General features: G+C 32.5%; 8 protein-coding genes across 9 annotated transcripts; 5 read left to right on the top strand and 3 right to left on the bottom strand.

The window, feature by feature from the left end:
- Positions 1-17,414: 17,414 nt before the first annotated feature.
- Positions 17,415-20,641, top strand: LOC129886500 (F-box/kelch-repeat protein At3g61590-like). Its single transcript, XM_055961208.1, has 2 exons — positions 17,415-17,875; positions 19,115-20,641. Exon 2 carries the CDS (start codon positions 19,137-19,139, stop codon positions 20,352-20,354), a length of 1,218 nt encoding a protein of 405 aa, XP_055817183.1. The 5' UTR covers positions 17,415-17,875; positions 19,115-19,136; the 3' UTR covers positions 20,355-20,641.
- A 10,354-nt stretch (positions 20,642-30,995) lies between these two features.
- On the top strand, positions 30,996-34,945 carry LOC129886499 (uncharacterized protein At5g41620-like). The gene is made up of 3 exons (XM_055961207.1): positions 30,996-31,734; positions 32,223-32,351; positions 33,263-34,945. The coding sequence occupies exons 1-3, from the start codon at positions 31,369-31,371 to the stop codon at positions 34,748-34,750; spliced, it is 1,983 nt and encodes a 660-aa protein (XP_055817182.1). The 5' UTR covers positions 30,996-31,368; the 3' UTR covers positions 34,751-34,945.
- A 2,772-nt stretch (positions 34,946-37,717) lies between these two features.
- On the top strand, positions 37,718-42,234 carry LOC129886493 (BTB/POZ domain-containing protein POB1-like). Its single transcript, XM_055961201.1, has 6 exons — positions 37,718-38,183; positions 39,055-39,177; positions 39,873-39,994; positions 40,085-40,148; positions 40,434-40,713; positions 41,123-42,234. The coding sequence occupies exons 1-6, from the start codon at positions 37,781-37,783 to the stop codon at positions 41,934-41,936; spliced, it is 1,806 nt and encodes a 601-aa protein (XP_055817176.1). The 5' UTR covers positions 37,718-37,780; the 3' UTR covers positions 41,937-42,234.
- Positions 42,235-44,501: 2,267 nt separating this feature from the next.
- Positions 44,502-46,320, top strand: LOC129886497 (eukaryotic translation initiation factor 1A-like). Its single transcript, XM_055961205.1, has 2 exons — positions 44,502-44,944; positions 45,718-46,320. Exons 1-2 carry the CDS (start codon positions 44,690-44,692, stop codon positions 45,895-45,897), a joined length of 435 nt encoding a protein of 144 aa, XP_055817180.1. The 5' UTR covers positions 44,502-44,689; the 3' UTR covers positions 45,898-46,320.
- Positions 46,321-47,019: 699 nt separating this feature from the next.
- LOC129886496 (uncharacterized) lies at positions 47,020-50,010 on the bottom strand. Of its 2 annotated transcripts, none has more exons than XM_055961204.1 (2): positions 49,113-50,010; positions 47,020-47,433 (listed from the first exon to the last, which is right to left on the bottom strand). In XM_055961204.1, exon 1 carries the CDS (start codon positions 49,854-49,856, stop codon positions 49,125-49,127), a length of 732 nt encoding a protein of 243 aa, XP_055817179.1. In that variant the 5' UTR covers positions 49,857-50,010; the 3' UTR covers positions 47,020-47,433; positions 49,113-49,124. The 2 variants fall into 2 exon arrangements, with proteins under 2 accessions (XP_055817179.1, XP_055817178.1); XM_055961203.1 differs by having other exon boundaries at positions 49,118-50,007.
- Positions 50,011-50,764: 754 nt separating this feature from the next.
- Positions 50,765-54,757, bottom strand: LOC129886498 (protein CURVATURE THYLAKOID 1A, chloroplastic-like; the record flags this gene model as incomplete). Its single annotated transcript, XM_055961206.1, has 5 exons — positions 50,765-50,995; positions 51,716-51,787; positions 51,914-52,021; positions 52,507-52,604; positions 54,442-54,757. Coding segments are annotated over 5 exons (660 nt in total), but the record flags the coding sequence as incomplete, so codon positions are not given.
- Positions 54,758-57,882: 3,125 nt separating this feature from the next.
- LOC129886495 (uncharacterized) lies at positions 57,883-59,216 on the top strand. The gene has a single exon (XM_055961202.1). The coding sequence runs from the start codon at positions 58,153-58,155 to the stop codon at positions 59,056-59,058; it is 906 nt and encodes a 301-aa protein (XP_055817177.1). The 5' UTR covers positions 57,883-58,152; the 3' UTR covers positions 59,059-59,216.
- An 817-nt stretch (positions 59,217-60,033) lies between these two features.
- Positions 60,034-63,188, bottom strand: LOC129884730 (GDSL esterase/lipase At4g01130-like). The gene is made up of 5 exons (XM_055959017.1): positions 62,849-63,188; positions 61,243-61,452; positions 60,996-61,153; positions 60,561-60,831; positions 60,034-60,453 (listed from the first exon to the last, which is right to left on the bottom strand). Exons 1-5 carry the CDS (start codon positions 63,093-63,095, stop codon positions 60,185-60,187), a joined length of 1,155 nt encoding a protein of 384 aa, XP_055814992.1. The 5' UTR covers positions 63,096-63,188; the 3' UTR covers positions 60,034-60,184.
- Positions 63,189-72,089: the final 8,901 nt, after the last annotated feature.

Below are 72,089 nucleotides of genomic sequence, written 5' to 3'. Positions count from 1 at the left end.
GATATGACCTTAGATAGGAGAGTGTGGAGAATACACATTAGGGTAGAAGGCTAGTACATAGTGGCTTTATTCTCCCTTATTCGTAGGCGTATTAACGCACTATGATTTCTTGTACTCTGATTTATGTTATTTATGGTATTTATGTTATTATCTAATAATATCTACTGTTTTTTGTGCTTTGATTATACTATTGTTTGGACCGTTTTCGTTATCTACTTATCTACTCTAATATTCTTGTCTGACCTTTTTCTATGCTTCTTTTGAGCCGAGGGACTTTCGGAAACAACCGTCCTACATTGGTAGGAGTCAGGTCTGCGTACACTTTACCCTCCCCAGACCCCACGATGTGGGATTTCACTGGGTTGTTGTTGTAGTTAGCGATTTTGAATTTAAATTTTAAAAATAAGAGTAAATCTAATTTATATTTATATGTATTTGATTATGAATTTAATTATTATATTGTATATTATTATTAGGTCATTATAGAAATTCAAAATTTTAAGTCATGAAATTGTTTCTGTTTAGAAATGAAATCATCTTTGATAATATGTGTATTACGTACCTGTCAAGTAGAATTTTCCAAGTTAATTTAAATTAATTGATTCCCCAAAGTAAATTTTAAACACCAAATCGCTCTAAAAAAAAAGGTGAGTGCACCCATAAATAAAGGTTAGATCTGCCAATGCAAATCGATCTTTAATTTCAAACCCTAGCCGCCACCTATCTTTTTCTCTCTGTGGGAGCTCTCCATTTTCAGGCAGATACTGGCCGGAATGGCCGAAGTAACCGGGGGAAGACCTCCTCTGGTAATGCAGAACACACTCAACACTTTAATCACCCAACCTACTATACCTCATACTGAAATCCCAAAAAACAATAACCAAAATCAATCCTATGCCAATCTCTTCAAACCCACAAACTCAGAAACAGCCTTTACCAAAATACCACCAAAGCAGATTTCATACATCAACGGAGAACCTTTTATTGCCTGGAAATCCAATGAGATCCAGCAGATGATTGAGAAGGAGAAACTGCAGTATGCAATAATAGGTAAGTTTTCATATGACAGCATTGATATTAAAGAACTAAGGAAGGTAATTCCAATACAGTGTGGAATTAAAGGGGTACCAATAATAGGACTGCTGGATGAAAGACATATTCTGATTCGACTAAATTTTCTAGAAGACTATGTTAAAATGATGTCGACACCTATATACTACCTCAAGATACATGATAGATATTGCCAAATGAGATCTTTTATATGGAACCCATGGTTCAACCCAAAGGAGGAGACATCAAAGGCAGTGGCTTGGATAAGCTTTCCTGAACTACCCCCAAATTTTTTTGTTAAAGAGGCAGTCTTCTCCATAGCAACTGCAGTAGGAAAACCACTAACGGTGGACCTGGCTACAGCAAACAAGACAAGACCAAGCTGCGCAAAAATCAAAGTCGAGGTAGATTTATTAGCAACTTTACCACAAAGGATTAATATTGCAGAAGAGGATGCTTCAGGAATACTTAAATCAAAATGGGTAAGGATAAACTATGACTACCTACCAAAATATTGCAAACACTGTAGACTTCAAGGTCATGAAGAAAAAGAATGTAGAAGTCTTAATCCTGAGTTGGCTAGACAGTTTAAAGAAGATCTACGAAAAGAAAAGACACAAGGAATTAACACGGACACACAAAATAAAGAAGACAATCATGGAAGAAAGGAAGGGTACACTACTGGTAAACAAGAATGGATGCAAAGAAGGAGCAAATACAAGAAGGATAAATCAGGGATTATAATCGGGGAAGCGAGTCCAATACAAAAGAAAAAGGATATAACCATGGCAAACACAAACCCTTTTGCAACACTGGAAGAGGTCCCAGAAAACCAAGATAATATGAATAATACACAACCACCACAAGAAGATACTAGAACATGGATTGAGAAGAGTTTCTATGCCCACAAAAATCAAACAAAGGAAACAGTCAATGTTACCAATGGTACAGAACAAACACAAGGAGATAGCAACAAAAAGGGACAGAAAAACTGCAACAATCAGCTGGAATCATTTACTGAACACATAGTAAATGACATTGAGGAAGATATCTTACCTGAGAATCCACAAATACAAACACCAAAACGAATCCTCCAAACAGAAACTGCAGCATCAAACTTCCAAGAGGAAGAGAATGAACGAATCAACAACAACAACACACAGTCCAGTGGGAACAGCAGCAAGACTATAGCCACAAGTAGAAAGGAACAAACATCTGAGGAACAAGAAAATATGGTAAAATTTCAGACCCCTGATCTAAATCAAATAGAACAAGAAAAGGAAAACAATAGTCAAAACAAAGATTTGCCTCCCAAAATCCACAGCTGGAGGGAAGGAGAGAGACAAAAACAGAATCAACAAGAAAGAAAAAATAATACAAACAACATGGAAAGTGAGGAAATCAACCCAAGAAATATAGAAGGAGCATACCAGGGGAAAGAAGTTCAAGAGATGAACAAGGAGCAGCAAAAACAAGGAATATCAACAAAACCAAAACTAAATATGGAAAGGAGTAGCAGAGATTTAGATGAACATACCTTAGAGCAAAACTTGGAAGCAGCTTTAAGAGCAGGAGATATATCACCTAAACACCTTCAAAAAGGAGGAAAAGAAAGGAAAAAATTATTCTCAAGAGAGACAAGTGTACCACCTGGGAATGGAGTACACACAAGAAGGCAGATTAATAAACTCAATCAACCATGATAAATGCTCTTATATGGAATATTAGGTCAGTCAATACCATGGAAGCCTTTACAAGGTTGATAAAGCTTAATCAAAAACACCATTTTGGATTCATAGGTTTAATGGAACCTTTTCAAGACACAGACAAGATAGAAGATTATAAAAGAAGACTAGGCATGGAGCATGCAATGGCCAATATATCTGGTAAGATCTGGGCTTTTGTGGAAGATCTTTTTGAATATCACATAATAATGAATCATCAGCAACAGTTAACCATAAAATTAAAAATTAGAGGAAGTCAAGAGGAGATACTAGTAACACTGGTATATGCAAAATGTACACAGATTGAAAGAAGGGAGTTATGGGACTCTATGGAGAATCTAGCTACCTCAGTCAATATCCCATGGATGATAGGGGGTGATTTTAATACAATAACATCAGAAGAGGAGAAACTTGGAGGCCTACCAGTAACCATTAATGAGATTATGGATTTCAGGGGATGTATCCAAAATTGTGGAGTGTCAGATTTGGGATTTAGTGGCAACAAATTCACATGGTGGAATGGTCAACATGGGGATGACTGTATCTTCAAGAGACTGGATAGATGTTTGGGTAACCAACTACTACAAACAAAATACTCTAGTATTGATATCAAACATTTGATTAGAAATGGTTCAGATCATGCCCCTATGTTAATCACCTACACAGGAGACAATAGAAACATAAAAAAACCTTTCAAGTTTTTAAACTTTTGGATAAAACATGAAGGATTTATGGAGATAATCAAACAAAATTGGACAGCTGAGTTTATGGCAAACCCTTTCATACTTTTTCAACATAAATTGAAAAAGGTGAAAGCAGCTTTGTCACAATGGAGTAAATCAGCCTTTGGAAATATATTTCATGAAATTGAAACCCTGGAAGAGATCATCAAGGTAAAGGAAACCCAATTTCAGAACTATCCAACACCAACCAATAGACAGGAATTACACAAAGTGCAGGCTGATTTAAACAAATTCTTACATCTAGAAGAAGAATTCTGGAAACAGAAAGCTGGGATGCAGTGGTTTCAAGATGGAGATAGAAACACAAAATTCTTTCATGCACATGTACAAGGGAGAAGGAAAAGAATGCAGATAAGAAGAATGCAAGGAGAAGATGGGAACTGGATAGAGGAGGAAGGAGAAATAATCACAGAAGCCATCAACTATTACAAAAATCAGTTCACAAAGGGAGAAGAACCAAAGGAATATGAAATTCTAAACCACCTTCCCAAAATGATCTCAAAGGAAGACAACATGAGTTTTGAAGCAGAACCTACCAAAGAAGAAGTTAAGGCAGTGGTCTTTCAATTAAATAGGAATAGTGCAGGAGGACCTGATGGCTTTACAGGTGTTTTCTACCAAGACTGCTGGGAAATCATTGGAGAGGATATCACCAATATGATGAAAGCCTTTTTTTGTGGTGCAGAATTGCCCAGGTTTGTTACTCACACTAATTTAATACTAATCCCAAAGAAAGATTTGGTTAACACTTTTTCGGATATGAGACCAATTAGTTTGAGCAATTTTGTGAACAAAATCTTTTCTAGATTGATCCATGAGAGACTAATTTCCAAGATAACTAATAATATATCAATCAACCAAGCTGGTTTTATTAAAAACAGAAGCATAGTGGAGAATATTCTACTGACTCAAGAAATTGTATCTGACATAAGACTAAGAACAAAAGATGCTAATGTTATAATGAAACTGGATATGGCAAAAGCCTATGACAGGGTATCCTGGCTGTTTTTAACTAAAGTTCTTAGACAAACAGGATTTTCAGAAAAGAGTATAGACATGATCTATAGAATTGTCAGCAATAATTGGTACTCAGTCTTGATAAATGGACAACAACAAGGCTTTTTTAAATCAACCAGAGGAGTAAAACAAGGGGACCCTCTATCCCCTACCCTATTTATCCTAGGAGCAGAAGTCCTATCAAGGAACCTAAATGCATTACACCATGACTATCAGTTTAAGAACTTTGGCATGCCTAAATGGAGTCCAAAAATCAATCATCTTGCATATGCAGATGACATGATTATCTTTACCTCAGCAGATATAGTATCTTTGCAAAAAATAATAGGAATTTTAAAAAATTATGAAAAGACTTCTGGACAAAAGATTAACATGGACAAGAGTGCTGTCTATATGCATAATGGAGTTCCAGCTGACATCAGTATCACAGTTGAGATTGTAACTGGGATCAATAGAAAAGAATTCCCTTTTATGTATCTGGGTTGCCCTATTTATCACTGTAGGAGAAAGAAGGAGTTCTTCAATACATTGACCCTGAAAATCATGAATAGACTACAAGGATGGAAAGGAAAAATGTTATCTTTTGGAGGAAGGGCAATTCTTATTAAACATGTGCTACAAAGCATGCCAATACACATGTTATCAGCTATTAACCCCCCTATTGGAATTATCAAACAAATACACAAGATGTTTGCTCAATTTTTTTGGAGCAATACAATTGGGGGCAAGAGTAGACATTGGGTGGCTTGGAATAAGATGTGTATCCCAACCACAGAAGGAGGCCTAGGATTTAGATCACTACATGATGTGTCATTGGCATTGTTTTGTAAAATGTGGTGGAACTTCAGAACAAAATCTACCTTATGGAGTCAGTATATGACCAACAAATATTGTAGGAAGGAATATGCTACAGTGGTACAATGGAAACAGGGATCACAGACCTGGAAAAAAATGCTAGAAGCTAGGGACCTAGTAGAACATCAAATTTGGTGGCAAATTAGGAAAGGGGATTCACACTTCTGGTTTGATAACTGGATTGGACTAGGAGCTCTATATTATGTAGATCCAGGGAATAATTATGATACAAGAATTCAAACTGTCAAGGAAATGACAGAACAGGGGAGATGGAATAGAAGAAGACTAATGGAAGTACTCACAGAAGACATTGTTGATCACATAATTAATAATATAACCACCCCCAAGGAAGAAAAAGATTCTGATAGACCCTGGTGGATACTAGACACAAGTGGAGCCTTTAGTACTAAATCAACTTGGGAGTTTATTAGGCTAAGGGGACCTCAAATGAGCAAATACAATTTTATTTGGATTAAGGGTTTGCCTTTTAAAATTTCATTCTTTTTGTGGAGATGCTGGAAATATAAAATCCCTACTGATGATGTCCTAAAAAAGATGAACTTTAATATAGCATCCAAGTGTTGGTGTTGTATAAATCCTAAGGAGGAGACTATACATCATGTGTTCCTAACATCAGAAACTGCTAAAAGGACTTGGTCCTATTTCTGCAAGGCTGCAGGAATAAACATGGAGGGAGTGCAGCTGCAGCAACTAATTGGGAAATGGTGGAATGCCTCAGTAACTGCTAGATTGAAACAGATATACGCTGCAGTGCCATCAATTATAATTTGGGAATTGTGGAAGAGAAGAAATGGTATCAAACATGGGCATAGGGAGATCAGTAGCTCAGTTATATATATAGTACTAAACTCTATCCAAAGACTAGTACTACACAGAAATCCCTCAATTCGAACTATCCCTACCGGTTGGAAAAATCTGGTACATATGATGGAGGAAGGCAAGGCAAGATTGAAAGTAACACAAGTTAAATGGAAATTTCCTCCACTCGGTTGGTGTGCTTGCAACACAGATGGAGCTTCTAGAGGTAACCCAGGGAGGAGTGCTTATGGTTTTTGTGTGAGAAATGCACAAGGAAACCTAATATATGCTCAAGCAGATGAAATTGGAGATGCCACTAGTATAGAAGCAGAGGTGGTGGCTCTACTGGAAGCCCTAAAATATTGTAAAAATCAAGGACTTAATAATATCATCTTCCAGACAGACTCTCAAACCATTCAAAAAATTTTAACTGAAGACTGGAAACCTCCATGGAACATAGCAGGCTGGATTGAGGAAGTGGAGGAATACAAAAGGGATATGGATGTCATCTTCAAGCATACCCTAAGAGAAGCAAATAAACTAGCTGATGCTCTAGCAAATTATGCGCTAGATGAAGGACCAATGCACTGCTACTTGTTTAAGGATTTGACCACAAAAATGAGAAGTATCCTAAATAGTGATAAAAGTCAAATTCCTTATTTAAGAATCAAGAAATTCTGAGAAGATGGAGGAAAAAGGAAAAGAGACGCAGGAAGAAAGACGAAACCAGAAGGAGGAAAATGATTCCTCATATAACAGTTTGTTTATTTTGCAGGTACACACAAAAGGACTAAACAAAACAAAGAATAGGACAGCAATACACTTAAACAACAACGAATCGACTCCAGAAGACAGATCAGACACACCAGCAACTACAATGACGGAAAACAAACTGAGAGGACTAGGCACACATACTAGACAACCTTTATCACTAAGACACAACAGATTCATCAAAGAGGAAGGGTGCACATCAGAAAGACCACACCTTTTAGCACTTTCATCATCTGCACACCTCAAACAGAGGACCAGCTTAAACAACAAAAGTGGAAAACAACAAGGGATCAAAGCAACAAACACATACACAGGGCTAAAATACACAAGATTCAGGTAAATCAGACACAAATCAGAAGAGAGTTAGCCCCTTCATCACTTTCATGAAAAACGATTCGGCAAAGAGGAAGGGTGCACATCAGAAAGACCAAAACACAACATCTTTTGGCACCTTCATCATCAACACACCCTATGGAAAGACGACAAGGAGAAGGACCCTCTCCTAATCAAAGCAGCAAACACACATGCAGGGCTACAATACACAAGATCCAGGTAAATCAGACACAAATCAGAAGAGTTTTAACCCTTTCATCACGTTCATGAAAAACGAGTCAACACACCGACATGCAAGGCTAAAAAACACAACAAGCAGCTAGATCAAGAGCATATCAGAAAGGAACCATCATCAATTTGGTCCCTTCATCATCACAAACAGAGGAAACGAAGATGAAGATAGAAGAAGACGAAGAGACACAAGGAAGACAATTGGGAAAGTGGATACAGTGTATTCAAAACATTGACAAAGTTTTGATAATAATAAGAAGCCCAAAGGGCGTATTTCATTTAAAAAAAAAAAAAAAAAGGTTAGATCTGCCTCTGGGATTGTGATAAAAGGTATAGTAAGGTCGAGATCTCGATTACCTAGCTATTAAGGTAAGCTAAGTACGATATATGCCGTAAGAACTTGAACATAATGTTTTGTATATACTCAAGTCGTTCGTTTTTACTTGTCTCCTATGTTAAAAAAAATAAATTTTCATATTTACCTGACCATTTTAGCATATAAAGATAAAAACAACTTCTTTCTTTTTCTGTTTTACCTTCAAAATTAACCACTCATCTGAAATTACTTCCCAAGTCCATTAAAGATTATATATAAATCAACTTATATGGATGTTATGATAAAATATGTACTTTATTTATTATTTCTTGCGTTTTAATTTGTTCGTCTGATTTTGATTTTACACGAAATTTTAAAAAATAACAAAGATTATTAAATTTGATGGTTTTAAACTAAAGATATGTTGAAAATATCAAAATATTTTTTAATCTTATAATTTTAAATATTTCACATGAAAAATTAAAATTTAAAAGTTGTTAAAAAAGAAAGAACTTTTTTTTTTTGAAACCTAAAAGAGGTAAGTATAAAATAGAGAAAGGATCTTAAGAGGTGTGCAACGTGCATTATGACAAATAAAAATAAAGGGGGGAAAGTATATATTCCTATATTATGCATGGAATAAATTTGATAGAATTGACAAGACATTACTGCCCTCAATTGATTGCTCCCCAAAATATGATTGCAACATTCGATTTTTTATAAAACTATAAAGTCGAATGGGTGACATTTAGTAGAGTGGTTAATAATATTATAATTGCTTGTTCTAGATCTGTAATCATACATTTAATATTCATCTTTACAAGTGTCTTAAGCAACCAATTGCATGTCTAATGTCTTGGCCAGGAGTTTTCTTTTGCACTTAATTAGTCACTTGCTTAATTAGCATAAAACGACAAATCAAAAGAATAGTTGTAAAAGGTTACTTTAAAATATAAACTATTGTAAGTGAGACATGAGTCATTTGTGAAACATAAAAAAGTCTTGGCTGGAAAGAGGTGTTAATTAGTCATGTTACAAATTTATATAGTTGCATAAGTGGGGTGCCCACTATCCACTGCTGCTGCTTTCACTTCTCTCAATTTTAAGGGCTGTTTGGGGTCGGAGGGATTAGGTGGGTTATCTCAATTTGAATTTCATATTAATTAAATTTATTTTATATTTAATTAAAAATATTATAGCCTGGATAGCTTATCTCATATTGAAAGTGAAATAAGTTATTCAGTTTACAATTCTGATTTTAATTACGGAATGACATCAAACCAAAAACAACCCTTTAGTTCTTTAATTAAAAACAATGGTTTTATTCTTTCTTTATAATTGTAGGTTGAATGTCATGCTAATTAGGTTAAAAGTTTATTTGAGGTCAATGCCATTTGTATGGACCCAATGAGGAGTGTTTATGTGTAACGACCCTTAATGGTCGTTTTGAATAATAGGGCTTTTTATTTCATAAAAAACTCACCCCATAAATTTCTAATGGGTACTTTGGACTAATTGATAACTAAGGTTATTTAGTTGAGGGATAAATTTAAATAACTAATTTAATTAGGGGGCTAAGTTAATAATTTATTTAATACCCTATACCATTTTATTTATTAAAATAAGTTAGTAGGGTTACACTTTTGGGTCAAAATTTAGAAGAAAAACAAAAGAGAGTTCTCGCAAGTGACTTCGGCGCAACAGGACACAAACCTGAATTGCTTTAGGTAAGATTCATTATCCCTAAATTCAAACCTTAATTTCTGTAAGGGTGTAAATGGGTAGAGGACATTATATTATAATATTAAACTTGAATTGTAAAAAGAACTTGGAAGTTAGCATGCGTACTGTTGGAAATTTTCTACAAGATTTTTGGTCAATTGAATAATGATTATAGGCTAATATTTAGGGTGATGATATATATTAAATTCTTAGTTAGGTACTGCATTTTGTAGTTAAATTCTTTGTGTGATTTGGGTTTGGTTTCAGATATTCTCATAATTATCACAATTTAATTCAAGTTTTAATATATTGAGGTAGGTAATTAAATAGTAGGTGTATTGTATTATATGAATACCATTAAATTTATGTTATTTGGAGGAATTAAGACTTAACCCTAGGCTTGAGATTTTAAGAAATTAATTATAGAATTGGGTGAGTTGTTGGATCTAGGTTAAACATGTAAATAATATTGGTGCCTACGGACTAGTTACTTATAAATATTGTATAATTGATAGATTGGAAACGTGAGACTTTGAAGGAAGGAAAGACATTCGTGAATTAGCTTGCTTGGATTCGGTTCTTCGATAGAGGTAGGTTATGGTTTTATTCTACATCATAGATGGACTCTTAATAGTGATTGATATTCATGGAGTAATATGTGTGAAGTTTACTACGCATTTAATTGTTGTGGTTTGGATGGTTGATATGTTATTGTGATTGGTCTAAAATCCCGAGGCCATGAAATCCATAATCTTGAACTTGTCTTATCAAAAATGATGCCTTGAATAAAGAAGGCTTGATGAAATATTGTTAATGAAGGGGAATATAATCATAAGGAATCATAAATTAATTACATTTGGATCGGGTGTCACGTTCCGACATGATATATTTGGATCGGGTGTCACGTTCCGACACGGTATATTTGAATCGGGTGTCACATTCCGACACGGTATATTTGGATCGGATATCACGTTCCGGCATGGTAATATTAAAGGAAAATAAATTAAAATTATTTAATGCTACCCAATCTCCAAAAACTCATATTTCAAAAAGTGTGGTGTGGAGGCTTGAGTCCTCATGTGTGATCTTGATATTGTTGACCGGTTATGTAATTGTTCGTTGGTTGCCACCTGTTAAGTGTTGTTGTTGATTTCCCACTATTATTTTATGTATATTGATTTCTATTTTGAGTCGACCGATGATACCTACTCAGTACATGTTGCCCTGTACTGACCCCTACTTGTATCTTTTCTTGTTTTATTTTGTGGAGTGCAGCGAGTGTTCCACAGACTTTGACTCGACCTCAACTCTAGTCAGTCTCAAGATCATCGGATTTCAGGGTGAGCTATCCTTCTAGCTCGTGATGGATTCTCTTAGTCATGACATGATGTCCTTAGTGTTCGGACATGAACTATGTCACTTATTTTATTTTAGTGTTTGACATTCTGGACTTAGTATTTTAGAATTATATGTCCTTGATGTGATGACTTTTAGATTTTGGGGGAAAATGTATTTATTTGAGTTTCCGCATTATTGTTATTAGTTGGGGTTTGTATCGTTGGTTCTCCCACCCAGGAGGTTAAGTGTGAGTGTCACTCATGGCCCATTTGGGGTCGTGACATTATGCTTTGTTTTTGTTGTATATATTAATTAGAGACAATAGAAGGAAGAAAAAATTCTTAATTATTTCATTATCGATCTTTATTCTGATGATTAAGAAATATAGTAATTGTTTAATGTACAAAAAGACAATCAGACACTATGGTCAATAATGGAATTCAAATCACAAATATGAATATTAATAACTTCTTCCGATTAAGATATATGCTAATTTTTGGTTCATGGATATTCCAACATCAAAATTTTTGGCGATTATTTTTCGATTTAGTATTACGTGTTGTCTTCTTGATTTCAGTTATCATTTGTTGTTGCTGCAATTTTCTTCTTCAAGTATTGTATTTGCTTTACGTACTTAACTTTGAATATATTTAATTATTGAAATTGAGAGTCTATTAAAAACAATCTCATTATCTTAGAATAAAATTATATACACATCAGCCTCTGTAAAATTAGATTATGTATATTATTGTTGGTGTTGTGATAATTTCTGGCGATTACGGGTTTAATTGGACCTATGCCTCATATATCTTTTATAAGGAAAAAAAAAACTATTTTTCCCGCTACCCCCAAGAAAAAGAAAGAGCATAAAAATAATTTAATATAAATATTTTGTACTATGTATGATGTATCTGATCATATTTTTGGTTTCATATAGATTAACAATGAACCACGTATTCTGATTTCTGCAAGCTCAATGTTCTATTCCTCTCTTTTGTTTTTTCCCCGAACTTTAATGGAATTAGAAAACATTTGAAAATATTAATTAATTAATCACAAAAAAAAGTACTCCTCCTTTCCTTTAAAATTTGTTTTTTTATTTCTTTTACGAGAATTTTTTAATTTTAATTTTTTTTATATGATATATTGACATATTTAAAATTATGATATTAAAAGATATCGAGAAAGCAAAAAACACAGAGAGCACCTAGGAAAGGCTATTAAAAAAAAGAAAGGGAAAAGTAGCATTGCGTGGACGCTGCGTGGACATCGAGTGTCCTGAAATTAATTATTACTACTATACTAAATTTAATAATGTCATATATAGTTTTTTCTAGTTTTAATATGAAATTTAATTGAGAGATAAAAATTTCTTCTTAAATGACCTTTCAAGAACAGGCCCACCGGCTTTGGCTATTATATAATTTATATTTTAATTAATGTTAATTGTTATCATTATGCCTGCAGATCTCACAAGCCAGTAAAACAGAAAAAGGCAACAGAAAGGAGATGATTGTTAATTAGCAGCAGCTGTTCTCATGTTGTAACATGTCTGCATCAGTGAATTTAAATACTTATTAACAATGATAATAAATATTTAAGTGTTTTAATTTGAAGGGATTTTAAAATCGAAATACTAGGCTGACATGCACCATGCCTCTCCCCCCCGCCCCCCCACTCCTTATAATGGGGTCAAAATAGGTCATCTTAATTTACATTTAAAAATTGGCTTAATCACAATAATTAAAAAAGTAGCGTCAATTATAGAGGCCAAAATAGCAGTGATTATAAAATCCGTAGTCCAATAGGATTTTATTTTGGTAGAACCAATAAGAATGTTTAGTATAACTTAGAATCTTTTCCGTTTGCTATAATAAATATGATAGCGACAAACAATAATAAGAAAAGCATCACTAAATTAATACTTGATAAATTAATAATCTTTTTAAGATAATATTTTTTTTCGGACTTGACTTAGGCCAACGAAAAAAATTACTCATTTTGATAAAATAATAAGATTATATATTTTCATAAGATCTCTATATAAATATATGGTCCTATTAATATTATAAATTAATAATTTTTTTAAAAGTACAAATGCATTTAAGACAATTTAGTGAAATATGATTCTATTGTGTTTTACTTTTTCTTAAAAATTAAATTTAGTTGAAGCTAATCTCTAACTTTTCTTATTGTATCCAAAAATTTCAGTGTTGTCACAACTGTAAATCTTTTTGAGTGCATGTGGAATTATTTCTTTTGTACCCACGTAATGATTTACGTATTTGATCTGTCGTTGTTGATTTTATGACACCTTTTAAATGATAAGTCATTTTTTTTATATGATTTCAAGAAATTTCTTATGTTACTTATATAGTTTATTCTCTCACCATCATACATTGAATGTTTTTGGTAATGATACAATGAACAATATTTGATTATTAAGAAAGGCAAATTATGTATAATGAATTTATTTTTTCAATGAATCATTGAATTCTTGAATTTATTTTACAATGAATCATTTAGCAAAAACTATATATTACAATAAATTATACACATACTTTGTACTTTATGTATAATGAATTTATTTTTTTATATGAATTCAATAAATATGATGCATAATTTAGTAAAATACAATGATTTTAATGTATTCATTGTATTTATGTATGATAAATTTATTTTTTTATGTGAATTCAATAACTATGATGCATAAATTAGTAAGATACAATAATTTTGATGTAATCAAAATTAACATCTATTAAATCTCAGAATACTCATTAAATTAATAAATATTAATTTATCGATTAAATAATACTACTACAAAATAATAATATTTCATGATTTCACCTATATTAATTTAGTAAGATTTTACTGTAATATTAGTTACATCTCAATTTCAAACAAATTAGAAATATTACATTTTGTAACAGTAAATATGAATGTATATGATTATATAAATCTGAGTTGAATACGTAAATAGCTCGAGCTCTACATATTTGGTTTCGTTCATTTTTTTATATGACATTTAGAATTGGACTCACCTCAATATGTGCTTTTAAAAATATTATTCAGTTTTTAAGTATGTCGGTGTTGAAAAGTCCATATCAAATGGAGAAGGGTTGATTATCTTTTTAATACATGACTTAAACAATTCTCATTTTTTAAAATAGCCTTTTAAAATTAAATTACGTTTGATTTCATTTCTTTTAAGGGTTTCAATCTATGTGGTCCTAAATAAGTACGTGGACGATATACTAAGCTTTAATTCTCTATCGTAACTTTAGTGAGCATGTTAATTTGAGACATAATTAAGCTTTGGATAATAGATTAATAAGAAAATATGAGGAGAATGTGTGGAAAAATAGGTGCTACCTCTCACTCCACGTATATGCATCTTTTGCACTTTTGGTGGGCATTTAGGAATTATGATTTGAAATTAATGTTTGAATATGTAATTTAAGATTATAATTTAAAATTATTATTTGAAATTAGTGTTTGAATATGTAATTTGAGATTATAATTTAAAATTAACGTTTGTACGTGTGATTTTGATCGATCATCATTTGAAATTTCAATTTTTCAAAAATTTGATTTTAGATTTTAAATTGCGATTTTAATTATTTTTTTAAAATGTATAACTATTGATGCATAAGTTTATATTTTGTAAAAATGACCCATCATTTTAAATTTTGAAAAAAAATGACTCATATCCGACGTGAAGAGATTATTCGTGTCATATGAAACAATTATATTAAAAAATAACTTGTTAATACTATTCTTGACTAGCAGATCTTTATAAAAAATATCTGTATTTGAAAGTTTGTAATCACAAATATTTATTTATAAAAAAAACATAAAAATATGTGATTTATCAACGTGACATCTTAGGATATTTTGATATCTTGTCTATGAATTATGATTTGTTCATATGTTAAAATTGTATATGAATTGAAATTTTTTTGATAATTTTCATAGTTCGTGAGATTTTCATATTTATGATAAAAATATATTTTTAAAAAATCAAATTAATCCGATTTCAAATTATGTTAAAACCGCCCTAAGAATAGAGGGTCACATTTACATTCTTACGGCGGAGTTGGCGGTGTAAAATCAAAGTTATTGACACGAATAATATTTGTACAATCATTTACTACATCTAGTTTTGTCTTCTTTGTTTTTTTTTCACCTCTTCAGATTTTTGTGTACTTTAGCACTAATATTATTGGGGCTGAACAAGTACAAAACATCATAATTCACAAACTATTAAAGCTATTTCTACTACTCCTAACTTTCTTTTTTGTTTGGTGACTGCCACCTCTAAATAATCCTAGCAATTATTAGGGATCAGGGGCATAGCCAGGGTATAACAACGAGTTTATCCGAATTCTTTTCTTTAAAGAAATAATATTATATTTGTAAGATTAAAAGTATATTTTATGTATATAATATAAATATTAGAATTTCTTTGATTTCTTCCTGAGTTTACTTTTTTTAGTGTAAATTTTAATTCTATCACTAATAGAATTATATTTAAATTTAATCAAATTCAATATAGATATCGTACGTCAAATAAGGAGAAACATTTTTTGTCGACTAAATCAGTAAATTTGTTGGTACATAATACAACCGACAAGATGTTCTTTACTGCTAGAACTTTTCTATATAATTGAATACAACCACACAAAAGATTATTTGAAAAGAGCAAAAAAAAAAAAACAAATTAAATAAGAAAAAAAGAAGAAGAGAGAAACGTATCATAAAAAAATGTGAGAATTTTAAGATGTGACAAAAGAGTAAAGGGACATTAATTAGGTAAAGTAAACCTATTGGAGGAAATCCCTATGACAAACCAAAAAAAATAAAAATGAACCCACAATTTCTACAAAAGCAAATCAGAGAAGAAAAGAAAAATGCTTAATTAGTGGGACATAGACACTACCTTATAAGTGTTGGTAAAGTAGATTCCATAAATATGTTGTAAATAAAAATCAAACAAGAAAAGAAGCTAATGTATAACTTACTATTAATTAATGCAAATAAGCAGGAAAAAATGACAATAAAGATATTTGAAGATTGGGAGTAGAAAATGTATTAACTCTATTTGATATAATGTAAAGATTTTCCTAAAAGATATTCTCTATGAATTTTTTATTTTTTTTTGCACTGTTGGATTAGAAAAGCTATTTCTTTTACTTTTGAAAAAATATTTCTCGTTATTTGAATAGTGTGTGAATATTATATTTAACAGGTTAATGATATTACAACGTTGAATGGTGTATTGATAAAAAATTGAGTACTAAAACGTAATAATTTATATATTAGCTAGAAAGTAATATAAAATTAAAAGTTAATAGTAAATATAATATCTTCCATCCAAAAGTGAAAAGGAGTATTTTTCTTTTGTTCGCTTTGTATTTATTCTTTAAAATGTACTTTCATGAGATTTTCAGGCGACCCTCAATTTTCTCTCGTTCTTATATGATAATTTAGATTTTTTTATTTAAATGCACAAAATATTGTAATTTTATCTTTCACTATTCATATTTTAAGACTATTTCTATCCTTATTTTTAGGAGTGAGTGTGACTTCAAATCATCATGTTTATCTGAACTAAATAGACTTGATGCAAAATATAAATTTATGATAAAAATAAAATAGTTTTTTTTAATAAATAGCAAATATACATATATTAACTTAAAAATATAATGAATTTAATATCGAGAATCGTAAAAATTGTACTCATAAAATTTATATTCTAGACTTGATTCTTACTATTGAAAGCGTATCTCGTATTTGTCCCCGACTTAAATGAAGTTATGCAAAAACATATGGTGAATTTCAAGTGTTAAAATATTATAGAAAGTAAAAACATTTTCATGTATTTTTTATTGTTGTTTAAAACTATCATACCTTATATTTCACTATTTCAGGTTAAAGCTATATTTGATAAATGGGGAATTCTAAATTATTTGCTAATCATAAATATATGAGTATTAACAAATTTTAAATAGATATTAAAATATTTATTAGTGAAATTAGGGTGTACATCTTCTTTTTCTTTTAACTCTTTTGTCACTGATTTAGACTTCAACTAAGACCATCTTCTTCTTTTCGATGATCAAATGACGGATCATGACACTTTGTCCTTGAAAATTAACACATAGAAACAAGGGAGGAAAATAAAATAATAGGAAAAAGAATGATATAAAATGACGTAAAAATAAAAAATTATGGTGGAATAGTAAGTTGTTTACTTCCATTCATAATAATTATAAATCTTGGGTTCAGTTATGAAATCCCCTTCAATAGAAAGTGGTTTACTTTTAAATTGTATTTTCCTAACACAAATTTATATTAGTCATAGTGAATAGTAAAATTTTAAATTCGATAGGTGAGAAATAAAATTTTGAAAAAGAAAATGACACAAAAACTTGATATGATGAGTAAGACAGCATTATATCCTTTTAGAGTGTTTTCTGGATTGTGGCCAAAATCCCAATGTTATTTTCTCCCCCCATTAAAACCCCATCAAATTTCCTATAAAAACACCTCTCCTCTTCCCCCAATTCCCCCTCGCCCCTCCTTCTCTCTATACCCTATTAAATATCGCCTTTCCTTGTCACTCCACTGCCGGTAGTTTTTTTTTGGCTACAAAACATAAAGAGGAAGAGGGACATCAAGAAAATCCTCTTTCCTCTCTCTATGCTCAAAGGGTAGATGTGTTTTGTGCTTTAAAAATCCAATCTTTATCATTTTCTTTACGATTTGAGGGATAATCTTGGATACCCATTTCGTTTTCTTTGCTGTTGGATGTTGTATGTGTCTGAAAAAGGGGTATTTTTTTTAGTGTTCATTGTTGTTTTCCTCACTGTTTTACTGGTAAATCTTGAGGATTCTCAGCAATCTGGCTGGACTCATTGGTTTGGGAGCTGGTGAAGGGAGGTTTCTTAGCAAAGGTATAGTGTTTTGATTTCATTCATTTCAAGAAAATTTAGTTTCTTCAAAAATCGATTGTTGAGATCTATCTATTTGAGAACTTGTTTCCTTCTTGTAATCTTCATTACCAGGGTTTATGATTTAGTGTGTTCTATGGATTGTTCTGTGCAGTTTGCTTAGTTTGTCTTTTCTTTTTCTCCTTGGGACAACATATTCTTGTTCGTTATTTACTATATGCTAACAAAACCATTTAAGGTCTATGAAAGTTGTGCTGCTTTCTGGATTAGCCAAATCCATTGTTGTATATTTTAGGGGATATTGTATTTTCTTTTCACATTTTGTGTCTTTCTTCATTAAATGCGTTTTAACTTTTAGTGGTGAAATACTGGAATTGGGATTTCCCTTTTTTGGCTTGTAGGTACTAGGACAAGATTGTTGATCTGTGTATTGCTTGTGCTTTTTTGATTAAGAAATAGTATTCTTCATTTATATATCTGTTTTGTTGCCTTTGAATACCATATTATCCTTGTGTATATGAGACATAAAAGTGAACTTACCTGTGTTTAGTTTATACAAGTGTCATGAAGTGTTGAAACTAAAAATAAAAGATCTTTTGGTTGTGGTGAAGATTCTTTATCTAATATTTTTGATTGACAATATTACTAGTATTAGTCTTCTGTTACTTGCTTTTGAATGAAATGTTGCTTCTCCATGTCATTGCTTTTGATTGATGTTTCTTCTGTTAAGTGAGGCATGGTTAAAGTACAACATCACTATTGACCTTTCATAAAAACAGCTTCATTGAATTGAATTTATTGATGCTGCTCAATCAACTTTATTGAGCAATAGTGTTTTGCATTGTATAACTTGGCCTATAGCCATGTAGGTCTTGTGATATTTTTCTTATTTAGCTGTCTCACAAATGCTTTGCTCACAAATATGTTCATTTTCATGCTTTAGTTTGTTTTTTAACCCCTCTTTGGGAGCTCCCACCTTTTTGCTCCCTTGGTAATTCGAATCCCCAATCTTAAGTTTGGAGGATTGAAGAGGGGGTGGGGGTGGTGCTTGCCACCTGTGCAACCCCCTCTTGTCATGCTTTAGGTTTTGATGTCAGATGATCTTGTAATCCTCTGATGTGATCTTAGTATATTTGATCATTTACTTACACTAAGGATAACTGTGGTTAGTGAATGAGACGAGATTACTTTTTTTTTATCTACTGTATCTCACTAAATTTTTACTTTTCTTTTTGCCTGTAGATCTTTGTCCCTTTCCATCATCATGGAAGGGGAAACCTCTTGGGTCAGTCATTGCCCTGATTACGTTGCACCAGACATGGTTGAGTTTGATTCATTTTCAGAGCTTAACGATGAAGAAAATAGAGAAGCTTCCTCAGTTCCTGTGGATTTGATACTGCCGGATGATTTATTGGAACGAATATTGGCCTATCTCCCCATTGCTAGCATTTTTAGGGCAAGTTGTGTGTGTAAAAGATGGTATGAGATAGTGAATTCAACAAGGTTCTTATGGAACTTCTCTCAGGTGCTGTCTCAAAAACCATGGTACTTTATGTTCACAAGCTCAGAGGAGCCAGTTGGTTATGCCTATGATCCTTCCCTTAGAAAATGGTATGGTATTGAACTCCCTTTCATTCAGACATCCAATTGGTTCATTGCTTCTTCATGTGGATTAGTTTGCGTCATGGACAATGACAGTAGAAGCGAGCTATATGTTTGTAACCCAATAACCAAATGCTGCAAGAACCTTCAGGAGCCTCCTGGTCTCAAGTTTTCTGATTACAGTGCGTTGGCAATCTGTGTAAACATGAAAACTTGTTGTTACAGTGTCGCCATTGTTAAATCTAAGCAAGTACCAGGTAACTTCTATCAATGGGATCTCTCAATCCACATATACGATTCTGGAACAATGATGTGGTTGACCCCTTTGACTGAGGTTCTAACTGGTTGGAGAGGTGGGGATGAGAGTGTCATTTGTGATGGTGTTTTGTACTTCTTGATCTACGCAACTGGAGGTGGTGGTCCAGAAAGTCGTCACGGTCTAATCACTTACAACCTCTCAAGCAGATCATCCCATTGTTCGTTAATAAAGACCTTCATTCCTGTGCCATGTTCTCTAACGTGTGGTCGATTAATGAACCTCAAGGAGAAGTTAGTAATGGTGGGAGGGATTGGGAAACCAGATCGTCCTGACATAATTAAGGGGATTGGCATATGGGTACTTAAGGGGAGGGAATGGCAAGAAATTGCCCGCATGCCACATAAGTATTTTCAAGGTTTTGGGGAATTTGATGATGTTTTTGCCAGCAGTGGCACAGATGATCTCATATACATCCAGAGTTATGGAGCTCCTGCCCTCCTTGTTTATGATGTGAACCAGAAACAGTGGAGGTGGTCACAGAAATGTCCTGTGACAAAGAGGTTTCCCCTTCAGCTCTTTACTGGTTTCTGCTTTGAGCCAAGGCTTGAAATGTCTCCCTGAGACTCTCTGCACTTCCATTGATGTGATTGAGGCACCTTAGAATCCTATCTACATTTCCTTTCATGTCTTTTGAGTTTGTACTCCTTTTGTTGTTCTTTTCTTCCTATCTCCTCTCAATGCAAAGATTTCTGTGTTCTTGAAAGGTTTATACAAACATGTACCAGCCAATGAGGCTGCTAATTTATGAAATGAGAATATTATTAAAATTTTTTGGGCAGTCTTGAGGCACACTCATTTCAGCTTCCAAAGGTTATTGCTATCTATGTTTATGTTGCTCGGACTTTTCGAAAAAATATTGTTGTACTCATGTTGGATCCTTATAAAATACGCTACTTTTGTAAAATCCAATACACTTGTCTAATTTTTTTGAAGAGTCGGCGCATTGAGCAACATAGGTTATTGTTACATTTCTTCATATCTAGTTTCTGTGTTTGCGTAAGCTGGAGTTCTCTTTCCCAAGACAGGGACAAGTTGTCTTCGCAACTCACAAAGTCAAAACTGGAAGATGGGCTATCATGAACTTGTGACCTCACACTATGCCCTATAGCAATATTTTTAGACAAAAATTTCCCCTTCTTTTTCTATTTCCCCCAATGAATCTTCAATTGGGTAGCACATGATTGGCTTGTTTATGGACCTTTTTGATCTTTAGGCTTGGGACCATAGCTTGTTACCAAATTGAATTGGTGAACCATGAGAGTTGGCAGTATGCCTTCCACATGGTAATGGAATAAGGGAGCTGTTGTCAAAAACCATTGGTGATTCAAGAATTCACATGTCCACAACTAAGTTTTTTCATTGGCTAATGGTTTACTCAATCTATTTTGGCAAGTCATATTCATGCCCATGCCTCGAGTGCGGTGAGTTTTGGTACATCCCTTGTTTCTTGTTTCTATACCAAAGAATGAAAAGCAAGATAGTGAAAGGCCCCCTTTACAAGACACTGATGGTTTGGTTGCCAAAGTAATGATGGCAACTGACCTAATTGCATGGAAAATAAAAATTTACAGGTTGGAAGGTAGCAGATACTTGATATAATAATTAAATCTTATTTGAAGCAACTGTAATATAAAAATTATCTTTGTATGTTGCACTTTTTCCATTTAGAGGATTTCACAATTTGTCACCAGCAATAATTTTTCTATGAAAATTTTGGTGCTTTTGAATAATTGGACTTTTAAAAATAAAATTACTCACCCATAATGATAATTGGACATTTAACTACTCTTGATGTGATATTTTTTGCATCAAATTATATTTTCAATCATCATTTGAGTTTTATTCTTTCTACAAAGCTAATACATAAATCAAATTAATATATGAGCTCCTTATTCAGCCAAACTCTTTCATATATTAATTTGATGAATAGAATAAATATTCATGATGCTGCAACTTGCATGCGTTTGGATGACTATTTTAGTTTGATATGTGAAAACAAATAAACTAGACTAGAATTTTAAATTAGTTATTTATTTTTGTAACCTAGTGTTAAAACAAAAATGGGAATTTCTTAGTTCTTTTGTCTTCTTCACACCAAACAATTACACAAATTCCTAGGAGATATGTCTTATTGTCCGCTGAAGTATGGAACACAGCCAAAGTAATGTGTGTAACTGTGTATATATAAAAGAAAAAAAATTACTCCTATACCAAAGAGATGAAGCTGGCATTTCAGACACCCTTTATCTTTTAATATTGCCTCCGTTTTCACCGTCGGAATCCATTTTAATCTATGTGAAACTTGAAGCAACAGTAGTTTTTTATGATCAATGTTTTAAAAGACATTTTTGGAATTCGAGGTTTACATGTGCGCTTAATTCTGTGATATCAGCTTACACTTTAGGCATATAGTGTATGTTTTAAGTATATTTAATGCTCAATGCTTGAGGTTCACTTAACAGTACTTAAACGGATTATATGCGTAGTAGACGCTATTGACCCTGCTAATTCTTTAATAAATAAATAATGCTTACTAAAAAAAATTCAACTACAGAAATAAGAAAATTTAGTATAACGCAAATAACAAAGCGTAGCATAGCATATTTGTATTTGAGAACACTCTGAGGAAAAATATCGCTTAATATTTTTTTAAAAAAATACATAACTAAATTTAACATCTTCACTTGTCATTGATATTCATGTTTTTGTCCTACGTCTTCACATTATTATATTTTATTATTTCATTATTTAAAAATAATTTTATTATTATACATCAAGGAATCATGTTTTAATTATAATATTAATAAAATTTATTGTTCTTACTTCTTACCTCACTCCCCGTTTTGAAACACTAATTATGATGAAAGTTCCTCTAGGCCATGGGAAAATTATTTTGTTTCTTTACTATTTAATATATAAACGTATTGTATTATGAATGTCTATTCATTATTTTTATAACTTCATGAAGAAGCTTGCAAGCAACTTACAACTAATTTTGCAAGTAGTTGATTGTACAAGCAATATACAAGTCGTTTTTCAAGCAACCTCCTACGACAACAATAATAACATATCTAGTGAAATCTTTTAAGTGAGGTTTGGGGAGGGAAGAATGTGCGCACACCTTACCACTACATCATGAAAATAAAGAGGTTGTTTTCGAAAGACCCTTGACGCAAAAGTATCAACCCCAAGTAAGAGATAAAGCAATATATATAGCATACCTGCTAAAACGAAAAGCGATACAAATTCTACAAGACAAGAACAATAACAATAGCAAAGTAACGTGATAATCAAAAGGCAATAACAACACAACTATAATGGCACGCCTAGACCTAAGACCAACCCTAAACCGTTACAAGTCAAGACAACATTCTACTTCTACTAGCCTTCTACCCTAATACGCGACCTCCACTCATTTCTATCTAAGTTCATGTCCTCGGTGATATGGAGTTGAGCCTTATCTTGTCTAATCACCTCTCCCCAATAGTTTTTTGGTCTATCCCTTCCCCTCCATATAACCCCCAAATCCAACCGCTCGCACCTCCTAACCTCTACACATGTCCAAACCATATCAATCTTGCTTCTCTCATCTTGTCTGCCACAGAGAGCACTCTCACCTTCTCCCGAATAACCTCGTTCCTAATTTTATCACTCCTACTATGTCCACACATCCATCTCAGCATCTGCATCTTCGCAATATGCATCTTATAAACATGAAAGTTCTTGACTAATTGGCACTCCACTCCATGTAACAACGACGGTCTAACCACCATTCTATAGAACTTACATTTAAGTTTAGGTGGTACTTTCTTATCACACAGGACTTCAGAGGCAAGCCTCCATTTCATCCATGCTGCCCCAATGCGATGCGTGACATCAACGTTGATGTCCCCACTTCTCTGGATGACGAATCCAAGATATTTAAACCTTTCTCTCTTGGGGATAGGTTGAGTGGCAAGCCTCACCTCCATGCCCTCTTCATCCATCGAAACACTGAATTTGCACTCCAAGTATTCTGTTTTGGTCCTGCTCAATTTGAACCCTTTGGACTCCAGATTGTCTCCAGACCTCCAACCTATCATTAACTCTGTCCCGAGTCTCATCAATTAAAACTATGTCATCCACAAATAGCATACACCATGAAACCTCCTCATGAATCGACTGTGTCAGCTCATCCATCAACAAGGCAAAAAAAATGGACTCAACACAGATTGCTGATATAGTCCCATCTCAACATAAAAATGCTTTGAGTTATCTCCCACCGTCCTAATTCGAGTCTTGACTCCAATATACATATCATTTATCGCCCTAATATACACCATCAGGTCCTACAAGTAGCTTATAAGTAATATTGCCAACGGATTCGTATAAGCAACTTATTAGTAATAACTTGCAAGTAGCTTTGCAAGTTACTTTTTTTTTCTATAAATAAGATGCTAACTCTTTAATTATTTAAAAAAAAGAATAAATTTGAAATGAATTAATATATCAATCTTTTTTTATACTTGTCTCTAATTTATTTTCTTAATAATCTATATTTATTATTTCCTATTCAGTCTCCTATTGTTTTATGATGATTTACAAATAGTTGTAATTTGACAATTTCTCAGGGATTGACAACAAATTAGGATTATCTAGATAACTTTGAAATATAACCTTTTTTGGATCGATTTTATTAATATGTTTCTCACGTAATTTGCGCAAATAATATAATGCTTGTTTTTAAGGGTATAGTCATTCGAAAAAGTTAAGACATAATCAAACCTCACGCAATTTAGGCACAAAATAAAAATAAAAGGTGAAAAATTCAAAAAAAAGCTACTATAAATATTTTAATTAGAAAAACTTACTAGGAAAAATATTTTTTAATAAATAATTACTGATTTTAGAGATACTTTTTATTTATTACCATTTATAGCAATATATAGCAATATTATGATATATCTACTATGTATTAAAAGTGAATTATGCATGCAATATAAATGTATTATAAGTGTTTTAAAATATATTATACTTGTTTGGTAAGAAATTGACACAATGTATTATAAGTGTATTAAAGTATGTGGTAAATAAATTATCTATGAATAAAACTTGTATTATATGAGTTTTATAAATTATTCTCGCTAATATGTATTAAAATTATATTATAAGTATTCAGTGAAAAAAATAATATTATTGCTATAAATAGTAAATATTTTCATACTGTAGTACATTTATGTAAATTTCCCTTTTAATTATGCTCCTTAGCCACAATTTGCTTAATTATGCTCCATTGCTACAGTTTCGTTTGCTATGTGTATTTTCATTATATATTTCGATTGTCAATATACAAACATGGTAAATATATACAAATTTTGTATTTATACATTTAAGAATTTTTCAAAACTCCGTTTGTATATTTCTCTTACCAATATACAAACAAAGGTGAGTATATACAAATTCTGTATTTATGTATTTAAGATTTTTTCAAAATTTATACGAATCAATCAACAAATCATATATAAACAAGACAATTATATACAAATTCTGAATTTATACAACTATGCACTTTTCACAACTTATACAAAATCAAATGTATCAATAAATCTTATACAAATAGCTAGGGCAAGCATATAAAAATTCTGAATTTATATAATTAGGAACCGAATTGTATAAATTTTGGATTTATACAATTATGAACTGAATCATACAAATTAAATAACAAACTTAATTAAACAATAACCGCATTTAATAATTAATCAAAACTATAACTTTAATACATAATAACCATTAAATATTCGCTATTTCACATAATTTTTTCAAATAAAAATCCTTCAGCCCGAGCGAGGTCTCCCTTATCCAAAATATTGTTAGTAGTTGAAAAATACCATCACACAATCAAATATTATTTACGAAATCTACAATCAACCACAATTCTAATAACTTCAAACTTTCAAATAAAAAAACAAATATTGTAATAGTATGCAGTAGCTTGTATATGAATGATAATCTATATGACATTAAGTTTTTAGAGAGTAGATTTGATTGTTTGTTCAAGGTAAATTAGTCAATACTAGTATTTAGTAATTGGGGGTATAAATAATACTTCTTTAAAAAATACATTCAAATTTTAAATATTCTTTATAAAAAATATCACAGAACACAATTTCAATCAACTTCCAACATAAAAAAATATAAATATATAAATAATATTTAATTTTCATGGTCAAACACCCAAATTTTGAATCTAAGCTTTGAAAATGAAAGAAGATTTTAATAGGGTATTTTACCTTCTTAGTAAATCTATCCGGAATTTAAAATAGTGGATTTTTGTCCAGTGGCTAATACAAGCAATGCCAAGAGGGTAATATCAACAATATCAGTTTATTTATTTATTATTTTCTGCACTACTTTTTGGTTTTAAGAAAATAAAGATTACGTTCTTATATGGTGTGTTAAAGAGAAGTATTCTTTTATGATAAATTTACATAAATAATTATAATTATAGGGTTATTGAATTTGAATAGTTATAAGTAAGCTATGTACTAAAAATGACTACGGTTTTTATCTATAATTAGTTGTATGTGTGTATAATTTTATTTATTTATTTATACATAAATACAATTATAATTATAATACACTAAATAAGATAAATTTATTAGTATAACTAACAACCTTATATTTACGTCTCTAAAACTCTCAACTTTCCATTAGCAGTGCATAAATTGTGCAGCAGTATCTTTTTTAATAAGAAAATTTAACATATTATCTCAATCTTCCATAATCAATGGAACTATGAAATCTCACAATATTTTTTCCATAACAAACAAAGAAATTGCACTACAAATTTTTTTCTTCTTCATTGATTTTATTGTATCTACGATATTGATACACAATTATTTTTTGTTAGACTTTTTTTAGTTGAATACATTGGTACGATATTGATACATAATTTTTTTGTTAGACTTTTTAAAGTTGAATACATTGGTACACATTAATTTAAATGTATTTTTTTGATGAATACACCATAGAAATAATCAAAAATATTGATATAAATATATAATAGTGAACAAAAATACACTCAAATACATGATACAAATGTAAAACAATGAACTAATAGACTTGAATACATTGATACAAATGTCTAACAAGTTGCAATATACACAATACATTGATACAAAATGAATAACAATGAATATATATATATATGTTGATACATTGATACAAATGTGTAATCAATATCAAATACAAATAAATACATTTGATAAAATAAAAGTGAAATAAATACACCAAATACATGAATACACTGCAGATATAAGTACATTGATACATAAATAGAGTGTATATATGCGTGCATTTGATTCCTTAAAAAAGTCTTCGGACAAAAAGTCCCTCAAATTCTAGATATAAACTCCTCGTAATATATTCAATCTTTCAAAAGATCACTCATTAATTTTAGTAACAATTTCATAAATTCGTAATTTGAACTTAAGCTTCAAAGCTTTCTCTTATGGCTGACAATAAAGTTTCGTAAATCATCTCGAGCTAATGATGATGACGCTTTATTGGAGAAATAGAGAGGAAGCGCAACGTCATTAAGTTTGAATTTGAAAAAAAAATTATTTGAAAGAATCGTCCATAGAAGAAAAGAAGAAGAAAAATAATCATCCATGAAAAAGGATGTAATATGCTAAATACATTCATTGCTAATCCTTAATTAATTAAAATTAGAAGTGCATTAATTATCTTGAATTAAATAATTATTTAATTATGTATTTAAAATAAATTATTATTTGTGTATAATTAACTTTGCTATTTAATATTTAATTGTATTCATACAATATAAAAAAGATAAACTATAGTTATTTATATTAAATATACATTGATGTTTATTATATTTTGTAGTTTTTCCTTCTTTTATTTCACCGTTGGTATATACTTCATAAATTACCTAATTACACTCATTTATTTACCATATTTTCCATTATTCCATCCATTTCAAAAAAATTCAAAAATCTATTCTTTTTATCTGGATACATTAATTTGGTGATTCAAATACATTAATTCTGATTCATAAATTATCTTTATGTTCAATGTATCATGCTTTAAATGCTACTTGCTGATACATAAAACCCTAATTAATGTATTCAGATTACTGAATTAGTGTATACGGATTACCAAATTAATGTTTTCGGATTAAAATGTTTTTAAGGGATTCCTATAAATTGAAAAATGATAGGAAAAAAATGGTGATTTGCCCTCTACACTATGTGATTCCTAAAAAATCTACTTTTTAATTTTGTCATTTGTGTTTTTTTTTCTTTATTATTGTTTTTGTGGGCTTGGATCCTCCAATTGAGCCCAAATATTTGGGCCTTTGTGGAAACAATGAGCTATCTAATTTTTTTCGTAGGACTTGTACCTACATGTCAATCCCGTAATTTTTTTCCAAGAAGGGAGTATTGCAAGAGTAACAATTACTGTAACAAATAACAACGGAAAATAACCGAACCTCAAAGAAAATTGATTATTTGAAACGTTAAATAAAATAATATTGGTGTTGGAATATTATATATTTGTCTTATTTATTTTTAACTTCTAATTCCTTCCATTTAAAGGAACCTAAAAGTCCTTTTCACTTCCAAAGTTGAATGATTTCTTTTTTCCTGTCACAATCTTGCCTTGCTACATATATGTTCTTTTACCACATTATATATTTTTATATTTCTCTAAATAATATTCTTCCTCTGTTGAAGCATTTTCTCTTAGGTTTCTTTTTCACGCACGCTTATAAATATTTTGGAAAACTGCATATTGCCTTCTCATACTGCAACCTTACTGAGAGTCCGTTTGACAATGTGAGATAAAATTATGATTTGAAATCATATGAGATGAAGTTAAAGTATTGTTTGGATATGCAATTTGAATTTTTAAGTTGTATTTTTGTTCGTAAACATAAAAAATTTCATAAGTCGTAAAAAATATCAAAATTGCCCAGTCCTTTATACAATTTTATCAGATAAGCAAAAGTTCATCACATAGATAACTATTCTAAAAAGAATACAACATTTATTGATTGAGCTTTAGTTCAATAAAATGTAAAAAAATTGAGCATAAGTTGTAGTATACTATTCTTTAATATAATCCTCCCACATAGTACAGACAATCTCCTCACATTGAGCATGAATTTTCAATCAGATGGCCGAGAAGAGAAACCAACATTGTTGTTTTGAGCCATTTATTGGTCAATGTCATTAGTAACTATATCATTATGTTCATATTCTTTGATAAATTTGATTGGTGAGAGTACTAGTTATATCCAATATAAATAGTTTAAAGGTTGGTAAGAGTAATATCAACTAGAAATTTTGTTTACATATGAAATAAATGATTGGTAGATATAAAATGATGATTTTATTTTACAAAATATGAACTCATGAGTCAATTTGGATTTTAAAAATATGAAGATTTTAACTCGAGCTTATAAAGAATTTGAAATTTTATCTCGTGATTTTGAAATCCTGAAATGAAAATCATATGTTCAAACACCAACGAAATATGGAAAGAGAAAGAATAACACGTAAAATGGCAATCCTCCTTTTCAGCAATACTTTGTTGGGGCATATTTAAGGCCCATGACTTGTCTACTTGTCTTACATTAAGACGGACCCAGTTTTAGTTGGACTAGCAATTATAGTTGCAAACTCAATGGGCCCAGCGGTTCCTTTCTGGTCCATCAATTTTGTCCATCTTCCTTTCTTTTTCCTTTTTTGCCCCCGGCATTCTTCTTTCATCATTTTTAAATTAAATGATTTCTAGTACCATTTCTCATAGTTACTGAAAGAAGAATAATGTTAGAAGTGTGTATAAAAGTTTAATTTGTCAAAAAGTGTACAGTGTTATATGACGTGTCTCTTTTATAATACAAGAGTCCGACAACATCAATGACTTTGAACAAACTCTGACTAAGTCTTATTTTAATTGAACAAATCAATTCTTAATAATGTGTTTTAATAACTGATTTTTCATTCAAATTTTTTAAAAAAATTTGTGCATGTTTTATTGTCTATTAGATAATTAAATTAATCACATAAAATACGATATCTGCTTTAGTTATACGTATTAACCTTAAGTTAAAAACATCTGGAGTGTTATGGCTTATTAAATTGAATACATATAATTAAAGGAAATACGGTTAACTAACAGACAAACAAAAATATATCCAATTTTTTTCTTCAAAATTTAGATAAAAAATATTTAATTAAAAAACGAAGTTGAAAACATACCTAAAATGATCCAAGATCCAATTACATTCAAATGAAGCAACACGCGTATGTTATCAATCATCACTTGTCAAAGTAAGTGTAAAACACTTTCTTAAAATAGAACAAATAATTATATATTGAATATTAACAGCTTTATTAAACATAGAAAACAGTAGTTATTATGTGAGAAGGGTAAAATCTTGAAATCCTAGGATCCTTTAGGCAATGATTTTATCCTAAAGATTCCTTATTTCTGTATACTAAATGCTACCAAAAAAGAAAAGCGAGGTTGCATAAGATTGAATCTTGATAAAATTTATTTGCATTCGATATTTATATCAAATTATAAATAAAAATAAAAATATATATTAATCAATTATATAATTCAGTGACCAAGGTGATAAATATAAAATATATATTAAATTAAAATAAATATTTTTTGAATAAAAGGGGGCAAAAATGATGTTGATCACACTGGAGCTAGCAAGTCATACATACAGATAGCCTATGGACCACATAACCCTTTTCCTTTAGTCCTCAAATTTGGACTCTTTCTACCAAGACTTTTGGCTTTTCTTTGTAATTGCCAGTTTGCTTAAATCCTTATTGGATACCACAAATTATGTAATACATTAGATGAGACTAGTGCCCTCCGCTCTTAATTAAATGTCTCAGATTAAAGTTTTGAGTATAATTTTTTTTCGTAATGAGCCTTTTTTTTTTAATAGGACTCTACGTGGTGTAAATTCAAATTGATCACGCTCTAAAAAAAGTTAAAAAAATCCTTATTGGATGGAAAATTCTTGACAAACTTGCCTAGCAGAGTAGCTGGCGGCTTTGCATGTGATCTGTCTGATTCTTGGTCCTTTGCTACTGATGAATGTAACTTGTACGTGTCACACTCACCAATAATCCTCATGATTAAAAGCCTAACCTAAAACATTACCCTTTTAATATTTCCCAAATATACACAGAGGGAGCATCAACTTGACTGCATTAAACATTAAAGTTAACGAAAAGGAGAATTGAGGAAAAACATCAGAGACTGGTGACAGATATGGAGAGAGATAAGATCAGTGACATAAAGCAGACAATATTTTTAATTGGGACATACTGTTATTATGTGAAGAAACAAACAGAAATGGAGGAGCTCACAAGAACTTCAAGAATTTACCTTTGTCCGCGTGTCTGAGAGAGGTAAAAAAGTACTACAAGTCTAAAGTAAGAGATATAGGGAGGTGGACAACATCAAACAGTTTGAATTTTTTTTTTTGTAGAAAAAGAAGACTTTTGAGTGAGACAACCACCAAGAATTTGATTTTTTTTTGGCTATGGACAAGAGTGAGAAAAAGATGGAGAGAGAGGAAAAGAAAAAGCAACAAGAGGAGGAAGAATTATTGGTAGTAAAGTTGAAACAAGGTGTTTTGGTGGGGAAAAGAGGGGATACTTGTACTACTCCTTCACCTACATGGAAAATTGGTTTGGCACAATCTGATGGTTCTCTGCTTCAAGATTTGCCCTTTTCTTCCAATTCTGCTTCACTCTCTGTCAGAAAACTTGGTGCTAATCTCTGGGAGTTTCAACCCCAAGTGAAAAAGGTTGTCAAGATGAGCAAGATTGGCCCTCTACAAAATCACAAAGACAAATCTAAGCTTCACAACCAACCAGCTGACCCACCTGATAGCCCACCACAGCAGGTCAAGTACAAAAAACCTTTTTTTTTTTTTTAAAGTCCAAACTGCATATTATATTATTATAAAGACAGTTTTGTGGGTTCAACTTAAAGCAATGGTTTTTAGTGTTTACTTGACTCTAGATCCTGGATCCGCCTTAACCAATTTTTGGTGCATCAAGTCTCAACATAGGTTAGAAAGACAAACCGAACATATATCTTAGTAGTATCTCTTTAATATGATTGTTTGTTTCCACTGCCACATAGAATTGCTTTACAGAAGTCTTGTGATTACCAACTCAATTGTGTTGGTTGTTGTTTTAATCTTGGGAATGCTTAGTTCCTGATAAAAATTTGTACAAAGTTCCTAGTCTGCCAACTTCATTGAAGAGTCAAAAGGATGTCTACTTGGTTCATTTATGCTAAACTATAAAAGTGCCTTATCAAAAGTTCTCTAATTTGCAACCAGAAGGCGATAACCTGATTAGTCGTGCTTCTTTTTCGTCTTTGCAGCCAACAAGCACTAGTAGTTTAGGGAGGGATATTGCTGCATCACTTAGACAACATCATCATCATTTAATTGCAAGGAATATGGGTGCTCAATCGCTTGAATCACCTGCAAGTTATTGTAGCTCAATGGAGGTAACTTTTCCTTTTTAAGTATTTTTTACCCCTTATTGGCAGTAGTTTCAGGAATGAATCAGTACTTCGTTAGGAACAATCAATATTGTCCTTTTCTTGCTACACATGCTTGTTTTCATGGTTCAATTGTTCTCTTTTACTCACTCCACCTCCCTGCCCCTTTCTCGGATTAACAGATTTTACTGTCAAAATGGTAACTACCTGAAAGTTTCATGGATTTATACATGTTTAAGAAAATCAAAGTATGATGCCTTCAGCATTTGGATTTTGATTTTAGATGTGGGCCGTGGCTAAATATCAGAATTCATTAAGAAATATGTGCTACGATCAACTGATTTCAGACAAATTTTCTGGTGAACATAATCGGGATATTGTATGTAACTTCTGAAATCCAGATAGTGTTCTTTGAATGTCACTTGAATGATTCTATTATGAACCTGCCAGGGGCGGAACTACAGGGGTGCGAGGGGTGGCGACCGAACCCCCTTCGTCGGAAAATTGCAATATATATACTGCGATTTTTTTTATTCATGTACAAATATTATTTTTGCATCCCCTTAACAAAGGGAGATTGTGGATTAGTGGATAAGGCGCCTGTGATTGAGCCCATGTTCGTCGGTTCGATTCTCGACAATGACACATTTTTTTACTTTTTTCATCCAATCCCTTATTTTTTAATTTTCTTGAACCCCCTTATCAAAAAATTCTGGTTCCGCCCCTCAACCTGCCTTTACTACATGAGAAGCAGCCTGTTCTGAAATGATGTGATTATTGCCTGCACGCGTCAAACTTGTTTAACTGCATTCAAGTCCGTCTTGCACATGCTATATTTGATTAGTTCAGAAAATTTCATGACAACCAATTTCAGTGGTGTAATAATGTCTAAATTCCTTCAGTTCTCTGACATACAGATGGCTCCTTATAAACCTGTTGAGACTCCCACCAGCTCAAAGGACCTTAAAGGTAGAAGTGGAAAGTCAAGCTACAGCCTGAAAACATCTGCAGAGTTACTTAAGATACTTAACAGGATTTGGAGCCTTGAAGAACAACATGCATCAAACATGTCGTTGGTGAAAGCATTGAGAAAAGAAGTTGATCACTCCCAAAGACATGTTAAGGAACTACAAGAAGAAAAGAAAAGAGACAGAGAAGAAATAAATGACTTGATGATGCTAATTGATGAGTACAGAATTGGAAGAAAGAACAACAAGTATAACAGAGCTGAAGAGGCAGTCAAGACGTTGACGGATGAACTACGAGATGAAAGAAAGTTGAGGAAACACTCGGAAAATCTTCACCGTAAGCTTGCTCGAGAGCTTACTGAAGTGAAGTCTTCTTTCTCTACTGCTTTAGAAGAACTTGAAAGAGAACGGGAGGCACGGATTATGCTAGAAGAGTTATGCGATGAGTTTGCCTATGGAATTAAGGAGTACGAAGAAGAAGTTCGATTCTTGAAAAGCAAAGTGAGAAAAGATCAAATATTGACTGAAGAGAAGGATGGATTGATCATTCATATTTCTGAAGCCTGGTTAGATGAAAGAATGCAAATGAAGCAAGCCGAAAGACGTCGTGATCCTGCAGAAAAGAAAACAATTGTAGACAAGTTGAGGTCCGAAATACAAACCTTCCTCAAAGCTAGACAATCTAGTGATTACGGGAATAATGTCTTAAACCTGAAAGGAGCAAAGGAGAGTAGCTTACGCCGGCATTCTTTAGAATCCTTTCATTTGAACAATCCTGCAAGTGCCCCCAGAGTAGAGAAGGAAGATGACGATTCTTTTGACAACGTTATACGTGCTTCTGAATCAAATAGAGGTTTAAGTGGAAAGCATGATGGCATCAATCAACATGAGGAATTTACTCCAAACATCCATGTTGAAAAAAAGAGAGAATCTAATCCACCACAGACAAAGATTGGAACTCAAGTTTCAAAGGTTCCTGACGTGTCTAGCTCAAGAATCCAACCCGAAGAGAAAATTTTCGAGGCAATGGTAATTAAAGAGACTCCCATTGAAGGTAATGATTCATGTGTGCTTAAGAAACGTGTCACGAAACAAAGAAAATTCCAGAAGAGAAAGAATAACTTAATGAAAACTGGAAGCTCTTTGCTGAATAACTTGCTTAAAGATCATTCATTGCCTTATGAAGCTAAGACACTTCAAAATGACGATAAGCACATGGAAGAGTCTTTTGATCCAATGACATTTACTGGTCCTTCCAGTCCAGTGCAGAAGTGGACATCAAAAGCAACAGCCCCAGATCGTGAGGTGATTGAATCTTCTTCAAAATTACCGATAGGTGTAAAAGAGAATACACTGAAGGCAAAGCTGCTAGAAGCCAGACTTGAAAACCAGCAATTGCAGCCAAGAGCTATAAAAGGTTTATCTGAGGTTTCTTGAACTGTAAAATGTCAAAAGGTGTTAATACTTTATCATGAGTTGCTAAGGCTAGTTTTGTGACTCAAAAATTTTGGTACATGAGAAATGTCTCTTTTTTTGTAGTTTCAGACTTTTATCTGTAAATGAGAGATGTGTACTGGTTATTAACATAGTCTCTTATTTCACCTGGAAATTGTTGTAAAGTCTGTTGAAGTATTTCAGTATGTCACCATATATATATGGATTTAAGACACAACCAAAAGAGTTCTCCTGCTCAGAAATATTTGTAGTTTAATTGGTTGACTATCTAAACTGTAACTTTGTTGGTAAGAGTTCGATTTTCATCTTGTAATCCCTTCTCCTATTTCCCCTTCCCCTTCCCCTACCCCAATTTTAGAGGGAAAAAAGTGAAGAAAAAGAGTTCTTCCTGCTCTACAAGGATACTTGTAACAGGAATTCAGGCATCTTATTTGTGTTGTGAGCTTGGTAGATCACTTGCCAGATTTTTATGGAATATGTTATCTGAAATGAGCAACCAAAAATTTCTCAGGCCCCAGTATAATATCAGTCAAACTTGAGCCTTAAACAATGTTAACAGAATAAAGTTCCAACTAAAAACTTATATATTAGAAATAATAATACATGCATTAACCTTGTGTTATATTACTAATTAGGGTGTGTATCGGTTGGTTCGGTTCGGTTTTAAATTAAGTATTATTGGTTCGGTTTATTGGCTTTCGGTTTCTAAATACGTTAAACCGATAATCAAATCAATAAGATATTTGTTATCAGTTTTCGGTTTATCGGTTTTTGCTCCTTAACAGTTCGGTTTTCGGTTTAATCAATAAAAAAATACTTTTAAAACAAATATATGATTTCTGGAGCCGCCGTCGTAGCAGCTTGCATACCCTTGCCGCTGAACCTAAATCGGCAAAGCCTATAGAGTAATTAAATACTAAAATACTAAATATTAAATACTAAATAGTATGATATAGTGATTAACTAATTATATATTTATATTAATAATTTTTGTTTGATATTTGTGTATGAGTAAAAAAATAAAATAAAAATTACTAAACTACTAGTCTTAATGGGTTATCGATTTACCCAATAACCTAATATTATAAAATCAATACCGAACCGATAACCCAACAATTATTTTTATAAAACCATTAAATAATTATTAACCCAATAACAATAAACCAATAACACTTTTTCAGTTCGATTTATCGGTCGATTGAACACCCCTATTACTAATACCTTATTTTGTACACTTTTTCAACCAAGCATTAGTTATACACTCTGTTTGATATTATATTGTATAACTAATACATGACAAAGACAAACCATTGTGTTGCAATGCAAAGGTTCTTAATACACGCATTAACATGATTAAAGACACAATCACCCCTCAAAATATTTTTCACCGTCTTTGTGGATAGTATTTTGCTAAGCAATTTTGTTTCCTAGAAATTATGCATTGATGTTATTTTTAGTACACCAAATTAAATAATGCATAAGAAATAATTTTAGCGTAACTAATATCAACATTACTAATAATACACCAAATTAAATAATAAATAAAAAATAATACCAATATAACTAATCTTAATATTACTAACCTATCCTATTCAACGTCATTTTCATACACCCTATCAAACTACTTTTTTATGAAAATATAATCATACCAAACTCTAACTTGTGCTATTGAGCAAGTTTGGTCCAATGGAGGACCTACTAATCGGGCTTTTTGGTAAGTTCAATGGAAAAAGCTTTCATACTTCTCTAATGGTTCAAATTAAAGCTACCTTTGACCCAAGAGGAAGAAAAAAGAAAAAAAAGGGAGGGGGAGTTCAGCCTATTTGACCGTTGACTCCTTTTGGTGTATTTTACTGGAAATGTTCATCTCTTTTTATTAATCCTGCATATTTTAAAGCTATGGCTGATAAAATATAAATCATTTAATTCTTTGATAAACTTAAAGCTTTTAAAGGAATAACAACTCATTTGCCAAATAAAGATTTTTCAGATTATCAACTTTAAGTTGTTTTTTTCTTGGTTGAAGAAAACCAAATTAGGTGTTTGTTTTTGGGAACAATTTTAAAAATTCTTGGAAATTAATATTTGTCTATATAATTTATTGTTATTTGGCGAATATATTTGATTAAAATATCAAGTTCTAGAAAAAAACTAAAATTTGAGAACTTGGAAAGTTTTAAAATTTAAAAATTAATCCAAATTTTTATATTTTATAAAAACACTCATTATTTATTAATTCTAACTAAATATTTATCTATCAACTTACTTCATCACTTCGTCTTCTCGATCATCTGAACTAGAAATGAAAGTTTGTGGGAAGATTTTATAAAAGAACAGTTTGTTATTACCTCTCCGAAAAAGAATAGTTTGAACGACAAATTTTTAAAAAATAATAATAATTTAAGTTTGATTAATGTATTGTTTTTGTCCATATTGTTATTTTGTTGTTGTTGATTGTGATCAATTATGTTATAATATTTTTTTATTCGGAACATGTTCATTATAAAATGATAACATAAACTTATAATTATTTTTAATAATTTTTAAAACTTACAAATATAAAATAATATTTTTTGAAACTTTGTCAAAACTTGAAAAAATTTATGATCAAATAAAAATTTCACCAAACATTATCAAAAATATTTGAGAATTTGGGGTCAAACGACACCTTAATTAAACACGTGGAAACTTAAAAAAGGAGGAACTAGCTGTCATGTAAAAATAAAAACGAGTAGATATTATGCAATCAAATTAATAGTCGGCCAAACAAATGACCCTTTATTTTCTGCCCAAGTTTTATTTCCGCATTCTAATTCAACTTTATTTTCATTTTACCATTTAAATTCAAAATATTAACTAGACAGAGTGGGGAGAATACGCACCTTTTAAAGAGCTTGTTTGATATTACTGGTGTGGTTCTCTGTATAATTTCATTTGAATTAAATTAGTATTACTTGGAATAATTAATAATTTTAAAAAGAATTTGTTAGAGAAAATTTAATTATTCAATGAATGAAACCCACGTGTCTATCTACTATAATTCACCCTCCGCGCCGCCGTCTTCCTTGGTCCAAACATCTCAGAGGCAATTTACAAAGCAAAATCCACCTGGTTTTTTTTTCAGAGAGAAAGAGAGACTCGATAGTTGAGCTTAGAGCGATGAAGGATCAGAATTTGGATCTTTTCGACCCTAGAACGGCTGTTATGTACCCTGAATACTCACCTAGCCGTACCCGAGACCCGGATTTTGGCTTTGCCTTCAACGACAGCAACTTCTCCGATCGTCTCCTTCAGATCGAGATAATCGCCGAATCCTTCGACCCCCACTCCGATTCAGATAGCTTTCACTCTCAGAGTCTAGCTGATTGGGCTCGCAATCGCAAACGACGTAGGGAAGATATCAAGAAGGAAATGGGTTTGTCTCTTTCCTCCTTTTTCTCTTTATCTTACCTCTCTAATCAGGTGTTTAACCTCACTTGCTTGAGTTTCTAGCTAATTTAAGGGAAGTTTTGTGTATGGAGATTTGAAACAGTGGGTTTAAGTCATAATTATTTGTTCGGGGATTGTGGTTCTGCTAGGAAGAGAAATGAGAGGAAAGGATTGATAGAATACTAAAGGGGTCTTGCTTGCTTTTGTTCATCCATGTTCAATAGTATGATTTAACTGAATTAAAATTATCTTTGAACTCTTCACATGTTAGGCTACACATGTAACTGGTCCTACGTTGAAGGAATAAGGTTGCAATAGGTTGACAGTGTAATCATTGTCTAACTGTAACGAATAATCTGAATGAATGAAAGGACCTATATAGAATGGATTGGATAGAGTATTCAAATATCCAACCCTTTCTAATTTTGGATTGAGGCATAATTCTGTTTCATTTATAAACGATCTTTGATTCCACTAGACAACATCATATAGTGTCCAATGCTCTTGTTCTTATATTCAAATGGTCTAGTTGACATATGATTGTTGTCCTTATAAAATGTGATATAGATGATGTTTTAACAAATTTGTGTTAAGATCTTTCATTCTAAAAAAAGAAGAAGGATGTTTTAAAAGATTCTCTTTTTCCATTTGAAAAGGGTGCTGTTGAATGTTTAGTACATGTTTTCCTTTTCTTTTGTTGGAGGGAAAGAGGAAGTGGAGGAAGGGGGTTATGAAATACACCTTTGCTTCCCTTGAAATGAACGTTATGCATATTGGTTAGACTTCTGATCTTTATTATGCTGGCATGTGTTTTCTTGCTCTATGATGATAACCAGACATGTGCCACTTGTTTGCAGCTCTGGATATCACTGCTTGTCCTGAAGAGCAGGTTATAAGTTGTAATCAAATTGATACTGAAGGTGTTGAGAACGAAAATCAAGATGAATCAGTTGTTGCAATGATCGAAGAACCACACTCAGGTATTTTAACCAAATCTAGTCCTACATTTCTTTTCTCTTTGCTTATGTTCTTCGATAAACAGCGAGGTTTCTTAAATCTCCATGTATTTTATCGAAATACTTGCTACCTCAATGCCACTCTGCTGAATTAAAATATAAAGATAAAAGAATAAAATATAACAGAAACATATTTAAGTCAGAGATATGAAGGGCTTGGCAATGAGCCAATAACCGATCTCTTCGGAAATATGACCCTAAGCTTATGCCGCTTTCTTTTTTCTTATATTTTAAATTTGAATGTGGATGCTTATAAAAGAATTTGTATGTGGATATCTTGTTATGAAGTATGGTGATCTCCAGGAATATACTATAAACAAATTTCAACAGAGTGTTTCTGATGCATAAGGACACTTAAATAGTAAAAAGGAAAGGAACCATACTTAAAGAGAAGTACATCTCTACTGACCTTTTGTTTCTGCTATATGTTGCAGAATAGAGTAGTAGCATTTCTTTGTCAGTGTATTTTGTAACATACTGTGGCATTGTCCTTACTTTTTTTGTGCTTTCTAGTTTTGATGCTGATCTTATTGTAGTGCCATATGACATGTTCTTCTAGTTGTTCCTGGTGTTCATAACTTGTATTTTGTTTGATTCCCACAATTACTTCAAAGTACCATGAAAAAAGACCATCAATTAATGCAGTGTTTTGTCTGCAGGAGATGAAGCTACTAATGCTGATGATTCATCTTGGAACTTTGATTCTCCAAGAGTTGTTAAAGTGAAAACCTTACATATCAGCTCCCCCATTTTAGCAGCAAAGAGCCCTTTCTTTTACAAGGTAAACATTATTTTTCATATGCAAGCTGCTTATAAACTGTCTTGAGTTTATGCATGAAGACTCAACAGAGCTCTCTTGTAATTTATGTAGCTCTTCTCCAATGGGATGAGGGAGTCTGAGCAAAGACAAGTAACTCTAAGAATTAATGCTTCAGGTACGCAGAAATTTAAGACACATTATATCATTTTACTGACCTCTTGTCGGTTGCTACATTGAACTGCGGTTTGCTGTGTGAGCATAGTTTTGCGCTTCCCTTTTTTATGAGAAACTTGCAAATCACAGAGGAGAGAATTTTCTTTCATTTTATGTTCACTGTTATGTCAGCATCTTGTGCTAGTGATTTGACAATTGTGGGAATATTGTCACCTTAGGAGAGGTTGTAGGAATTCCTATCAATTTCATGAGAAGTAAATATTCTTTTTTCATTCTCATGGAGCAGAGGAAGCTGCACTGATGGAGCTCCTGAATTTTATGTATAGCAATACATTGACCACTAATACAGCACCTGCATTGCTGGATGTACTCATGGCTGCTGACAAGTTTGAAGTTGCTTCTTGCATGCGGTATTGTAGCCGGCAACTGCGTAATTTACCTATGACTCCAGAGTCCGCTTTGCTGTATTTGGAGCTTCCTTCTAGCATCCTGATGGCTGAAGCAGTTAAGCCATTGACCGATGCCGCAGAACAATTCCTAGCTGCAAGATACAAAGATATTACCAAGTTTGTTCCATTACTGAGCAAACTCGATTTCTTCTTAGTTATGTTAATTTTATGTTCTAACTTCTAATGCAGCTGTCTGTTTGCCATATAATGATGTTTCAGTCTCCACAGCATACTTTGTTCAATACAGTGGTGATAAATTTATGTTTTCTAGAAGACCTTTTTTATCCAGTGCCAGATTTTTTTTGGAATTCTTCCCTACATTACATCACTCAAAATTACATTGTATTTTCTTTACTATGAATTGTTAAACAATGAAAAGTTTCTTTCCATAGCCCCTAAGTACTTTTTTTGAATGTGGACAGAGAACAAGTGAAAAATTTGTTTCCGTTTACTGCTGCTTTTGTTGAGTTTTGATTAGCTGTCACACTTGTATGTGCTTGATAATGAGCTCATTATCTTTGAACAGGTTTCAGGAAGAGGTCATGAAGTTGCCTCTTGCTGGAGTAGAGGCTATTTTGTCCAGTGATGACCTCCAGATAGCATCAGAGGATGCAGTGTACGACTTTGTGTTGAAGTGGACAAGGATTCATTATCCACAGTTAGAGGAACGGCGAGAAATCCTTGGTTCACGACTTGGTCGTTGCATCCGTTTCCCTTTCATGAGCTGTAGAAAGCTTCGGAAGGTTCTGGCATGTAATGACTTTGATCATGAATTTGCATCCAAGCTTGTGCTTGAGGCTCTCTTTTATAAAGCTGAGGCTCCTCATCGTCATCGAACCCAAGCTGCAGAAGAATCGTTCTCTACTACTCGTCGTTTCGTGGAGCGTGCTTACAAGTATCGACCTGTCAAGGTGGTTGATTTTGAACTTCCACGGCAACAGTGTGTAGTCTACCTGGATCTTAAGCGGGAGGAATGTGCTAACCTCTTTCCTTCAGGAAGAGTGTATTCTCAAGCATTTCATTTAGGGGGACAAGGTTTTTTCCTGTCTGCACATTGCAACATGGATCAACAAAGCTCTTTCCACTGTTTTGGTCTCTTTCTGGGGATGCAGGAAAAAGGTTCGGTGACTTTCGCTGTTGATTATGAATTTGCGGCAAGAACAAAACCAGGGGAGGAGTATGTCAGCAAGTACAAAGGTAACTATACTTTTACGGGGGGCAAGGCAGTTGGCTACCGCAATCTATTTGCCATACCATGGACTTCTTTCATTGCTGAGGACAGTCCATATTTTACGAATGGTATGCTCCATCTCAGGGCTGAACTTACTATCCGGAGTTGATTCCTTTGTCAATGGATACTGTTGTTTTTTCTTCTTGGGTGAGTTCCACACTCTAATGTTTCTTGGTTTGATAAAAGCATGTAAGACAAGGTTTAGACGAAGGCACTAACCGCCATAGGCTAGGTATTGAAATATTTTGTATTAAATCACTTTTGCCATGCTCTGCAGAGATGGAAAAGGATGTAAATGGAATTGATGAGTGAAAGAACGTTGGTTATTCTGAAATCTCCTAATGTAATAATAGTACACAGGATGTCCTGATATTATGTATATGTTATTTGAAATTTCATTGCCGTGATATACATTGTACAATAATGTGTAGCTGAGTTTTGTATCAACGTGCTAGCAAGCTTTCTTCTGGTAAACAGCATTCCTGCTAAACCTTGGATACCAGATAGAAGATGGCACACAAACTTATTGATGTTGTATTGGAATGGTATGGTTGATTACATAGTCTATGCTTACTGAAATTTGGAAGTGAGCTCTGGCCATTGGAGCTTCACAGCGTTTAGTTACCTTGTCCTTTCTTCTTGCAATGAATTTTCTTGTTCCTCTACTGATTACTGCCTATTGAACCTCAGCTTGCAAGTGGTAAAATATATAACTTAGTTTTGAAACACTTTGAACTTGATCCATACACTGCGAAAAGGATTGAGAAGGATGTTGGTTATGTTGACCAGTTCAAATGCAGTACAAGCATAAGTTTGTCCTGGATATTGTGATTGTGAATGTTTTTTCTTACAACATTTCTATGTTATGGTAAACAATGCACAATACATGTTGTCTCTATCAAACATGCTGGCAAAATCTTTCTTCCAATAAACAAGATACCTGCTTAGCAGTTGATACTGATTCTTGTTCAGCTCTCGGAATCAAATCCAGCAGCGGTTGGAGCAGTTCGCAAACAAATATAACTACTTCACCTATTTAATCGCCCAACAGTTTTAGCTCTATCTAGAAAGAGTAATTTCAATTTTTTTCATCGATCGGTTATTCCCCCAGCTGTCTCATATACATTGGATGTGGCAAATATAAGATGCTCATCCAAAACTAATATATTATTCCCTTGATAAGTCATTTGGCATCATCTCTGAATTTCCCCAACACTCTTGCTAAACTTTCCAATTAAGTGAAAACGTTGAAGTGTACTTCTTTGCTAGAAAGAAACTTATAATATTACTCATGTATTTTTTGAGTAGTTATATTTTTATATATTTTTTGGGGGGTTTGATAGAACTCTGAAAATTGATAAATGACATGAAAAGTGACAAATTGGACATGTATTGAAATAGGTTATGCTTTTGTAAGAATGGTGGAACATTACTGCAGGGAATATCTGTATTCTCTGAAGTTATCTCCTGCTAACAGAAAATAACAAGAAAAGAATTTCTTATTTATATCACAATAGAATGAAGAACAATTGAGTGTACGCAATTTATTAACTACAATTATTTGAGTTGACTCCAACACGTTTGATACTTCCTCCAACTCTTATTTTTTAATATAATTTTTTTACTGTCCAACTTATGATGAAATTAGACTAATTCAAACTTACACATTGTAAGATTCATCTTACCTAGAATCATTATTGCTTCAATTAACGAATGTTAATAAAGATATATAAAAAGAGAAAAGTATAGTTTAGACAAATAACGGACATTTATACAGTAATATTTAACATTTCATCATAACAATTAATCTTTTTAAAAATTAATTTATATTATATTATGTAATAATATTTTATATAATAATAATAATTAATATTCAAAAGAGCAATGTGATTATAAAGAAATTTGATTTAGACATTAGCAAGGTGTGCAAAACTTCCCACAATGTTCCTTTAGAGCATGTTTGGGTTTGCTCCTCAAAATCGCTTAGTTTTAAAAGCACTATTTAAAAATAGTTTTATAGAAAAGTGCTTTTAAAAATAATAATTATATTTGACTAATTAATTTAAAAAGTGTTCTTGATAAACATATTGTGTTTGACTAATTTTAAAAAAAAATGCTTTTGAGAGTCAAATTACGAAAAAGGACAAGTATCGATGCACTTCTAATATTAAGATTATTTTATAAAAGGAAATTAGTTTAAATATCTATTATAAATTTTTTAATTAAATTTTTATTTTTATTAAATAAAAGGTACATATTTAAATTTTCAATCAATATTATTCATAGATAAATAAAAATTAAATTAAATATTGATATAATAATTTAAATACATTAAAAATATCAACTAGAATAACTTTTGATCTTGAAAAAAATAATTTTCTGCTTCTGCTTTTTTCAAGAAGCATACATTTTTAGCATCTTTCCAACAACAGAAAAACGGCTTTTGCTTTCAATTAAAAACAATTTTACTAATTATCCAAACACCTTAATTTTTCCCAAAAAAGTATTTTTGTCTCAAAATAAGTATTTTTGACCTCCCAATATCAATCCAAATAGGGTCTTAGTCAATAAATATATTTAAAAAAATAAAATAAAATGAAATGCATCAATAAATTTACAGTTTTTCCCCTACATATCAAGTCCCATTAGCTAACCTCCAAAGGTAAAGTAGTTTAGCCACCGACTCTCGTAGTGGAAAAAGCCAACATGATTTTTTATTTATATAACGAGGAAACCAGAATAAATTAAATCCCCCTTCTTCTAAGAAAAAATTGAAGCTCTGTTCAGTCATTTCTAGGGTTTCATTCATCTTCGAAATTAGGGTTAAGTTATCCATCGAAAAGCAAAAGCCATCAATCAATCATGCCGAAGAATAAGGGAAAGGGAGGAAAGAACAGGAAGAGAGGAAAGAACGAAGCTGATGATGAAAAAAGAGAACTTGTTTTCAAGGAAGATGGACAGGAATATGCTCAAGTTCTTCGTATGCTTGGTAATGGACGATGTGAAGCTATGTGTATTGATGGGACTAAACGTCTTTGTCACATACGTGGTAAGATGCATAAGAAAGTTTGGATCGCCGCCGGTGATATCATTCTTGTCGGTCTCCGTGATTATCAGGCAAGATCCCATTTTTTTTTTCGATTTTATCTTTTTTATATGGTTTTTGCAGCCTTAGCTGTAATCGACCCTGTTAAAAATTGAGATTTTCCCTAATTATTTCTCGTATCTCTTATTAAAAATTGAGCTTTTGATGGACTGGAATTGAGCGGAAAAGAATATAGAGATTCAACTAGTTCAGGATTGAGATGAAATTATTCATTCATTGATTGAAAACTGTGATTTTGATTTTCCCTTGCCGCCTTTTGAGCTGCGTTTTATGTATCTGTCTACCCGGGGTGTTGTTGTTGTTGTAATCCTTTGTTTAAGGAAAAAGATGGTACTTCTATTTGATTATTGAGTGTCATAGAGTATAAATGTAAAATCTTCATATTTATTTGTATCGTATTTGGTTATTCGAGTGTCATAAAGTATGAATATGAAGGTTTGATATCCTCTTTTTGGGCTCAATGGTGAATTCTTGTTATTCTACATGATATGATGTAGATGCAATTCCAGATGCAATAGATGATCCACACAATCTCTAATTACCCTGCATCGCACTGGCTTAGAGCAAGTATTTATAAATTGTTGATTATTTATCCCCAAAAAATGTTACTATAAGAGTGCCAGGGAGATCTTTGGATTTCTAAATGTGCCTCTTTTGCATGTGAACATCTTCTCTGTAATGTTACTTGGGCGATTAATCTACATTGGTTTCTTGTTTATATAGAATGTGAATTTGGCTTCTCTTTAATAGTTTTTCTAAACTTTCCTATGTGGGTTTTTGCCAGGATGACAAGGCTGATGTAATTCTTAAGTATATGCCAGATGAGGCAAGGTTGTTGAAGGCATACGGAGAGCTGCCAGAGAACACTAGACTCAACGAGGGTATTGCTAATTTGGATGAAGAAGATGAGAATGCAGCTGATGATTACATTGAGTTTGAAGACGAAGACATTGACAAGATCTAAAATTCCTGATCTAAATAGTGCTGTCACTGGGTTTCCTGTTGGCCTCGCAAGCATTTCGTTGGAGTTTGAGTTTTTAATACCAAAAAGATAGAGAGACACCTTATATGTACCATCTGAAGTAATATATGATTGAACTTTGTGCACTAGTATTTCTGTATGAAGATTTATGCTTTTTTGATGAAGCAGATGCAATAATAGCCTATGTGTATACTCAAAAAAGAAAAAAAGGGAAGCGCCTTCTGAGTTGCTCTAGATTTACTAAAACACCGGTGAACAATGAACCTGTTCCTTAAGGTACAGTTTGTGATTTTAGTGGCGTGTTTCAGAGTTTGTGCTTTTTGAGTAACATGTTTGTAGGCTTGTAGCTATGACAGAGATTTGGAATCAGTTCTTTGCAGTGGAGTGGTGCTGGATATCTCTCAAGTACTGTTTTAAATGTTTCAGCCTGCATGTCTGAGTTTCTATGCTTTCCTGGTTTTCTTGGTTGTAGTTTCCATGCTGGAAAAGTGCCCACTCAGTTGAAATTAGTCTGTCACACTTCTCAGTGTTGCATTTTGGGTTCTTTTCCAGAATACTAATTAATTCATGCATTAGTGGATTACTGTTTCGTTTAGTCTTGAAATGCTCATAGTTTTCGCTATTTTTCATTCCTTCTCTATGTTACGGGGTTCAGGAGAATATGCAAGACATTATTGGTATACTGAGACGCAATACTAAGCAGATCAATCTCACAGCAATATTGTTCTCACAAGTGATGGTTTCATTTGAATTTTTCAAAACCAGTATTACACATATTCCAAGGTCGAACAACCTCGCAGAATTGATGTTGAACAGCTCAATTTGGAAATCAATTTTTTTTACAACTTTCCTTGTTTAGCTTACCGATCTACCCAACTTGCACTGTTCTTTTGCTTATTGACAGCAAACTGATTCCACTATGGTTATGATTTGGCATAAAGTTGTATAGTCGTTAATTCTAATCTAGTATGCGTATCCTATAGTGATCAACCTTCAAACACCTTCCTGGTAAAATACAGGAGATTATCCTATAATAATTCATAAGGTGCATGATCATTAACATCTTATTCTTCAGCTACTCAACGGTATTAATAACATTCAGAATTTTAATAATAGAATCACTTTCTTACTATTAAAGAACGAAAACTTTATAGTCAGAAAAGAAAAGAAAAACGAGCATCTTAGCTAAGTAATGTTGTATAAATTGGTGGCAGCCTGACCAGATTGAAAGGGAAAAAGCTACGACTCTGATCAAGAGATGTACCAACTAATACAAACCTAGTGCAAGGGACACCAAGCATATTGTGGCGTAGCAAGACAAATGGCATACCACAAAAGCAAAAAAAACAAACACCAGTTTAACCAAAACAAGAGAATTGTTGCAAGGCTTTTGTCTATGCCTGTACAAGGCTTATTCAACTTCTTGTTTTCCAGTGCCATCTTGCTGCTAAATAATGAATTCCTAATGCCACAAGATCAACAGCAAACCTTGCAATCTCCGTAAAAAAACGATTCCAACTGCATTTGGAATCAAATTACCAAGTCAATGCATATAACAGTCACTAGTTTCCTCTCACGATTAGAAAAATAATCTCAATATTAGGTAAGGCTAACATCTAAGACAGGTTACAACAAGACTTGATGGAAATAGCGTGAAGCGCAATCTATTATATGACAACATAAGAAAGAGATAATGAATTCTCCGCAAAAAATAGTGTTATTTTTTTGGTGGAAAGTTATCCACAAAAAATTAGTTGTTCAACAGAAGACGGATTTCTATCCTGGGACCAATAATCTTATACAGTAGTCATCATGCTTATCAGAGAATATTAAAGTCAGTACAGGAATTTAATGAGATAAGGTGATACACCAGGAGAAAATTCACTGTCGCTACGATATTAAGTTTGTACTAAATTCTGCAGTAGCTTCAATGTCATTATTACTAGCTGAATTTTACCCAGAATTTCATCTAGGTTGTTTTTAAGGAAACAAGAATTGTACCATATAGGTTGCATAACTGTCTTCACAAAACCATGGTAAAGATCAGCACCAAATTCATTATTTGAAGATTATTAATATGCTTAATACCAAAGCAATCAAGAGATAGAATTTTCCCGAGCCCAGTATAGTGCCAGGGTCACTCATTAACCCAGTAATCATGTTCGTTACAGATGTGTTTGGGATGCCATAAAAATGATTAACTATTACTTCTTCATGGAATCATTTTTCCTGATTAGCCTCAATGTAAAGATTTACCATGAAGGTGGGAACACGAGTTACATTGCTTAAGGGGATATTCATTCTCTGTTACAAGTATCTCAGTTCTTCTCCCATATGACTTGCTCTCAGTCATGCAGAAATCATTATCAATTTTAGCTACTCCAGATATCACCTAAATACTTTACCCAAACCCAATCACATCTTCTACTATTGTCATATGTGATGTATCTCTACGCTCAACCAAACATTCAAATAATGAAGAAGTTTTCTAAGAAAATTCAGACGAGAAATATCTTCTATGGAACATTATACAATATACAAAACCATTGTATATTGAGAAAGCTCACATTTTGGCCCACTAAATCCCAGGGGAACACCCACCACCACCACACATCCTAAAGCAGAAAAAATGTTTGAGGACAAATCAAATACATAAAGAGGTAAACATAATCTGTTGTATCCTTGAACAGATAGTATACATGTTTTGAAATAATGCTGTGTATCCTTGAACAGACAGTATGCATGTTTTGAAATAATCTGTAAAACAGCAAGCAGTCTCTCAATTGACAATGTCTATGGATATATAACACCTTTGCTTTTAAGGAACTAGAGTCTAGATGATCTAAACGACAGTGAGGCAATGTCCTAATAATTTACTAAGGTAAAGAAGGATCAAACAGTAATATTTCTTAGGACTAAACCTAGCGCTTTCCTTTAAGTTCTAGCTCATAAAACATCTTTGGATCATATCATCACACAAATAAATCAAACTTCAAAGGTACAAATTCAAGAGGCAAAACAAGATATCTTAAACTAGTTAGGATCATCTATAAGAAATCCTCTAAGTCCACTCTAATCCATTTGGTCCTATTTCTTCTAGTCGGGCCTATTTCACACCAACACTCGTAAAAAATTGTCTTTTTATCGCAAATTAGGGGTTCTCAAGAAGCAAGAATGAGGTAGCATTACAATATCACCTTACCCTCCAATCATCTAAGCTTCTCCTTTGCAGAACTCTTCTTAGCTGCCTCCATAACCTTCTCAAGATAGCCTTCAATAGGCGGCGTCAAAGTAGCCATAAACCGATTCACAGGAAATGGTGTCAAATCAGGAACCAAAGCAGCAGCTTTCAAATTCTCCGGTAACGCCTCAATCGCCTCTTTCTTCAACCTCAACAATGTAGTTTCAGCAGCCTGCCTTTGCCTATGCTTGCGCATTAAAACCCTACTGTTCTCCTTCGCCAGCCTCCTTCCATCTTCAACTGTCAATTCATACTTGGGAAGCTTCTCCACATCAACAAGCCCAAGTGAAATCAAATCCAGACCCGGTGGCCCAATTGGCCATGGATTCGCAAACTCCTCCTTCATCTTGTTCATCTTTTTTAGCTCTTCATCTTTTGCTTTGCTAATTAAACCCATTCTCTCCCTTTCAGCTTCTCGGGCTTTTTCTTTGGGCTTCAATGATCTCAGTGGAGCAGTAGAAGACAAACAACCTTCAACCATTTCGTCGAATTCGTTTTTCCTCCTTGGTGGTTCCTTTTTTGCAACTTCTGCCCCTTTCCTCGTTGTAACTTTTGATCTTTTCAATGGCTGCCCTGCTTTCAATTTGCCTTTTCCCTTTGCTGTTCGACTGACGAAGCATTTCTGTATGAATTGATGTCCTAGGGTTTCGATTGATGAGGTCAAGGGTTTGGATTTAGCGATTTCTGTTAATAGCATCATCTTGATTTCACTGCGTAATGAATCTGCCTCTGCAATGAAAAAACCTAACTGTAATCACACTGATGAAAGTGACGATGAAATTGGAAACCCCCTCAAAAACCCTTATTGGACCGGGGCAAGTATAGAAATTAAGAAACTACAAGGGGCTTCTTGGAATTATCACATAACTCTCTCGCCCTTTCAATTTTCGCACTATAGGATTGTATTTGATTTGAATATATCATAATATTAATATGACTTTTGAAATTTTACTAGACATGTTGTTATAGTATGACTTTTGAAATTTATAATTTTAAACATATCACAACATTGTGTGTTTATAACAGCATGTCATGAAGCGTAAAATAAAAGGTTCAAACTAAATTATTTTTAATAAGAGACATTCTTTTAAAATATTCTATAAATAAAATAGTATTATTATCTTATAGACTATATAAATATATCACAAGCCAAAATAATTTTTATAATAAATGTATTTGGAATATGTTTAAAAGATCGCAGTAAGAAAGAGTTGTGTGGATTAGGTGGTAATTTGCTTAGGTTAGTACACTTTTGAGATAATTTTTAACTTTAAAGCTAGGTTCATATAACAGAGATTCCAAGAAAGGGATCATTATTAGATTTGTTAAGATTAAAGGAGGATTGGTTGGAGATGATAGCTTGATTTTAATTTTTTTGATCCAAAATGACTTTCTCTTGTCCTAGTGAACATTGCCTTGTTGGTTACTATAAGAGTCGAAAAAGAAATAGTCGAGGTGCAACAGTTGAGGTGTGCACAGACTAGTCTAACCCTTTCTTAAAGAAAGGGAAAAAGGGAGGTCTTTAGTTCTTGTGTTTATCAGTCTTCATGCAGTACTATAACAACTTTACAGACAAAACAATTGGTTGCAGCAAACATGCATCCAAGGTTTATAGAAACAAAAGAAATACTATATGATTTATAAGCACAATGAACTGTAAGGTAAATACAGAATTTTATTTGAAGATGTTGCTCTGATAAAATGAAAATTACATCAAAATCTACTCTACTTCACACGAGCATATGCCTCATTGTACAGAACTGGTGCTGGCATTTATTCGGTTCCTGCAATCTTCTTCTTCAACTGCTCGATATCTTCAGCCAATTCTTTTCTACTTGACTGTCAGCACGGAAAAGAAATTCAAATCAATAAAAAGTATTATTAACCATCTCCAGAACCAAAATATGTGTCCTTTAAATGCAAGCCTTTACATGGAAAGGCGATTAGATTTTCTCAGCCGAGTATATTTCCTCATGGAGTTATCCAAAAGCTTTACTCAGTTGTCAAAGGATCTGCTACAGCTACACTGTCTACACATGCTTCATCTCATGGTAAAAGATGCAGTACCGACCAAAAAGGTAAAACTCTATAGCTGTTGTTACCGACTTTGATGCTAAAAGCAGATTTCTCAGATAAAGGAATTGAGATGTGGATAACGTCGCAGCAGATGGTTTTTGGTGTAGAGTGAAGGAATATCGCGGGGGGTATAATGGAAAAAAGGGTCATAAACTCACTAAGAATGAACCCTTTGTTTCATCAGCCCAGCATAATCTAGTCTTGACCAATTAGTAAAATACCATGTCATAAACGATTAGTTCACAACAATGCAAAAGAAAACAAGGTAACACACAGCCTTGCAAATTCAGGCTATTAATCTGTTGTAGCTAATTAACAGCCAATCTCCAAGGTCCAGATGGAAGTTTAACAAACCCCACCCCGTAGGACAAAAGTAAAAGAATGGCATCTTGATATAGAAAACAGACTCTGTACTGCATGGTTGGTGCTTGAGTTAGGTACATAAAAGATGATGCGAGTAGCTACACAGTCAATCAAACTTACCTTGAAGAGAAGGTAGCGGTAGACAAACCACCCAGTATATCCAAGACCTACCAACTCCATGATTTTTGGGAGCTGTAGAAAGAGCTAATTTAGATGGGTGAATGGAAACCACATAAGAAAATCTAAAAAGAAAACACACAATCTCGCTTCACTTTACGGAAATTGACAGACTGTGTTGCATCACATTGATCAACCTACCAAAGGAACTGAGTTGATAGCACCAACAACAATTGAAGACAGCCAAACTGCAACAATTGCCCCACCTCCATAAATTATAACTGTAGATTTGTTGTCAAGAGCATCCCACTGTAAGCCATTAACCAAAAAAACTCATCGTGTTAGCACCTAAATATCACTTATAACACAGCAACAACTACAAAATAGAAAACAAATATACCAATATGAGGTTTGGCAGTAAAATATTTTACAGGAACAAGCAACTGACACTAGTTTGGACTATGTACAGAATAATGCTATTTATTCTGAATAACCTTTAAGCTACTAATGCGAAAGGGAGCCTTGGAGTAACTGATAAAGTTGCTGCCATGTGACCAGGAGGTCACGGGTTCAAGCCTTGGAAACAGCCTCTGGCAGAAATGCAAGGTAAGGCTGCGTACAATAGACCCTTGTGGTCGGGCCCTTCCCCGGACCCTGCGCATAGCGGAAGCTTAAGTGCACCGGGCTGCCCTTTTAACCTTTAAGCTACTAATGCAGCCGAGAGAGAGTGTGTATAGCAAATGACTGAAGTGAGTGCAATAGAGAAGATCTCAGCTGGCAAGTGTCCAGTTTACCTTTTCTTTTAGATCAGTCAACAATTCACTAGTATCAACAGCACCAGATTCTTCTGATGAAGATGCTTTGACCTGGAGTAGCGAAGACCTCTTGAGCTCTGTAACAATATTAACATAAGATAATGAGCACAGCAACATGAATAAGTATTCACTCCATTATATAGCAAACAGCACATTTAATAGGCGATCTTTAGTAGTTCATGTCAGGTTTAACTTTAAGTAACAATACTAGAACCAGCAAATTCTGATGACTACATGGTAGAATAGAGTCCCAGATTTCGGAAAAGGACTTGCTGTATTCTTGGAGATAATATGATAATACCCATGAGATATTCCCTTTCCCATTACTCATTAGACCTCTAAGAAAATATCGTGTTAAAGTGAAGACGATGTTATGCCACTGTCTATTCTAAGACATCCAGTTGAGAGGCTGTTCAACACAGCATACAAGGTTCACTTCCAATTGAAGTATGACATCTTGTAGATATATCACATAGATACCCCTCATCAGTTACAAAAAGCATGAAAAAACTTTGAACCTCTGAAACAAATTGCAAGTAACAAATAAAATCTACATAAGTTTCAAAAACGGGATGATGTCAGTCTACTTCATCAAAAAGAATCCAAAAACATGTGAAAGATAGTAGATGTAGGTAACCTAATGTAGGTTCCACTGAAGCTATCAAAATGTGTAACATTCATAATTCTACTGAGTGTGAAACAGAAGTCCAAAAGAAATGGCTAGTTCAAGTTTATTGACAAACGTCAGTCGTAGTTATCATTTTCCCTTTTTTCTTCAAAAGGATTATTGTGTCCGGTCAGCTAGTTGCACCACGATTAATCCAGAATACAGCTTGCTACAGGTCACAAGCACAAGTGTCTGGGCATCTGGTCAACTTGCAACAAGTATTTAAGTCGATGGACCCACACTGAGTGTAGCTGTTATCTGAACCTTTGACCTCCAGTTGTTACTCCTATACCTCAAGCGCTCCACCATTTCTTTGGGACGATCTTATTTTCCCTTAAAATAAGGACCCTTAAAGAGGCGCCAAATGCATTTGCTGAAAGAATACGTAACACTATAACTTTGTTGAAATTGGACACAAATCAAAATCTGCGTTGACCAAAGGAATCAGGACCTAACTCGAGTAGCACGGGGTATATGAGGAGGCTCTTTTAGCATTATCAAGCAGTAAATGAGCTCATTGCAAATGGAAAGAGCATCAAGATAACATCCTAGCAAAGGTTAAAAATCTTTGCCAAACACGGCTTCTAAAGAACAGAGAAAGTAAGCTTCTAAATCGATTATATCAACAGTATGGAAGCAATTTTGTCACACAACCAACAACAATCACTTCAAATTGTTTTTTAAACATACAAGATTGAAATCAGAGACAAGTTAACACCTTTTTAAATTCAGGAGTCTACATCTGCACAACTTTCTTAGTATAGCAACAGGAAAGACTACTGCACAAATGTTCAATCATAGTTAGAATTTAGAAAGACACAATTTTTTTTCTAGAAAACTAATAAAAGCAAAGCACTCTATGTCCAAATTTATTGATTTTTTTGAATTAGATTGGGTCTGGAAAATAAAGTTAAAAAATGGCCTTATTCATTGTTTCAGTATCATACCTCTAAGTGTAACCTCACTTCAAATTGCTCCACAAACATACACAAGAATGAAATTGATTAACAAGTCAGCACCTTTTTAATAAGGGAATCAGCATCTTTATTAGCATGGCAACTAGAAATAATACAAAGAAAGGATCTTTTTAAAATTAGACACAGCACCATATGTCTAATTTTATTGAATTGTGACCTCAATAGGTAGTCCCCATCAATTACATTAGTGCTATAGCCAATTCTTGGAAGTAAAAAAAAGTAGTAAGAAACATTATTGCAAAGAAACAGAAAAGCTAATAAGAGGGGTACCAGAAAATTTGAGAGAAGATGGGAAGGCAGTAGCAGATAGACGTGGTGGAAGGTAAGGCAAGGTGGAGAAGCGAGCTGGGGCGGCTTTGGTGGTGGAGGAAAGTGGGAAAGGAGAGGCAAAGACGGCAGTAGCCGCCATGGAAGTAGAAGCTGCTGCCATTTGGCCAATTCTTGGACTAGCTGTGTATGCTTGGATTCTTGGCCTCTCTTTCTTGTGTATCGCAAATCTTTTTCGTTTTTTTTTTGGTTTCTTGATATCCCCAAAAAGTACCCTTTTTTTTCTTTTGGGAATTTTGTGTGTTTCTCCTGCTTCTGGTTATCCATCTAGCAATAGAATTTGATTGTGGAGTGTCATACGTGGAACCTCTCAGCTTTCTCATTGGTCCCTTCCCTATCTTCAAAATCTTAATTTTCCTCTACTTTTTTCCTATTCATTTCATTGCCAAAAAATGGGAGTACTTTTCATTTGTTTGCTATAGTTTTCTCCGAATGTTAATATTAGTTTAGGACAAAAATCACAAAACACAATAGAAACAAATGATTATGTAGGTCATATCAAACAAATAAGGTTCATTCAAGGGAGAACGCTCTTCCTCAAAATTCAAAATATTCATTCTTAAAATTTGAATTCAAAATTTTTGATTAAGGATGAAGTAATCATATTTATTTCATATCAACCAATCTTAATGATTATAAAAATGAATAAAGGTAAAACTTAATTGTGATTATCATTATATTAACTATGTTGTTAAAAATGAATAAAGCTAAAACATAATTGTGATTATCATTATATTAATTGTGGAGTCCAAAGGGTTAAGATTGAGCAGGACCAAAACAGAATACTTGAAGTGCAAATTTAGTGTTGCGATAGATGAAGAGGGCAGGAAAGTAAGGCTTGCCACCCAACTTATCCCCAAGACAAAAAGCTTTAAATATCTTAGATCCATCATCTAGAGTAATGAAAACATCGATGATGATGTCACGCACCGCATTGGGAAAGCATGGTTGAAATGGAGGCTAGCCTCTAGAGTCCTGTGTGATAAGAAGGTACCGTCTAAACTTAAAGGTAAGTTCTACAGAATGGTTGTTGGACCAGCATTGTTATATGGAGTGGAGTATTGGCTAGTAAAGAACTCTCATGTTCAGAAGATGCATGTTGCGGAAATGAGGATGCTGAGATGGATGTGTGTGGACACACTAGGAGTGATAAGATCAGGAATGAGGTTATTCAGGAGAAGGTGGGAGTGGCATCCGTGGTCGACAAGATGAGAGAAATAAGACTAAGATGGTTTGGGCATGTGCAGGGGAGGGGTGTCGACGCCCCAATTAGGAGGTGCGAGTGGTTGGATTTGGGGGCTATGCAGAGTGGTAGAATTAGGGTAGAAGGCTAGTACGGATAGAATAGTGTCTTACCGTCTATCAATTTAGGATGGTCGTAGGTCTAGGCGTGACTTTATAGTTGTGTTGCTATTGCCTTTGATTATTGCAGTATTTTGCTATAGTTATTGTTCTTGTCTTGTAAATTTTGCATTACATTTTATTTTTATTTTTATTTCTATTTTTATTTTTTATTTATTTATTATTATTTTTTCTTTATACTATATATATTTTTTTTTCTCTCGTACTTGGAACTGTGACTTTCGAGCCGAGAGTCTTTCGGAAACAACCACTCTATCTCCATAAGGTAGTAGTAAGGTCTGCGTACATCCTACCCTCCCCATAGGTTATCTAATTTTCAAATAACCTATTTTTTTTTCTTCAATTAAAAACAAGAAAGTAGTACCTCCCTACCATATTGTTAGTCATTTTGGTTGTTATTTAAAAACAATTTTCAATTATAACAGAATTGATTTATATATATTAGTTTTAGAATAAAATACAGGAACCTTTGATTTGTACTTTTTGTAGTCTTTAGCACTAAGATGTGAGCTTTCGGCTCCTATGCTATCTTGAGCTGGCCGCACTAAGCCACCAAGTTGACTCAGCATAAACATCCACGTGTCACCTCGCCGGCCAACTTAGTTTGGGTTTGGTCATACAACCCCAATTTCATGTTTTAATTTGAAATGAGCAATATTCATGAAATTTTGCACAAAATTTTCCATTTCAAATTCAAATTCTTCGAAAAATAAGATTTTAAATTGTGATTTTAATTTTTTTAAAATAGAAAACAAACCCATAAATTTATATTTTGTTAAAAAAATTATTATTTTAATTTTTATATTAAAAAAAGAGACTAATGTTTGAGGTGAATAAATTATTTGTACCATATGGAAGAATTATATTAAAGCATAGTTAGTTACTACTATTGTTGATTTTTCTGGACTAATGAATCTTTATAATATTATGTGTACTAGTAAAATTGTAATATCACGTAACCGTGAGCATCTATTTATAAATGGAACGATAAAGATATATGTGATTCATTTATACAATATTTTAGGATATTATGTTACCTTGTTTATAAAATATGATTTGCTTATTTGATAAGATTGTATAAGAGTTGAAGATTGTATGTGATTCAAATCATGTCTGGACCGTTAATTTTTAGCCAAATCACATAAATTTCGCTTAGTTAAGAATAAATCAAGATTGAAATATAAATATAAATTAAGTGATAAAGATTAATATATGTAAAACATTCAATGATCCTGCATAGTTTTCTAGTGTGAGTAAAAATCTTTCACATACCATATGTGCACATTTATCTCTACAACATAACGCCAAAATTGTCGAAGACGCATAATACCTATTCCATTTGGAGAAATAAATTTTGTTCAAAATTTAGGCATCCTTTAGTTCAAAAATTGAAATAAGATGTGTGGTGGAATAAATTAAGATTGCTTCAAATTGGACATAATTTTCTATTCTAGTAAATACATACAAAATCCCTTAATTAGATATCGGGTCTGAACATAAAAATTAAAGAACTTTTGATAAGAATTAAAATTAATCAAGCTGTCAAATATTATATCGACTTCTATTTTCTCCACCAAGGTGGTTTCTTCTACGTTGATTTTCTTCTAATACACAAAAAAAGGAAATTTGGAATACAAAAAGATTTTTACCAACAAAATGGACCATTCAACCCACCTCCTTAAAATATGCTTTTTTTATACAAATCTTGTATATACATAGCTTTGTCCTTTTTAGAAGATTGATTTTGATCCCAACAAAAGTCCAGTTGGCACAATTTATAAAGTACTAAATAATTATAAGAATAAAATTACATATCCTATTTCCAACTAATCCAATTGACACAAACTTGATTAAACAAATTAAGTAACAAGTAGTAACAACGTAGAACAATTCTTAAGGGACCCTCATTTTTTGTGCTATACATTTCTTTTTATTAAGGCTAGGCCCCTATGAATATTAGAACCACATTTATAAAGAGCCCAATTTTTTCATTATACCTAAATAATCTTGGTTGTTGCATTATCAATCATCACCTCTAAGAGTCCAGCCCCTCTCATACAACTCATACTTCTCCAAATCCTGGAGATTAGCAATTTTTTCATTAATATCCCTAAAACCCCTTTCTTTTTTTTATTTTTTTTATTTTATGAGGGGTTCATTTATTGTTTAAATTAGTTGTGATCTTCCATGCCTGCTTTCTTGCATTAATTTATGTCGCATAGGCTAGTGAATTGATCAAGATTTTAATGTTTTTGAAGAAATGGGGATGAAGATGTCATTTGTGGATTGTTGATGGGGTCTAATAATAACAATATATGTCACGTCATCCCACTGATGTCTTGGTTGTTATTGTTATTGTTGTCATTAAACATTGCACGAGGATCAAGCCATACGTTAGATCGAGACTCATTGGATTCATTCATTCATAATTATGCAATCAAGAATATGTCGAAACGATACACGGGTAAATTGTATGATATTCCCCTTCCTACAAATTTTTCAGGCATGGAAAGTTCAATTGTTCGCCTTAGAAGTGCAAGTTTTTGGAGAAGAGGGGCTAATTTTAGCTTCTTTAAAATCCCACACGGAGTATTACCATGGCCTTTTGTTAAGAGATTTGACATAATCTATGAAAATCTTGGCAATTTGTCATCTAAATACTATGATGTCACAAATTACACATTTGTAACTCCTGTTATAGGCTTTTTAGCATATGATGCAACAAGAAGCAGAGAAAATTTTGGAATGGTTGAGCTCAATACCATGGAAAATCACATTTTGATTCATTTCCCACAAGACTACAACAACAACTACAAGAAGAATGTGACAATGAAATGTGTTAGATTTGTGACAAATGGAGCCATAGAATTCAGCAATGTAACAATGAACAACACGTGTATCTCGCGAGGACAAGGCCATTTCGCCATAGTGGTTCCTTCATTGAAGCCAGAGGAGACAAAAGGGGGGAAATGGAAATGGTGGGTAATAGGATTTGGAGTAGGAATTGTTGGATTAATATTGTTGATTGTTATTGGAACTTTGATATGCAAATGTGTTATGCTAAAAAAGAGAGGAAATATGGAGAGACAATCTGAAAAAAGTGAGGCTTTGGATGCAGTTTGGGTTGGGAATAGCAGAATGCCTTCTGCTTCAGGTATCAGAACTCAACCAGTTCTTGAAAATAGTTATGTTCCTTGATTCAATTTTCTTTTCAACTTTGTTGGTTTTCACATTTTTCAATTTTTGTCTTCTTTCCATTTTTAAGGTGTATATACATTCATGTCTCATCAAAATTTAGGAAATCAATGTAGTTTCTTGAAATTTTTGGCATAATTCAAACACCAAAACACCCTCCAAATAAATGAATAAAATATAAAGGCAAAAGGTGAGATTCCTTTTGAGTGTACAAACTGTCATCAAATAAACTTTATGGTTGGTTGAAGATAATTATTTAGTCCAATTAAGAAACTCCAAAATGATTAGAATGTTCTAAAGTTGGATCATTAGCTGAGAATGTTTTAAATTATACTATGCTATTAAAATATTAAGTTGACTGTTCTAAAGTGAAAGAAACATTCAAAGTTTAACACTAACTGTTCACATACTTGTTTGTTTCTATTCTAAAAAAAAATACTAACTTTATTCTTGACAGGAAGAAGACACAATTACCTAAAACTTCAATTTGTAAAACCAAAATTTTATAATGCATGGGCCAACCAGAAATCTTAGAATAATCTTCTGTTGAGCTGTCTGCATTTTTGCTAAAGATTGATATGTAAGCTAAGAATTTTCTTTAATAGTGATTGCACTTGATTAAAACCCCTTAAGAGAAGTCAACAGAATCCTCAAGTGTTTGGTGATGCAATCAGGAGTATCTTTTGCTGATGATGCATTAGTTTAATCACAATTTGAGAAGGATAAGTACTTTTATTCACAAACTAAATCCATACCTAATGATTAAATTCAACTCATATGGATGAATTGTGTTTTTTATGAGAAAATTAGATTAGGATATGGATCACAACTCGTAGATGAAGTTTGCTGTTATGGGATGATGCAACTCAATAATCTTTCGATTATCAAGTCCTTGTTTAAAGATTCCATCAATATCTGTCACAATTTAAAGATGAGCCATCTCAGTTACCGGCAAAACTCTTCGTCTTTACACCAAACTAATAAATGAATGACATGTGTTTGCATATGGCAACATAATATGATTTGATGTAAACACCGAGTGCAGATAAGTCTAATGAACTTGATGAGTAATGAGTTCTCATAAGTGGTGGTTTGTTCTTATTCCTAAACACAAGAAACTAAACAACAGTCAACCTATTGGCTGAATATCACAGTAGTTGTGAAGTGGAAAAGGAGGATCAAAATAAGAACCATTGAGAATGGCATATGCAGTGAGCTTGTTTGCTGCATCAGTAGCATGAATTCCATCCCAGCTTACATAATTTTGTGGATCCTTACAGGCTTTTGCTGTTACTGTTTTTCCATTTACTTGTTTCGTATTTCCACAGAACACTTGCTGGTTATAATTGTATAAACCACCTCCGTATCCACAACATGCTTTGGTTCCATATCTGAGCCCTGCAAAAAAAAAAAAAAAACTTTCGCTTCAATAAATATACTCCTTCCATCGTCAACTGAGTTGAATTTTCACTGTTATCTTAAAAGAAAACGAAAACAAGTAGTACCATGAGAAGTGGGGTGTTGAAATAGCTCCAAGAGCACAGCATGAGTGTCGGCACATACAACATTTGCATCAGCAAGTTCCTTTCTGGTTTTTGCCAATGCTCTTTTGAGCATATTGTTATAATCCACCACTGCATTATTGTATGATATTAGGCAACCAAACTGGTCTATATCAGAAGTGTTATGAGGCAGTTGCACCAGAAAAGCAGGGTAACATCCAATTGGTGCTAGATTTAGCACCCAAAATGTTCTCCCACCTAATGCATATATCCCCTGGAAAATAAAACAGAACAAGCTACCATCAAATAGGCCGTTCAGTTAGTTTGATAACGGACTCCTAATCAGATGCTTCCTCAACAACTATCTTTCTTGAATGCCCTGTGATTAGACGATCACAACATGATATTAGGACATCGAAGGACAAAGATGTTTGTTACCTTGATGGTGCTGGCAATTTGGGAAACCACTTGAGGTAGAAACTTTTTCACTCCACTTATTCCAAGTCTTGCCAAATTTCCAGTGAAGTCATTTTGGCCAATGTAGAATGTATATAGTGATTTTCCAAATATGTCTGGAGAAGGCAGACTAGTTTTCCCTTTAAAATTCAGACATATAAGGTTATGGTAAACAAAACAACGTAATATTCATCGAATTATTTGTAGAATGGAACGCTAATAATACTACCTCTATGGGGAAGTTCATCGACTTTAACCTTAAATTCTTTCATCTGTCGAAGCTGAATCTCAAGAGAAAAAGGGCTAACCCCAGTAACAAATAAGGAAGTTTGTGGCAAGCGAACTGTGGATGCCAATGTTGCGAAATTTGCACCATGTTTGTAATCAGATCCAATTGATTGCAGATATGGACTCAAAAATGGCAAGTCTAATGCTTGAGCTGCACAACCAAGAATAATGAAACTTTCAAAAACTATTACAAGTTTAAACAACAATTGAGACAGGATGAAGAAAAGTACAAATATTTTCCTCTACATGCATAACTCTGTGAAAAATCATTCTTGTTTAACTATGTGACCATCTCAATCTAAACGTTATTTAAGTTATTAGAGTTAGTACACTTTATTCACTAAATTAATTATATCTTCAATACTCCTCTTTATATGCACCACGACAATTACATCTAAAAGTTTAAACTGTTCAAAAGGTATCGAAAAGGCAAAAGTGCTCATGAAGAGGTCAGAGGCGCAATAGTTAGGATAGGGATGTAGGACAGAACCTATAAGAACAAACAAAACCTTCCAATGAATATGACATCATACATGGACATGGACAAATTTTGCTACTTTTTCCAGCTAAGGCTATTTTGTTTTCTTCCAATCATAATGCAAACTTCTCTAATCCTATCCTTAGTCCAAAATTTTACAGGTCCTTACAGACATGAACTTGATGTAGAAGCTCAACACGGGAGCATATATTTATATGTGGATATATATTCATTGAAGTTGAAACAAGTAGTAGATATGAACGTGTAACTTTGAAATACTATAGGTTCAGTGTTGAACTTATAAAACTTAAATATTGAATCCGCCTCTGCATACACTGCCTTCTTCAGAATTCAGATAACTCCCTTTCTGCAACGTACAATAACATTTAACATCTAAGACAAACTGTTTCTTTCTGTAACGTAACATTTTATATATAAGACAAACCATTTTCTATGACTTTTTGCTAGAAACTGGCTGGCAAGAACCAATTATTAATTGTTAATGTTATTCTAAACTTGACAATGTTTAATGCTTATCATAGATAAACAAAAGAAGAGAGTTGTGAGACATCTTTGTTCTCTAAGATGGAAGATTCTACAGCTACAAACAACCCATCATTAACTAGTACTAATATCTATTGAAACTTTCTGGGTTCGAGTCACATTGGAGGGAAAGTGTGTAAACACTATAAATCCTCCAAAATGGGGGATAAAAATAAAAATAAAAATAAAAAAATATATATCTATTGAAACTTCAGCAGGTCATAAATCAACGAACATTCCAAAAGGCATATTTAGAACATCTGATATCGATGAAATTGTACTATTAATGTAAATGGTTGATGTATATAACTTAAAGAAGATGAAGGTGTTTGGATTAGCTTTTTTAAAGTGACTTATAAGTTAAAAACTAAAAGTCATAAGTCAGGAACAACCAAGTTTTGACTTTTTTGAGTACTTTTTCAGCCTTAAAAAGCACTTTTTGAGTTACCCAAATACTTTTAAAACTAAAAATCAAAAGCAACTAAAAATAAGTCAATCCAAACATCCACGAAGAGTGATATTTCACCTAGAAAATCAACGACGACTCTGCCATCCGTTGCTCTTCCAACAGGTTTGTTGAAGTAAGTCATTCCATGGGGAGGGGCTTGAGCAGGGAAAGCTGCCCAAAAACCACCAGTATCTGTATTTGAATCACCAAAGTTAAAGATAGCCTTAAATGCACATTTTTTGCAATCTGTTGTAGCCACCATAAACAACAATATTATTGCTCCCAAAATATTCACCATTGGATTATAAGACCTCAAAGTAGTCATTCTTGTTTTTGTGGATAGAATGAATGAATATTATTGGAGTAGAGTGACAAACAATTTTTCCTTCTTTGTAGACAGAGAGAAAGTGGTGCATGTAGATATCAATTGGTGACGTAATCAATTGTATGTCAAGACAAATGTTTTTAGTAACGCTTTCCAATCCATGTATAGAAATTTCAGAATGTATATTTCTTAATCAACAAATTCTTCAAGATATTTCCATAAATGAAACTTTATACATGTGTGTATTACACCATCATGTTATCCAGATAATATTATGAAGACTTTGTACTCTTGAAGATAATATATGTTCATGTAAAACTAATTTAATGGTGTAAAAATTGTTTACACTCACGAGTCACAATGTGTGTATATTACTTATACCCTTCTATAAAAAAAAAGGTTACTATTGTTGGGATCTTTTTTAGTTAAAGGTGGGTGAATTATAAGGAAATGGAGAGAAATGAAATTTGAATAAAGTTATATAGTTTCTTACGTCGTGGTTGTCGCTCGACTTTAAATTTGGTTGGGATTGAAAATATTGTTTATAAATGTTAATTAAGTCTAAACAACTTGATTTTTTAATAGTACCAAGATATTTCGTTTCTAGTTGAGGAGAAAAATTCAGATCAACAAGTGATTATCCAAAAAGCTAGATGAATTAGAAGTTATAGACATAAACATCATGTTATTTCGACCTCGATCTTGATTCTCAAATAAAGAATAGCAATAAGACTGACTTGCATGCACCCCCTTACTATGGCCGCTTTTGTGGTCGTCATTTAATAACTATTGGTTTTATAAAAATAAAAAATTGCAAGATTATTCGTTTTGAGCAAAAGGTCAAATAGTTGTGTTTGAAACTTGATAACTTCAGATATCCATATCTAAAAGTATGGCTTTGTGAAAGGCCAAACATCAAACATATTTTATTTAGGTGCATAGAAAAATTGATTAAACTTTCAGTCATGTGTATGTCTAGATTTTTTCATGTATATGTTTTCACCTTAATATTGAAACACATTTAAAAATGAACTGAAATTTTAAACATGTGCGTCTGATAAAAAAAAATCAACAATTCAACACACAAATATACTCTAAATAAGCTCAATTTTGAAAAAAAAAAGTTTCATATATCATAAAGAACAAAACACAATAATCAATTAATAAGAAACACAACAAATCTAACAAATTCAATTAAGACTCTTTTACTGTTTTCAAGTCTGCACTTTAGTCATGCATACATGATTGGACTACATGTAAAAATGGGCTAAAATTTCAAGCATGTGAGTCTGAAAGATTTTGTCCAAAAAAATAATGATTTTATTTTTCAAATTTCAACACTTAAATCTACTCCACCTAAGCTCAAATTTGAAACATAAACTTGATGTATCATAAAAACATTATTGATCATCATTTTGTCAATATAACACTCATTTAACAACATTTCAATTTTATATATATATATATATATATATATATATATATATATATATTTGCGCTCAGCCATATATGGCCGAAACATACATATTAAAATTGGATAAAGTTTAGTCATATGTGTCTGAATTGACAAACAATAGAAGTTGAAAAAATGTATATTTTTTCGCTTGAAAATTGTCTAATATTAGATGTTCATGAAAAGAAAAAAAAATGAGTATTGTTTAAATGGAGCGATCAATATACAATACTCCATTGAAATAGGTTTTTTTTGACAGTCCAGGCTAGGAGATTAATTTACATAAATCACATAGTGTAAAGGGCTAATTACCATTTTTTCGTATCCTTTTTCAATTTACATAAATCTCTTAAAAACATGGTAATCCGGATATATTAATTCAATAATTCGAATACATTAATTCAGTAATCCGGATACATTAATTAAGGTGTTATGTATCAGCAGGTAACACTTAAAGCATGATACATTGAACATAGAGATAATATATGAATCAGAATTAATGTATCCGAATTACTGAATTAATATATTCGGATGGAAAGAAGAATTTTTTGTAATTTTTTGAAATGAATGGAAGTAATGAAAAATATGATAAATAAAGGAGTGTAAATAGGTAATTTTTTCTTTTTCTTTTTCCTTTTCCTTTTCCTATTTGTTTCCTTCCACGGGAGAATAAAGAAACAAATTTATTTTGGGGCTTAATGGGCCCATTGTGATTCCGTGTGGGTTTGGGCCCAAGTGGCCGAACCAACTCCAAGGTCCAAAACAAATGAGTGCGTGTGAATTCTAATAGGAAAATTATCAAACTAGGCAAAATTATCAACTTATTTATGAAAAATAGCTATAGTTTTAAAAAATTATCAAAAAGAATATATTTTGGTTGTATAGCAAATTATTTGTATCCTAATTTGATACCTCTCCTCCCTCTCTCTTGCCCTCTCCTCTCTCTCTTGCACTCTCTCTCTCTCTCTGTCCCCTCTCTCCCTTGCCTCTCCTCCCTCTTTCTTGCCCTCTCCTCCTACCCTCACAGAATGGCAGTGAGAAGGCGGAAAAGATCATAAAGGGCTAAGCTAGGGGAGATTGGCATTCCGAAGTTAAGTCTTTATCTGTTCATTTCGTCAGGTATCTGAATCATACGATTATGAGGATTTTACTTTTCACATTTATTCTACAGGATCAAAACGAGGCCTTTCCTCAGCTTTCAAAGAGGAAGCGACTTTTTTCCAAAATTCTGGCAAAAATGAAATGAAATTCTTTTCGTAAGGCAAGAAAATGCCGTAAAGTAAAGAAGGCCTATGCATCAGTGTACTATAATGATAACTTATTAGCTCAATTTTATTGACGGCTTGAAGGCGAGTTTACGTCCATCCCTGGTCGGGCATAATTTTCTTTCGATTTCTCCCTTGTAGCCGTTACCCGAATTAGCGCCTGGGAGAAAGTTCCATAATGAAATTGTTGATAGATAAAAGGGAGAGTGTTGCTAACAAAGAAAAGCTCTACCAGACTTGGTAAAAGGGTCCCGACTTATTTTCAGAATTTGAGTTTGACCGCGACTTCCAAGAAGAAAATAAAATGGAACAACCACAATAGTCGTACCGATACCGAAATATGAATCACTGATCAAAGAGCAGATTTTGGAGAGATTGTTCATCGATCTAGAGGCCGGTGAATCACTGATCAAAGAGGTCGACTCCCCATCTTTCATTCTCTCCTGCCAATAAGAAGAAATACATTCAAAACTTTTTATGTAATCAATTGTATTTAATAAATATAGGTGAGAGTTTTGTATTTTATTTCAATTGTATTTGAAAAACTGAATTTTGTATTTTTTGTATCAATCATATTTGTATTCATACGAATACAATATGCATTCATCCTCTCTAGTCAAATGTATTTGTATCAAATCAAAAAGAGGATGAATACAGTTGTATTTCGAATACAATTGATACAATGCAAAATTGGTGTATCAATTGTATTCAATAAATATAGGTGAAATTTTTGTATTTTATTTCAATTGTATTCGAAAAACTGTATTTTGTATTTCTTGTATCAATTGTATTTGTATTTGTATTTGATGTGCATTCATCCTCTCTGTCAAAAGTATTTGTAACCAATCAAAGAGAGGATGAATACAATTGTATTCATTGTATTTTGAATACAATTGATATAAAGTAAATACAGAATATAATGCAAAATAAACACAATATACAATTTGTTGTATTTTGAATACAATTGATACAAATAAATATAGAATATAATGCAAAATAAATACAAAATACAATCATATGTCCTCCCTCTCTCATTCTCCTCACCTCTCTCCTCCCTCTCTTGATCTCGTTTGCTTCTCTCCTCTTAATATGTATTCATTTTGATACCAATCAATTTGTTTTTGTATTCTTTTTTTTTTCAAAATCAGTGGAAAAATACACTCTCTCCTCTCTCTCCCAAATCTTGCTCGCCTCTCTCCTCCCTCCTCTCCTAACATTTTGCTAGTATTCATAATTAAGCAAACTATAGCTTAGAGTCATATTTAATGCAAATCACCAAATCAAATGAAAACACAATTCTTTATTTTCCTGAGAATGGATATTAATTAGTGTATATGTAAGTGTAATTTACATGTATCTCATAGTGTCAAGAGTTAATTACATTATTTTCCTATTCCTTTTCAAACTACAAAATAACTTAAAATTTATAGATTTCGAATACATCAATAGACATCCAGATACATAAAGGAGGGATGTATTCGAGAGGGAAAGGATGTATCAGAGAGGGGATAGAACATCCGGATACATAGAAGAATAATGTGTCCGAGAGGGGAGGAATGTATCAAAGAGGGTAGGATGTATCCGAGAAGAGGATAATGATGTATCAGCGAGATGGGAGTGATGTATCCGCAATGGAATTTTTGATTTTTTTTTAAATAGTAAGAAATTATAGAAATTATGATAAAATAAGATGTGTATTTAGATAATTTTTCCTATTAATTAACGATAGTTAAGTAGTAGAATATCATCACAAAAATATATATTATGCATTTATTAATTTGACACAAGCAAAAATATATTCACACTCCTTAACTACTCTATAATTAGTAATTAACATGGCACAAAGGGTCTATTTTATCCATGGGCCAGGTACCCCGTCTGAGTTGTGGTCATTTGCACTTTGTCCATATTTTGTGCCTATTTTTAATTTATGCTCTTTGTAATAAATAATTATATTGCGATATATAAGTTTATAAGTTTATATTTTTATATTATATTATTCATTAGTTACGTTCGAATATGACTTTAATCAAATAAAAATTAAAAATCAATTCATTTTTAGGACAAAACTTACAATTTTATGTTAGAGTTGAAGCTGAGGGGCTTCTTTGCGTAAGAAGCCACTTCTGTGGACTTGTATTTAGAAAGTTAGCCATTTATTCAAAATTATTAGATGAATGATAGTATAATATTTGAAAGTGGTGTCTACAGTTCAAAATCTAAAACTGAAATTCAGCCTGTTTTAGTGGACTAATCTTGTTAGGTTAGCATATCGGTTCTGCATACTTTTGGATAAAAGAAAAAATTATCTAAGAAGTCAAATATGTAATATGTATTTATACACAACTATGTTTTAAAATAATTACGATTTGTAGCTATAGTTAGGATGTTATAATAAATTTATGTCTCCTCTCTTCCCCTCTCTCTGCACTCTCGCTCGTCTCTCCCTTTTCTCTCTCTCTCACCCCTTCCACTCTCCCTGCAATACAAATGATAACAATCAATAATTCAAATGATAACAATCAATGATACAAATACAAATAGCAACACATAAATATCATACACAAGACAATGGATGAATACAAATACAATTTGCTACGAATTACAATAACGATATAATTGTATTTGTTGATATTATCGATCATATATACAATTATCGATCAGATATATAAATAAATTGTATCTCTTTCACCTCTCTCTCCCATATCTCGCTCACCTCACTCTTCCTTCCAGTAGCTAGTGATACAAATCAATTGTATTTGTTATACAATTATTGAGATATACAAATCAGTTGTGCTTCTCTCTTCTCTCTTCAAATCTCGCTCGCCTCTTTACTCCTTCTAATATGTATCTACGAATCGTAATTAAGCAAACTATAGCTAAAAATACTGATAATATTTTAGCCTTAGTTTTTTTTTTTTTTTTTTGAAATTTCCTTTAAAATAAAATACTCCTAGTCTCCTATACTATCTACACTTGAGGCCAGTGAATTTCTTATCATTGGTTTATAAAAAAAATAAATCAATATTGGTGGGTCGTACATTTCACACTTTACTTGTTGCCTCAAATCCAATATTGCCTCAATTCTTGAGCTTTTTAAATTTTTAGGGAGACGGATAACCTATGTGGAAAATCTAATTTCAATTTTTAGAGATCGGATCTCAAAATTTGCTATGGACCACGTCAGCTAAACCCCAATTGGTAAAACCATGTGCCTGCTGGAAAGCCGTCCCACGTCAGATTCCTCTAGTCAATTCTATAGTAGTGTCATGTATCACTTATGCAATTATGAAATTCCTCAAACTCTCAATGTTAGGATAAAATAGTTTAGAATTTATGACAGCAGTTAATATCGAGTAAAGTAAAATCAAAAGAGATATTACTCACCATCATTTTGTGGATAATAGACATCTTATATATAATTATGAGGGAAAAAAGTCATATTTGTGAAAAAGGTTATAATTACCTCTTATCATAACCTCCTTTACTGCTAATTTATTTTTCCGCAAAAACTTTTGAAATTAAATCGTCAAGATTATTTTCTCTTTATCTAATAAGTAATTAAACCCTTTCAAATTTCTGTCTTTAATTTAAGTTTTTCTCAATTAACGGCCGAAAAAAAGTAGAAGAAGCTATCAAGTGTGACGTCACTTCCAACAAAGCCACCTGTCACAAAAGGGCATTAGTTTAGTATCAACTATAAGAGTTAATTTTGTAGATAAAAGTTATTTCGGAATTAATTATCTTAAAATTCTTATTTCATTTTTAATGTAAGATTAAAATGACATAATTAATTCTGAGATAAATTATTTCAATTAAAATGATAAACTAATTTCAAGACTAGTTATTTCTTTATCTCTATTTTCAAATGAGTCCTAAAAAGTTGTACGGATTTAACCAATAATGTAAAACCACGTATACATGGACACGTGGATTCATAAAGGTGACACATGGGCCAGGCAACAACATCTATCTAGAAGGTCGTGATAGTGAGCTGGCCTATGCTAGGTGGGCTCCACTTATTCACTACAGGTTGTGGGTGGTACACGTCATTTCGGTGGACCAATTTTTTTTTACAGGGCTGACACCAAAATTTTGAAAATTGGGCTCCATTTTGCAAGTACGTGTTAATATGCTTCGCAGTCCTCGTTGGCTTTTTTTTTATTTGTTTTTCATCTTCTGATGTCTATTATTCATATTTGAATATGATTAGTTTAAATAGGGCTTTATTGGGAATTGTTTCTTACTAAAAAAAAAATCGTGCCGCCTGATCTCATCAATTCTCTACACATATTTATCCTCTATTGTTGCAAGTACTATCACCATTTCAAAAAGTAAGTATATTTTTACCTTGGATACACTCTTAAGAAAATAATTCATTTCTAGAAAATAAAATATATATTTATTAATTTATATTTAATATAAATATTTTTTTAAAAAATATAAATCTTTAGTAGATTCTTATATTAAATTTCCTTTATTAGAATAAGAATCAAATTAAAAATATTATTAGTGCTTTGAAACACTATTTATTTTCAAACAATAATAAAAAATGATTTTGAAACGGAGGAAGTAATATTTATATCCAAAACAAGCTCAAAATTGGTGGGGCATGAGTTTCCTGAGTTCTTTGACTTATGAATTGTGCTGTTCTATCATTGACGGAGTAAGAAGTTTAACTATCCAAATGATAGTTGATCAGACCCTATTTAATTAGTATTATAGTCAATAAATTTAAATTTACTGTAGAAAGTTTCATATTAAAATGCAAAAGAGTTTTTAATAAAAATAATTTCGTACTCAAATAAATTTAAATACAAAACTTTTAACTAAAAATATAAAAAAATATTTACGATTCTATCACACAACTCAACGCAATTGGTCTTCATGTTGATTTGGCTAAAGAAGAATAATAGGTTCAGAAAAAGAAAGGTAGGGAGGGAGTTGCGCAAATCAAAATGGAGCCCACATTTTGATTGAATTTTGAAAGTAGCCCTGGGCTAGCGCGTGGGCCAATCCCATAACCAACGGTTAGGATTTGTTCTCTATTAAGTGCGCTCGTGGGCCAAAAAGGGTATCTCACAATATTTACAATACTATTATATATTTCACTTTTTGGGGTCATATAAAATTAAAACTTTTTGGGGAAAAAGAAAGGTTTACTATTAATGTTTCGATTTTTATCGGGTTATATTTGATATTTGTTCTTTGTTATATTTTTTCAAAATGTTTATTAATTTTAGGGTCATATTTGCTTCTCTAATATAAAAAAGGGTCATATTTAATCTTACAGTATTAAATCTTCATGTTATCAATATATTTGTTTTTATACTCTAAAAAATAATCATATTTATTTTTGTACTCTAAAAAATATCATATTTACTCTTACTATATTAAATCTGCATGTCTTCAAATATATTGAAAAAATATAACAAATGATAAATATATTAAAAAATATAATAAATAACAAATATAACTTATTTGTGAGAGTATAAAAACCCTTTTCCATTTTTATTTTATCAATTTAGTTATCTTCTTATCAATTTTAGCATCCATTCAAACACACTTATATCAATTTAGTACTCATTCAAACAAACACACTCATATATAAAATAAAAGAAAAGAAGTACTCACAATTATATTGTTTATATTGGTCAAAGGACGGAGATCCTACAAAAAAAAAAATGTATTGTAATTTAAGCTCGACACATAATTAGTATTGAGGTTATTATACTACTAAGAAATTGTATCGAGATAAACCAAAATAACAAGTGATTCACATTAATTAAGAAATTGACTACTACTGCTTATGTTTCAATTTTCTTTTTCCTCATCTTAGAACAATTCTCGACTCGTGAATAATTTTTAAATTTGAGATTTATTTTCGTGACAAGCTTTTAAGTAAGAATGTGTATCGATCGATTCATTTTATCGATTTTCTATTTTTAAATACTTTAAACTGATAATCAAATCAATAAAATATTTGTTATCGATTTTCGATTTAACCGATAGAAAAATGCTTTCAAAACAAATATACAAACTCTCCAACAATTTGACGCGATACAGGCATATAACGAAAGAAACAAATCAGACGTTCTTGTTGTGAATACTCACAATTCACAACCCTAGCCATTACCCAACCTTTTTCTTGTCGTTGTCGTTGCAAACTGTAGCCACCACCATTCTTAGTTCTTTAGAGTTTGACATTATGAACCTAAAGTAATACTAACGCCTAAAGGATAAATGCAGTGTGAACTGTGAATTGTGTAGGGTACT

This window comes from Solanum dulcamara, chromosome 4 (assembly GCF_947179165.1).
Source record: "Solanum dulcamara chromosome 4, daSolDulc1.2, whole genome shotgun sequence".
Classification (NCBI taxonomy): Eukaryota; Viridiplantae; Streptophyta; class Magnoliopsida; order Solanales; family Solanaceae; genus Solanum; species Solanum dulcamara.
This window is presented reverse-complemented; position numbering and strand designations above follow the sequence as displayed.

Coding starts and splice junctions, on each gene's coding strand:
- LOC129886499 (XM_055961207.1), top strand. CDS start 31,369: ATGGACAAGAGTGAGAAAAAGATGGAGAGAGAGGAAAAGAAAAAGCAA. Junction 31,735..32,222: donor CTGATAGCCCACCACAGCAG/GTCAAGTACAAA, acceptor TCGTCTTTGCAG/CCAACAAGCACTAGTAGTTT. Junction 32,352..33,262: donor GTTATTGTAGCTCAATGGAG/GTAACTTTTCCT, acceptor TCTGACATACAG/ATGGCTCCTTATAAACCTGT.
- LOC129886493 (XM_055961201.1), top strand. CDS start 37,781: ATGAAACCCACGTGTCTATCTACTATAATTCACCCTCCGCGCCGCCGT. Junction 38,184..39,054: donor AGATATCAAGAAGGAAATGG/GTTTGTCTCTTT, acceptor ACTTGTTTGCAG/CTCTGGATATCACTGCTTGT. Junction 40,149..40,433: donor TCTAAGAATTAATGCTTCAG/GTACGCAGAAAT, acceptor CTCATGGAGCAG/AGGAAGCTGCACTGATGGAG.
- LOC129886497 (XM_055961205.1), top strand. CDS start 44,690: ATGCCGAAGAATAAGGGAAAGGGAGGAAAGAACAGGAAGAGAGGAAAG. Junction 44,945..45,717: donor TCGGTCTCCGTGATTATCAG/GCAAGATCCCAT, acceptor GGTTTTTGCCAG/GATGACAAGGCTGATGTAAT.
- LOC129886495 (XM_055961202.1), top strand. CDS start 58,153: ATGGGGTCTAATAATAACAATATATGTCACGTCATCCCACTGATGTCT.
- LOC129886500 (XM_055961208.1), top strand. CDS start 19,137: ATGGAAGGGGAAACCTCTTGGGTCAGTCATTGCCCTGATTACGTTGCA.
- LOC129884730 (XM_055959017.1), bottom strand. CDS start 63,095: ATGACTACTTTGAGGTCTTATAATCCAATGGTGAATATTTTGGGAGCA. Junction 60,832..60,995: donor AAATTGCCAGCACCATCAAG/GTAACAAACATC, acceptor TTTATTTTCCAG/GGGATATATGCATTAGGTGG. Junction 60,454..60,560: donor TCAACACCCCACTTCTCATG/GTACTACTTGTT, acceptor TTTTTTTTGCAG/GGCTCAGATATGGAACCAAA.
- LOC129886496 (XM_055961204.1), bottom strand. CDS start 49,856: ATGATGCTATTAACAGAAATCGCTAAATCCAAACCCTTGACCTCATCA.